Source organism: Lepidochelys kempii, chromosome 13 (genome assembly GCF_965140265.1).
Source record: "Lepidochelys kempii isolate rLepKem1 chromosome 13, rLepKem1.hap2, whole genome shotgun sequence".
Taxonomy (NCBI): Eukaryota; Metazoa; Chordata; order Testudines; family Cheloniidae; genus Lepidochelys; species Lepidochelys kempii.
The window spans coordinates 33,349,960-33,421,835 of NC_133268.1; the positions used below are offsets into that span (position 1 = coordinate 33,349,960).

General features: G+C 46.5%; 2 protein-coding genes across 2 annotated transcripts; both read right to left on the reverse strand.

Moving 5' to 3' along the window:
* Positions 1–11,535: 11,535 nt before the first annotated feature.
* On the reverse strand, positions 11,536–12,483 carry LOC140897017 (olfactory receptor 5AP2-like). The gene has a single exon (XM_073309272.1). It carries the CDS (start codon positions 12,481–12,483, stop codon positions 11,536–11,538), a length of 948 nt encoding a protein of 315 aa, XP_073165373.1.
* A 6,362-nt stretch (positions 12,484–18,845) lies between these two features.
* Positions 18,846–50,391, reverse strand: LOC140897210 (cytosolic phospholipase A2 gamma-like). Its single transcript, XM_073309603.1, has 10 exons — positions 50,255–50,391; positions 48,444–48,642; positions 46,879–46,996; positions 46,077–46,217; positions 33,782–33,904; positions 33,257–33,382; positions 30,496–30,582; positions 24,589–24,746; positions 23,380–23,548; positions 18,846–19,012 (listed from the first exon to the last, which is right to left on the reverse strand). The coding sequence occupies exons 1-10, from the start codon at positions 50,389–50,391 to the stop codon at positions 18,846–18,848; spliced, it is 1,425 nt and encodes a 474-aa protein (XP_073165704.1).
* Positions 50,392–71,876: the final 21,485 nt, after the last annotated feature.

Sequence of the window (71,876 nt, forward strand, 5' to 3'; positions counted from 1 at the left end):
TTATTCAAATCATAGGATTAGAAGGGACTCAAGGATCATCTAGTCTAGCCCCCTGCCAAGATGCAGGACTTGTTGTGTCTAAACCATCCCAGACAGATGGCTCCAGTCGCCTTTTGAAAACCTCCAGTGAAGAAGCTTCCACAACTTCCCTTGGCGTCTGTTCCCTTGTCCAACTGTTCTTACAATTAGGGAGTTTTCCCTAAGATTTAATCTAAATCTGCTGTGCTGTAGTTTGAACCCATCGCCACTTGTCCTGCCCTCTGTGACAAGAGAGAACAACTTCTCTCCATCTTCTCTATGGCAGCCTTTTAAGACAGCTGTTGTGTGTCCCCTGAACCTCCGCTTTTCCAAACTAAACATACCCAGTTCCTTCAGCCTTTGCTCATATGGCTGCAATTTATCCTTCTGATTATCTTTGTCACTGGCCTCTGGATCCTTTCCAGCTTCTCTCCGTCCTTTCTGTACATTAGTGACCAAACCTGGACACAGTGCTCCAGCTGAGGCCTAACCAGCGCTGAGTAGAGCGGTACTATCACCTCCTCTGGCTTGCATGCTATACCTCTGTTTATGCAACCCAAAATTGTATTTGCTTTTTTTGCCCAGGTCCTTCTCAGCAGTGCAGGTGCCAAGCCAGTTTTCCCCAATTCTGTATTTGTGCATTTGGTTTTGATTCCCTAAGTGTAGCACCTTACATTTGTCTTTGTTGAATTTCATTTTGTTCTCTATAGCCCAGTTCCCTCTGAATCATACCTCTCTCCTACAAAGTCCTCTAGCTCTGTGTCATCTTCAGATTTGATCAGGATGCTCTCTATCCATACATGCAGGTCTTTAATAAAGCTGTTGAACAACACCAGACCCAGAACAGATCCCTGAGGAACCCCACCTGAGACCTCCTTCCAATCCAACATCACTCCATTTATAGCTACTCTTTCTTTGCAGTTGTTTAACCAATTATGGATACACTTAATGGTAGTTCTATCGAACCTGCATTTCTCCAGCTTACTTATCAGAATGTCATATGGGACAGTGTCAAAACCTGTGCTGAAGTCCAGGTATACTATGTCCACTGAATTCCCCCGATCCACCAAATCAGTTGCCCTGTCAAAGAAGGAAATCAAGCTGGTTTGGCATGATTTGTTCTAGGTAAATCCAGACTGGCTTCTAGTGATTATCCCTTCTTTCTCCAGGTATTTGCATATTAAATCTTTTATACATTGCTTTAGTAGTTTCCCAGATGTTGAAATCAGCCTGATTGGTCCATAGTTTCCCTGCTTGTCATTTTTCCTATTTTTAAAGATGAGCACTACGTTAGCCCTTCTCCAGTCTTCCGGGGCCTCTCTTGTCATCCGTTAGTTGAAAATATAATTGCCAGTGGTTCTGAGATTTCTTCAGCTAATTCCTTCAGTACCCTCAGGGAATAGCATCCAGCCCTGCTGATTTCAATTCATTCAAATTGGTCAGGAAATCCATGATGTGTTCTTTACTTATGAAGATCTGCTTTCCTTCCCCTTTAATGTCTATGATGATGTCACTAGTTGTCCAGTCACATGTTGTTTTGTGTGGGGAAAAAAACTAGGAAAAACTTTCTAACTCTAAGGGTAGTTACACTCTGGAATAGGCTTCCAAGGGATGTAGTGGAATCCCCATCTGAAGATTTTAGAAACAGCTTGGACAAACACCTGTCAGGGATGGTATAGGTTCACGTGGTCCTGCCTCAGCACAGGAAGCTGGAGGTGCTGACCTCTCAAGGTCCCTTTCAGCCTGACATTTCTGTGATTCTGTGAAAACCTCAGGAGTTGTCCATGTTGTTCCCCTGCCTCTCTAGGTACTATGGTTCTGGGAGCAGTAAAACTGTGAAAGCAGAACCACTGTTTCCCTCTATTTGGCACTTACCCACCCTTTTTCTTTCTAGATGAAATAGAGCACTTCAGAGACAGGTTTACCACCTGTATGTCATCCTACCCAGAGGAGGATGTCAAAGAACTCCTCAAAAGAGCAAAGATGAATGTGTCCAACAACAAGGAGAAGATTTTGAATGAGATCCAGCACATTGTGTCCTCCTCCACCAAGAAGTTTTAAAACTACATCTCTGTTTGGATCATACTCATGAAGGGCGGAAAATCTGTGCCTGACTCTGACTCGCACATTTCCAGCAAGGCTTTTCACTGTGACCATGTAGAACCTAAGTACAGCAGGGAGGAGTTAGTTTTCCTGGATAAGATTCACACAGGGATTTAGGCACCTATCTGCCCCTGTAGGTGTCTGAGTCCCAGATTTACACACCCCTGGAATTCACTAAACTCTTGCTCAGCTGTGGCAGAACCCTGTAGTGCCTAAACTCCCTTGGCATTTAAGTTGTTGCAGTGTCATTTCCCTGGGTGTCTATGTTTCAGACTCGGGGCATGTGTACTGCAGTCGCCATCTTGATGTCCAGGGGCTTAAGCCCCAGAGTGATTCTCGACCCGGGAAACACAGGTGTTCCTCTGACTACCTCACCTATGGGGCCTGAGCCGTGGTGCAAGAAGGAGGAAGATGGCTTCCCTCAGAACTGTTAGCCCAGTTGCCAGTGTACTTACCTGAGGAGACTCCAGGTCAAGTCCCCTCACTGCCTCAGCGGGAGAAGGGATTAGAAGAGACATCTGCTACCTCTGAGGTGAGGGCCCTCATCACTGGGCAGTGGGATAGTGTCATGGTGCAGGGGCGAGGGGGCGGGGATGGCAGCTTCAATCCCCATGTTGAAGCTGTTCCACTGCTGATTAAAGAGAAATTTGGCCAGATAGAGAGAGAGCAAAGTTGATGGCTGCAGCACTCCGCTCTGAGTTCACAGATCCGGGCTCTAGTCCCCAGGCTTACAGCCTGCAGTGGTGGGCCCCACAGGTGAGCTATGCGGATGAACCTCTTTCTTCCCCCAGTTTGTGCATTGCTGTGGGGCTTAGACATCGGTTTGCCTATAGCAGGGCAGCCGTGCGCATGCCCACGGTCGCCTAGGGAACTCTTACTGCCAAAACTTAGGGGTCGACTGCAATAAGGCGTCTACAGTGGTCAGTGAGAGTGGAGTGGGGGGTTGAAAATCCATCCCGTTTTGTTCAAATTTACTGTGAACTCTGAGACCTACCGAGGAGATTTCTAGTGCCTTGTAGGCTTTATCTATTGACTGTTCCGTTGGCAGCACAAAAGAAGGTTGTGCTATGTTATTACAAACCTCCCAGGGCTAGTGATACAGAAATTAACGAGCAAAATAAGAGGACCCCATCACAAATAAGAGGCCAGGGTCTGGGCTCAGCGAGAAAACAAAGGACCAGCTCCCCTCTGCCTGCGAGGCAGAAGGTATTTGAGCAGGGATCGGCCATCTCGCAGGTGGCTGCCAGAACCACTGGGCTGTGACGTATTCAGACATGGAGCATCCTCAGTTGCTCCTACTGACGCTGTTCCACTGGGGCTGAATAACAAAAGGTCAAGGGGGGCGGGATATTGGCGAAGTGCTCTAACCACGAGGCGAGATAGTCATTCTCGTGCCATCTCAGGCCAGATCTACACTCCACATTGGATCATCCATTGGCCTCCACTGGAGTGAGACTGATTTACACCAGATGGGGGATCTGGCCAATTGACTCCAAAGAAGACAATGATTTAATCCAGCTGGGGAGCTGAAGTAGCATTCTAGCCCTCGTGGTTGGAGAGGAAACCTGGAAAGGTGACCCCTGCATGCTCAGGAGCCAGAAGATGAATAACCCTCCACCCAACAGTGTATCTTTTGTTTTGTTTTGTTTATATCTCATCATTTTTAAGCCATTCTCATCCTTTTTTTCAGACCTGTCTCATTAAGTTTCCATACATGGGGTTGAATTTATGGGCTTGCCTTTGGGCCAGTTTCCCCTGCGAACACGGGGTGTGATTGCAGCTGGTGCGGACAGTCCCTAGCGCACTTTACTCTAACTACCAAGTGCTGGAGCATTAAAGCCACGGTAGTGCACGCTTCAGCACAGACTTGCCGTGCAAGGAAGGTCGTAGGGCTCCGGGTGGGCTCCTCCAGCCTAGGCTGAAGCAGACAGTGCTGCAGCGCCATTGGTCCGGTACCTGAGCGAGCTAGATTAAAGCTGACTCAGGTGCGTCTACACATGCTGCAGTCACACCCTGTCATAAATATAAAGGAAAGGGTAAACCCCTTTGAAATCCCTCCTGGCCAGGGGAAAGCTCCTCTCACCTGTAAAGGGTTAAGAAGCTAAAGGTAACCTCGCTGGCACCTGACCAAAATGACCAATGAGGAGACAAGATACTTTCAAAAGCTGGGAGGAGGGAGAGAAACAAAGGGTCTGTGTGTCTGTTGGTATGCTGGTCTTTGTCGGGGATAGACCAGCAATGGAGTCTTAGAACTTTTAGTAAGTAATTTAGCTAGGTATGTGTTAGATTATGATTTCTTTAAATGGCTGAGAAAAGAATTGTGCTGAATAGAATGACTATTTCTGTCTGCGTATCTTTTTTGTAACTTAAGGTTTTGCCTAGAGGGGTTCTCTATGTTTTTGAATCTAATTACCCTGTAAGATATCTACCATCCTGATTTTACAGGGGGGATTTCTTCATTTCTATTTACTTCTATTTTTATTAAAAGTCTTCTTGAAAGAAACTGAATGCTTTTTCATTGTTCTCAGATCCAAGGGTTTGGGTCTGTGGTCACCTATGCAAATTGGTGAGGCTTTTTATCCAACATTTCCCAGGAAAGGGGGGGTGCAAGTGTTGGGAGGATTGTTCATTGTTCTTAAGATCCGAGGGTCTGGGTCTGTAGTCACCTAGGCAAATTGATGAGGCTTTTTACCAAACCTTGTCCAGGAAGTGGGGTGCAAGGTTTTGGGAAGTATTTTGGGGGGAAGGACGCGTCCAAACAGCTCTTCCCCAGTAACCAGTATTAGTTTGGTGGTGGTAGCGGCCAGTCCAAGGACAACGGGTGGAATATTTTGTACCTTGGGGAAGTTTTGACCTAAGCTGGTAAAGATAAGCTTAGGAGGGTTTTCATGCAGGTCCCCACATCTGTACCCTAGAGTTCAGAGTGGGGGAGGAACCTTGACACACCCCATGATTGCAGTGCAGACATACCCTTCACAGCAGTGTTAGTCTGAGGTCACTTGAGTGTCACTTGAGCTGTTGCTTTTGTCTCTTGAAAAAAATACACGTTTTTATTGTAAAAACCCTCAATTGTGGGGTTTGTAATTGTACCCTGGATTTTTTAAACTTTCTTACCAATTTCAGGCAGAGCAGTTTTGTTGGGTTATCTTTTTGTATTCTGGGCAATTTGTTTAGGCAAAATTTAAAAAAAAACAAAGTAACACTATTTTTTTAAAGAACTCCTTTAATCAGTTTGAAAGCTCTAACCGGTCTTTCTACATTTTGATATAGTATTGTAAAGTTCTGCTTTGCATGAGGGTTTTGTCAAACATTGCTTTTCCCCAGGGACTTATTTCTTCACAATTCACATTCCTGTAAACTATTTTTTCTTACTCTGCAAGGCGTTCAGGCAACAACAACAATCACTAAAATTACTTAAATCTTTCTGTAAGTTGTATCACAGAGACGATAGTTATTTAGTGATGGAAATTAAGTAAATAACATTTTTTAAAATATAAACCATGACAATGTACATCAGTAAATAATCTCCATAAACGAAGGCTTGTCTACTTCAGTGGTCCTCGATCATGTGCAAACGACAGAAGGGTTTTATTTAGCATTGCCTGCTGCAGTTGAGGTGCCCCCTTTGGCCATTTCACTCAGCAGCCACAGGCAAGACACTGGGAGCTGTCATCAATTGTCGGCTGCGTTTGTGTGTTCTCTCTGTGTGCCGTACCAGCTCTGCACAGGTCACTATTTCAGCAGACCTCAGTCGAACTGCTCAAGAAGACCACAGACTCGGTATGACACGCTGTACCCCATATTCACCAGAGTGATATGATTATGGTATTATTATGATGCATCTTGTACAAAATATGTCATGTGAGGTGTCAATGGAAGTTGTGGTTTGCTGAATATGATTATCTTATTTGTATGCATGTATCATTTTTGTATATCTAGTTATGAATATTGACTGTGCATCTGTATTTCAAATGTGCTTACTGCTAGGTGACACCCACAAGCTAGTTTACATTCAGTCTAGCCAGCACATTGTGAGTGGACTATTCAAGGTAATGGCCCATTGGCAAAAACAATGGGTCATGGGATAAGCTTATCCTTACCTGAAGGGCTTTCCTGCAGATGCTTCAGCCAGTATATATGTAATGGATGCTATGACTCATCAAAGCATGCACGGGCATGTGACTAGATCATGTGATTCTGGACTCCATCTTGTGCATGTACTTTTCCACAAACTGTGCCAGGAACTTTGCTTGGAACAAAGAAGTTCTCTCCACATGGCAGAAGCTATAAAAGGGGGAAGTGACATCATCACTGGGCCTCACTCCCCCTACAACTCAACACCCAGAAACACCTTGGGAAAAAAAGACTGAACTGGGAATGTGGGCCAGGCTGAAGGGATTTCTAGCCTGTGTGTGGAAGATTGGTGGACTGTTTGTACCATCAGGGTGAGACACTGCTCAATGCAAATCCTGTCTAGTTTATAGAACTTAGATTGCAATTTTGTTTTATTTCTTAGGTGATCTACTTTGATCTGTATGCTATTACTTATAATCTCTCTTTCTGTAGTTAATAAATCTGTTTTATATTTTTTACCTAAAACAGTGTCTTGATTGAAGTGCAAAGGGAAATCTGCTCAGGAACAGGGGCTGGTGCATTGTCCTCTCTACATTGAGGGAGGGGTGGACTGGATAATAAACATACCCTGGTCAGGGTTTTGACAAGGGCAAGACGGTACAAGGGTTCCTAGGGAGGGGGCTGAAGCTTCTCTATTGTTGAGTGACTGGCAACTGCATTCATGTAGCTGCAGCTGGGTATGTCCCTGCCTGTGTAAATGCTTGTGTGAGTGCAGGACCGGGAGAGGTCTGCAACTTGTCACAGTAAGTCAGGGAGTCCCGGCTGGTGAGACAGAAGGCTCAGCTGTACCCCAGTTCCACGTTACACCCCAGGGTAGTATGTCACACTCAGCCAGTGGTGAAGGCACTCAGCCAGGTTTATTGTCAATGAAGCATGGCCCTAGCACCCTATACATGCCACAGGTACATAAGCACGTGTATGTTCGTTACAATGGACTCAGCTCAGTGAGAAGTGTGATTTTCTACTCCCCCCCCTCGGCTGGACCAAGACAACCCTTCTGCGACCCCTTTTGATGCACTCATACAAACAAGTTACATATTGCCCCTCTGATGTGGTGAGTTACCACCCTTTACCTTGTACTTATTGGTTCCATCAAAACATCTCTATCCATCACACTGTCATACTGACCATATCTTTATGTAAGGGGATGGTTGCCCCCTTACTAACATTCAGTGGGGGTGTTTTGGTTGGCTAGCTCCCAGTACTAAAAGGGGAAGGGTCTATGGGAAATCAGGACCCTGAGACTGATAGTCCCCAGGAACAATGGGGAGAGGCCAATGCTCCAGGTCAGCCTCCAGGTCAGCCTCCAGGTCAGGGCGGACAGGGTAATCAGGGAGTCAGGAGGCCAGGGAGGTCCTGTCCTCCCTGTGAGCTGGAATTGCCTGGGTCAGACAGAGTGGGGCTGAGCTAAAGGAAAGCAGGGGTGCAAGCTGAGCTGGGGAGCAGAGCTGGGCCAGATCCAGAGAGAGCAGACCCTGTCCTGGGAGCAGAGATGCAGCCCAAAGCCAGAGGCACAGCCCAGAGAGAGCAGATTTGCCCTGGGAGCAGAGCTTCAGCAACCAGAGCCAGAGATCCCAGAAAATCAGCCCACAAAGCAGGTCAGTGCTGGGAGCAGAGTCACAGAAGCAGCCTGCAGAGCAGACCTGTCCTGGGAGCAGAGCTGCAGCAACCAGAGGCAGAGGGGCTAGAGAAGCAGCCCAGGGAGCTGGAGGCAGAGCAGCAGCAGCAGTGCAGAGACCGAGTGGTGCAGCTGGGGCTGGAGCAGTCCGGAGCTGGGTGCGGTGAGCAGCTGGGGAGAGCGAGGGGGACCCTGGGCAGCGGGGCCAGCACAGGGAGACGCCTCAGCCAAGAGGCTCTGCAGGCCAGGCTTGGATCGTAACCCCGACAGGGCGGGGGCGACACTAGGAAGAAGGGTCCTAACCCTTAGAGCCCAAGAGCGTGTGGCCACCACCAGACCAAGTGTCCAACCCACAGCATCCCTGCAGCACAGCCAGGGCCTGAGAAGAAGGCCTGGGACTTACAAGGAACAGACTGTGAACTGCCCTGACGTTCCAGAGACACTGTTTGTGATGTTCCCTGCCACAGAGCGGGCTGATGTGTTTCCTTTAACCTTTCCCATTTTCCCTTATTCTTTTTTAAAATTAATTGTTGATTAAATAACTTGCATTTGCTTTAAACTGTATGTAATGGTCAGTAGGTCAGAGAAGTGCCCAGTGCAGAGAGAGTACCCCAGAGCGGGGACACCCTATCCCCTGTCCTAGGTGACCACAGCAGGGTTGGGGGTCAAGCCCCCCGGGAATCCTGGGCCCAGCCTTGTTGGGCGTATGAGGACTCTGCCAGACAGGGGAGTGGAAGGGGAGTCCTCAAGGGCAGGGAGGCCACTGGGTAAAGGAAGTGGGAGTGAGGACTCAGATCCTTTTGCTAGCCCACTTCACCGGGATAGTGCAGAAGTCAGGAAAGTTCCCCACAAGAGTGGGACTATTCCCTCACTTACATTTAAGGCTATGTGTCAATGTGTCCCTTTTATCTTTGGAGAGAGTGTTCCTACCATCTTTGGTATTGGGGTGTTCTGGAATGTGTTTGCCTGCGTGTCCTGTACCTAGCACTTCTCAGCAATGTGTCTGGTTTTGCAATACCAGCCCTGTTCTTGCCAAGTTCTGTGAACTTGCAAGCAGGCATGTTTTGTATCAGGGCCTATAGCCTAACTCTTGCTAACTTTGCTTTATATCAGCAGGGCCTGATTACTTTAGTTCAGGCCTTAGTCCTCATACCAGGCCCCTTATACCAGGCCTTATGTCTCAGGTTTTCTCTTTCTACTGCAGGAGCAAATTAAAACAATAGTCCCATATCACATCCACCTTCCCTCAAGGAGGGACTGGCCAGCACCCATCTCTGGTCGGTTCCTGCTCCCAGCCTGTCCTATCTCATAGAGTCAGAGCTGGAGATCAGTCCCCGCTCCCTACCAGACCCCAAATGAGCTGGCCTTTTCCCTGCTAGCCCCTCCCTCCAGTAATGGGGCATAGGAGCATAAGAATGACCATACTGGGTCAGACTGATGGTCCACCTAGCCCAGTATCCTGTCTTCCAACAGAGTCCATTGTCTGGTGCTTCAGAGGGAATGAACAGAACAGGCAATCACTGAGTGATCCATCCCCTGTCATCCAGTCTTCTGGCAGTCAGAGGTCTAGGGACACCTGGAGCTTGGGGTTGCCTCCCTGACCATCCTGGCTAATAGCCATTGATGGACCCCATCCTCTGTTACCCTTCCAAGGGTTTCACTGTACTGGGGTGGTCTCAGGAATTCTCTGAGGACACGACACCTTTGTCCAATAAGTGACTGACACAAGCAGTTCAAACACACAAAGCCTTTTATTAACACAAAAATCCCTATCGCAGTAAGCTAGAAGCACCTCGAACCGTGGTGACGTACAATCAGAGGTGATGCTGAATGGGCAGCTTCCCGCTTCCGATGGCCAGTCATCTGTAGGTCATCAGGGGAGAATGGTTTGTGACCCCGGCTCTTGCTAGAAGTTTTCAATCAGTGTCTTCTCTCTCTCGCTTTGTTTTCCTGGCTCTTGTTTATCTTTATAGTTAAGACTTTGGATATGTGCCAACATTGTGGTTACCACTTGTGGCTGAATTCCATGTCATGACCTCCTGCTTTACTTATTTTTGCTATTTTTCTACAAATTTGTTAATTGTTTTGCCCCAACTGGCTGTCTACGTGACTTGCACACTTACAGTTGTCAAGGTTCCTTCCCCACCCTGAACTCTAGGGTGTGTATAACTTCATGATATGGGGACCTGCATGAAAGACCCCCTAAGTTTATTCTTACCAGCTTAGGTTAAAAGCTTCCTCAAGGTTCAAACTTTGCCTTGTCCTTGAACCCTATGCTGCCACCACCAAGCATGTTAAACAAAGAACAGGGAAAGAGCCCACTTGGAGACGTCTTCCCCCAAAATATCCCCCCAACCCCTACACCCCCTTTCCTGGGGAAGGCTTGATAAAAATCCTCACCAATTTTTACAGGTGAACACAGACCCAAACCCTTGGATCTTAAGAACAATGAAAAAACAATCAGGTTCTTAAAAGAAGAATTTTAATTAAAGAAAAGGTAAAAGAATTACCTCTGTAAAATCAGGATGGTAAATACCTTACAGGGTACTCAGATTCAAAACATAGAGAATCCCTCTAGGCAAAACCTTAAGTTACAAAAAGACACAAAAGCAGGAATATACATTCCATTCAGCACAGCCTATTTTACCAGCCATTAAACAAAAGGAAATCTAACGCATTTCTAGCTAGATTACTTACTAACTTTTTACAGGAGTTCTGAGCTGCTTTCCTGATCTGTTCCCGGCAGAAGCATCACACAGACAGACACAGACCCTTTGTTCCCCCCTCCAGATTTGACAGTATCTTGTCTCCTCATTGGTCATTTTGGTGAGGTGCCAGCGAGGTTATCTTAGCTTCTTAACCCTTTACAGGTGGAAGGGTTTTGCCTCTGGCCAGGAGGAATTTTATAGCATTTTATACAGAAAGTGGTTACCCTTCCCTTTATATTAATGAGAACAGTTAATGGTGGTAAAGGTTTCAAAAAGCAGTAACACTTGTTTTCCATTATCATCCCCCAACTGATCTATTTTTTTTAGTCAAGTTATACTTTTGGCCTTCACAACATCCCTGGCAATGAGGTCCACAGGTAGACTGTGTATTGTGTGAAGAGATGCTTTTGTTTCTTTGTTTTAAACCTCCTGCCTATTAATTTCATCATGTGACCCCTAATTCTTGTGTTATGTGAAGGGGTAAGTAACAATTCCTTTTTCACTTTCTCCACACCAGTCATGCTTTTATAGACCTCTATCATATCTTCTTTTAATCACCTCTGTTCCAAGATGAATGACCCAGTCTTTGTTATCTCTCCTCACATGGAAGCTGTTCCAGGCCCCTAATTGTTTTTGCTGCCCTTCTCTGTACCTTTTCCAATTTTAATATATCTTTTTTGAATTGAACAGAATCGCACACAGTATTCAAGGTGTGGGCATACCATGGATTTAAATAGTCACAATGGAGCGGGACAGAGGTGACTGAGCCCACAGCAGCTCATTATCCTCTTCCTGGACAGTGTGGGTTTGTATCACAGTATCTAAGTGACTTGCATAACCAAGTTCTATTGAGATCTGTGCTAGGTTATTCAAAGTAGCCTAAAGGAATTAAGCACTAATCTGCCAATGGGAGTTGGGTGCCAAACTTCCATAGGCCATTCTGAAAATGACAGACTAAATCATACCTAAGTTCTGCAGCATGACTTTCCTGAAGGCCCCCTTCACCTCTTTGTTCCTCAGACTGTAAATGATGGGGTTGAACATCGGGGTGACGACTGTGTACATGATAGACAAGGCTTTATGGAAGGCTGGGGACTTCTCTGCAGATGGTGACACATACATGATAACGATGGTCCCATAATACAGACTCACCACTAGCAGGTGAGAGGCACAGGTGGAAAAGGCCTTCTGCCTCCCAGCAGAGGAGGCAATTTGCAGGGTGGCCGAGAGGATAAGAATGTAAGACATAACGATGAAGAGGAAAGGGACCAGGGACACCAGGGAGCAGGAGACCAGAATGATCATTTCCGCCAAGGGGCTTTTTTTGCAGGACAATTTGAGTAGCTCCTCCATGTCACAGAAGAAATTATTAATTTCATTAGGACCGCAGAAGCTTAGCTGGGGAACCATCCCCACTGCTAATGCACTGACTGAGAAACCAGTTATCCAGGAGGCAGATACCAACTGAAGGCAGAACCGGAGGTTCATTATAACATTATAGCTGAGTGGGTTGCATACGGCTAGATAACGGTCATAAGCCATGACTGCAAGTAGGAAACACTCAATGCAAGCCAAAGCACTGAAGAAGAACAACTGTGTGATGCAGTCCCCGAAGGACATTGTCCTGTCCTCTGCCAAGAATCCAGACAGCAACCTGGGGGCAATGACTGAGGTGTAGCAGGTGTCCAGGAAAGACAAGTTCCCCAGGAAGAAGTACATGGGGGTGTGAAGCTGCTGATCAGCCACAACTAGCATAACCATGAGAAGGTTCCCAGCCAGGGTCACAATGTAGATCACTAGAAACAGCACAAAAAGCAGAATCTGAACTTCATTCAAGTTCCTGAATCCCAGAAGGATGAACTTGGTGATGGATGTTTGATTTTTCCATTGCATGTGTCCCATGTGTTCTCTGGAAAGGAAAGAAAGAAAGAAAGAAAGAAAGAAAGAAAGAAAGAAAGAAAGAAAGAAAGAAAGAAAGAAAGAAAGAAAGAAAGAAAGAAAGAAAGAAAGATCTTCTCTCCCCAGATCTTCAGATATGTCCTACCATCCCTTTTAACTTTATTCAGTATTTATTTAAGAACAGATTTTCAAAAGGTTGAGGCTTTCTCTACACTGCACTTTCGTCGTTAAAACTTTCGTCGCACAGGGGTGTGGAAAAAATAGCCCCCTGAACGACAAAAGTTTTAACGATGAAAAGCACCGGTGTGGACAGTGCTTTGTCAGTGGGAGCCACTCTCTCGTCAATGACGCTACTGCCCCTCGTGGAGGGTGGGGGGTCAGTTTGTCACCAAGAGAGAGCTCTCCCGGTAACAAAGAGCGGCTACACTGCTTACCTTGCAATGGTGCGACTGCCGCTGCACTACCGTTCCGTTGTAAGGTGTGCGGCATAGACATAGCCTTAGTTAGGCACCTAGTGGGATTTTACAACACCTCAGTACCTAAAATTCATTGATTTCAACAGATATTATGTGACAAGATGCTTTTGAAAGTCCCACTAGGCTCTAAATACCTTCAAACTTCTGGCTCATAACCTGTTTAAGAGCATTAGTAAATCCAGCTAGGAACTTCTCTGCATCGTTAGGCACCTAAATACCTTTGAAAATCTGGCCCTTAGTGTATAATGCTTTTTCACCTGACCTGATGAAATATGACAGTTGTTACAACACTACAATATATCTGCTAAAATGACCACAGAACTTCACAGAAGGGCACTTTTTGTTACCTCTGTAAAAAATAAAATAAAATAAGAGAAGCGTGAGTCAGCCAAGCCCATAGTGACTATCTATAATTTCTTCAGCAACATACATAGCACATATGGGTAATATTCTCACTCCACTCCCATTGTATTGGCATACTGAGGTCTTATTGGACCTGGTCCAAAACATTTTTCCATGGAAATTTTTAAGTTTTTAGCCAAAAAACTTGAAAAGAGAGATTTTGGCCAAAAATTGAATTTGCAGTGCCTTCTGGGATATGTAGTTTACACCTTGTGTCTCCATTACCAAGAAGCTTGGATTCCCCCATCTGGACTACATCTTCCATAACGCAGCAGGAACAAGGACTCCATATTGCACAGCTACCCCTCACTAAGATGGGAGACCATGATGCATTTTGAGGGATGGATGAGGAAGCCCAGCCTGTAGATGAGAATGGGGACACTTGGCACAAACTACAACTCCCAGGAGGCACTGCAACTCCCTTTATTTAGGTAACTTCTCGCAGTCCTTAGACCAGTCCCCAGGTTGTATCCCTGTTTACCAGCAGGCTCAAGCAGGTTCAACTGTTCTTGCAAAATTTCCCATGGGGATCTGTGACCGGGGTGAACATAGTGTCCCAAAACCAGCCTTTTTGAAACCAAGTATCATTTAATCTCAACAGCAGGAATCAAAGCATAACACAACAATAGGGTTTTGTTCCCAAAATAAACAGCCAATATTCAGCTGCCTTACCTGAAGTTGTGGTAGGTTTAACTTATCCGGAGATCCCACTTCTGGCTTTGGGGGGAACAGGCTCTATCCCTGCAGCCTTTGAGTCCAGCATCTTGGATTTCTAATCACTCCCAAAGCTCTTTGTTTCAGTTTCCCACCTGTCGGCCCTCCCATCCGCAGTCAGCCTGGTGGTGGTAAAACTTAAAAGGCACTGACACCAGTACTGTCCTTATAGTACCAGATATTGCTGTCTGCTTTCCAGCCTACCTGCTTTCTGTGCCTGCTGAAATTAACTTCCTAGCAACCCTAAAGCAAGCCACACAATAAACATATAGTATTCATAAGATAGTACAGGCTTCTCCCATGTCCCTCACAGTCAACCAACTGTTGAGGAGCTGGGACTTGGTTGTTGACTTACAACACCTTTTAGCTGGTGTTGCTATCTAATTATATGCCTTTTTCCCATTCAGTAAAGATTACATCATTGCTATTATTTTCTTCCTGACCCTTTTGTGCATTGCTTTGACTCCCTAAGTGAAAGGGCATAACAACTCCCTCAGCTACCATTTTGAAATATCTGTTGCGTAAGCAACATTAACATGTGAATCTCAAGCGAGTTATTAATCTGGTAAAGCTTTAATGATGAAAAGGCTCAAGAGAGATTCCAGTCTTTCTTTTTTTCTTTCCATAAAGAAACAGTCAATGAAAATACAAAAGGGTAAATATGATTTACAAATTGTATATATTTCCAAATTCTGCATGTTACATGGGGTCTCCAATACAGAAGCTTGCTCAAACCTATTTCTAAAGCCCTGCTAGAACTTGGTCAGAGCACAGTCAATCCAAACTGGACCTCAGTCCATGAGTGTCAAGTTGTTTTCAGACCTGACCTGACCCAAGCCCAGTATTTGTTGTCAGACACTGCTGGGTTCAAGTTGCCTTGAATGGCGCACTGAGGTTTGAGGCTGTGGGTGTGCGCCGAGGAGTCTAGGGAGCAGAGGGGCTCGGGCAGTGGATGTGGAGGAGGTGAGGGGGAAGACCCCCCACCTTAGCCTCAGAGACACATGATAGGCTGAAGGAGCAGTGTGGTCAGGGAAGCTGCGCCCCCACCCTGCTCACCCAAAACAGCTGCCTGCCTGGCTCCCTGACGCCTGGGTCTGCAGCTGCTTTTACACAACCAGTAACACCTCTTTCCCTGGAGGAGAAACAGCCCTCTTAACCGTGCCCAAAATGACATGGCTTTGCCCGGCCACCTTTTCGCCACCCAACCCCGCTCCAGACCCCACCTCCAGGCACCTCCTCTCCCCATCATTGAGCAGGACTGGAGGAGGTGCAGGGTCTGGGCTGCCCTGTCTCATGGGTGTGACTGTTCATCTCCGACCCAAACCTGACACTTGTCATTGGGTCCTGTACCCACCGCATCCCGAACCCAGTGTCTGTAGTTGCGTCCCGTTAGGACTGGGTCAGGCACAGGGCTCTACTCCAGTAGAACTATGGGATGACACAATTTTACAACTTTTCAAAGCAGCCAGGTCAGACAATACAAAGGCAGACAATGCTACATAGACATAGCATACCTGGAGGGCAGGGGGACAGTAATAAAAGAGGAGAAGACACACATGAATAGAGAAAGGAGGAAAGGAGTTGACCTGGGACGGGGGAAGGGAAAAAGAGGAGGGGGTAGGTGGAAGGGACGTCTGGCATTCTTTGAGCCATCTCAATGTTTTTAACTAAATATGTCTGGAGGCCCAAATTTCTTCAAATGCATGTCATTGCTTTCTATGGCAATAGGTTCTTTCTGTGGCTATTAACTCAGACAGGTGTAAATATCACGGCTCTATTCTGGGCACTAGCCTACTCTTGCATTCTTGCAAAATCCTCTGTGTGGTGATCACTGCAGCCCACAAGAACCATAGTCTTTGTGGTGGGGTTAAACCCTGCGTAGCAGATGACTAACCTAGGATATAATTATTAACCACAGCTGAGCACTGTTTTCTCTCGTGTCCATCTCTTTCCACAGCTGCGCGAGCGCTGGATACTTGTTTCTTCGTTACAGTTCCAGCAGACTTCTGATCCCCTTGCTGTCATTGAATAGCATGGTGCTCCACGAATAGTGCCATTGGAATGACTTACGGTGTAAAGTACAACTCAGTGTGAGCAAGAGAATCTGAATCTAGCCCTTACTCAGGCAAGTAATTTTTTTCTCTCAAAGAGGCAAGAGGGGCAGGGCTTAGCACACAGCCCTCTCCTTGGCATCTCCCGTGGGCTAGCTTGGTCACCTCCCGGCAAGAGCTGGCTTTTATGGATCCCATTCTTAGGTGTCTGTCCCTCCTCATTCATTGCACAGAGACCTGGGCACCTCACTCAGGCTTTGTGGATCCCAGTGATTTTCTAAGCACCTAAGAGTTAGGAGCGGTGACGCTCAGCGCCTAAGGGGTGGGCTACAGTGAAAACTGACATCGGCAGCGCTACGACTCTCAGGTGTAGCCAGGCCGAGCTAACCCCTGGTGCAGACAGCACTAGGTCGACAGAAGCATTCCTCCAGCGACCTAGCTACTGCCTCTGTGTGTGAGTTGGGGAGGGGATAAATTACCTACAGAACCCCTCCCATCACTGCAGTGCGTGTCCTCACTGAAGCATTACAGCTGTGCCGCCGTAGCATTTTAAGTGCGGACACATCCTGCGCCCCTTTGTGACTTTAGTCCTTTGCGCACTCACTTACTGTGGAACAATCAGTCGGTGGTGGAACAAAGCCGGGCTATTTCTAGCACTGAGGCAGACAAGGTGAAAAATGATGGGACATTATCGTTTATTTATTTAATATTCATCACACAGAAGGCAAGAGTGTTGTAAAATGTTATTGTCACACACAGCAAAAGAAAAATGATTTGGAAATTAACAAGCAATAAAAAATGCACCGTTATAAATAACAGGCCAGATTCTAGCCTCCATGTAAATGGAGAGTAACATCATCAGCTTTAGTAAAGTTACTCCACATTTACCAGGGGTGTTAATGAGACTGTTTCATAGAATCATAGAATCATAGAATATCAGGGTTGGAAGGGACCCCTGAAGGTCATCTAGTCCAACCCCCTGCTCGAAGCAGGACCAATTCCCAGTTAAATCATCCCAGCCAGGGCTTTATCAAGCCTGACCTTAAAAACCTCTAAGGAAGGAGATTCTACCACCTCCCTAGGTGGATGGATCATGGATCACAGGTTGGCACAAAATTTCTTTCTTACTTCCATTCCTTTTCTAAACTAGGAGAACCCACAGAGAAATCTTGCAGACACATTTGTGTGCCAGGCAGCTGTAATATTATCATTCTGCACAATGTAAATTTCTGTGTGACAGTGGTGTAGGGTGACCAGATAGCAAGTGTGAAAAATCGGGACACGTTTTTTGGTGGGGTGGGGGAATAGTTGTGTATATAAGACAAAGCCCCTAATATCGGAATGGTCCCAAGAATATTGGGATGTCTGGTCAACCGAGAGTGGTGCCATGTGAGCACTGACAAACCAACATGTATGTATGTGTCTTATAAATTCTATCTATCTATCTATCCCCATATACCCCATCTATTTATATTAACTTATTATGTATTAATCTGTCCATCACCACAAGCTATTGTATATTCATCTATCTAGTTATGTCAACCCTCTCATCACAAGCTATTGTATGTATTGTAGATAAATCTAGCTAGCTAGCTCGATCATCATTATCTACCGTCTATCTACTTATGTGTCTAATAATCATCACATACTATCTATCTAGGCATCTAGGACCATTTTACCAAATTCATTATTCCATAGCCAGAGCTACATTCACAAAAGGATTTGGCTCCTAGTGGCCATATTACATACCAGAAGCCCAGCATCAGGCCCCACTGGGAGTCACCAAACCCCCACTCAGCTGTCGCTGAATCCTGTAGATGCCTTATCTCAGTCAACACCTATGTTTTGGCAGTAAGAGTTCCCTTGGTGCCTCTGGACATGCACACGGCTGCCCTGCTCTAGGTATACAGATGCCTAAGCCCCACAGCAATGCACGAACTGCGGGAAGACAGGTGTTCCTCCACATAGCTCACCTGTGGGGCCTACCACTGTGGGCTGTAGAGCTGGGGGACTAGATCCTGGGTCTGTGATCTCAGAGGGGAGTGCTGCAGCCATCAGGCTTCTCACCCTTGCTCTCTCTCTCTCTCTCAAAGCCGCCATAACAATTACACTTTCCCACTGCCCAGTGACGAGGGCCCTCTCCTCAGAGATAGCAGATGCCTCTTCAAATCCCTTCTCCCCCTGAGGCAGCCAGGGAACTTGACCTGAGGTCTCCTCCATCCCAAGTGAGTACGCTGACTACTGGGCTAACAGTTCTGAGGGAAGCCATCTTCCTCCTTCTCGCACCATGGCTCAGGCTCCACAGGTAAGGTAGGAAGAGGAACGCCTGTCTTTCCCGAGTAGGGAATCACTCTGGGTCTTAGGGCCCTGGACACTGAGATGGCGGCTGCAGTGCACATGCCCTGAGGCAGAAACATAGACACCCAGGGAAATTTCACTGAAACAACTTTGGTGCTGAGGGAGTTTAGGCACTACAGGGTTCTCTGGCAGCTGAGCAAGAATTTTGTGAACCCCAGGAGTGCCTAAATCTGTGACTCAGGCACCTACAGGGGCAGTTAGGTACCTAAATCGCTTTGTGAATCTAACACTGGGAAACTAACTCCTCCCTGCTGCACTTAGGTTCTAAGTGGTCACAGTAAACAGCCTCTTGGGAAATATGCAAGTCAGAGCCAGGCACAGATTTTCTGTCCTTCATTATCAGAAGCCAAACAGAGATGTGGTTTTAAAACTCCTTGGTGGAGGAGGACACAATCTGCTGGATCTCATTCAAAATCTTCTCCTTGTTGTTGGACACATTCATCTTTGCTCTTTTGAGGAGTTCTTTGACATCATCCTCTGAGTAATGTCTAGTAAAGGTGGTAAACTCGTCTCTGAAGTCCTTTATTTTACCTAGGAAAAAAACAGGTGGGTAAGTATCAAATAGAGGGAAACAGTGGTACTGCTTTTACACTTTTACTGCTCCCAGGAGCATAGAATCCAGGTACCTAAAGAGGAAGGGGAACACCATGGCCAACTTCTGAGGTTTTCTTAGAATCACAGAAATGTGGGGCTGAAAGGGACCTTGAAACATCACTAAGTCCAATTTCCTGTGCTGAGGCAGGACCAAGTGAACCTAGAACATCCGTGACATATGTTTATCCAAGCTGTTCCTAAAATCTTCAGATGAGGATTCCACTACGTCCCATGGAAGTCTATTCCAGAGTGAAACTACCCTGAGAGTTAGGAAGTTTTTCTTAGGTTTTTTCCCCCAACAAAAAATAACATGTGACCAGATGACTAGCAACATAAACAATAAAGGGGAGGGGATGAAGATCTGAATAAGTAAAGAACATTTCACAGATTTTCTGACCAATTTAATTAATTCAAATCAGCAAGGCCTGATGCTATTTACCGACGGTACTGAAGGAATTAGCTGAAGAAATCTTGGAGTCACTGGCAATAATAATTATGAACTCATGGATGACAGGAGAGGTCCTGGAAGACTGGAGAAGAGCTCATCTTTAAAAGGGGGGGAAAGGGGAGCCAGGGAACTTGGGAACCTACTAGAACAATGTTTAAAACATTAAATTTGCAAATACCTGGAGAACAAAGAGGTGATCATTAGCAGCCTGCGTGGATTGGCATAGAACAAATCATGCTAAACCAGCTTGATTTCCTTCTTTGACAGGGTAACTGATTTGGTTGATAGGGTGAATGAAGTGGACATAATATAGCTGGACATCAGCAAGGATTTTGACACAATCCCACATGACATTCTGATAAGTAAGCTGGAGAAATGCAGACTTGGTAGAACTACCATTAAGCAGATATATAATTGGTTAAACAACCTCAAACAAAGAGTAACTATTAATAGAATGATGTCAGATTGGAGGAGGTCTCAGGTGGGGTTCCACAGGGATCTGTGCTGTGTTCAGTCTTGTTTAACATCTTTGTTAATGACCTGGATGTAGGAATAGAGAATATACTTATCAAGTTTGCAGATGACACAAAGTTAGAGTGGTTGCCAACACTTTGGAGGATAGAGCTAAAATTCAAAGGGATCTTGATAACTTGGAGCATTGGGCTATAGACAACAAAATGAAATTCAACAAAGACAAATGTAAATTTCTGCACTGAGGGAAGAAAAACCAAATGCACAAATACAGAATAGGGGGTAACTGGCCTGGCAGCAGCACTGCTGAGAAGGATCTGAGAGTTGTGGTGGATCACAACCTCAATATGAGTCAGCAATGCGATGCTGTTGCAAAGAAAGCAAATGCAATTTTAGGCTGTGTTAACAAAGACATAGTATGGAAGTCACGAGAGGTGATACAGGTGATACAGGGCAACTGTAGTCAGTGCTGGTTAGACCTGAGCTCGAGTACTGTGTCTAATTTTGGTCACTAACGTATGGAAAGGATATACAGAAGCTGGAGAGGCTCCAGAGGTGAGTGACAAAGATGTTCAAAGGGATGAAATGCTAGCCCTATGAGCAAAGGCTGAAGGAACTTGGTATGTTCAGTTTGGAAAAGAGAAGATTAAGTGGGGCATGATAGCTGTCTTCAAATACTTAAAAGACTGCCATAAAAAAGACCGAGAAAGTTTTTCTCTCATGCCATAGAGGGCAGGATAAGAGGCAATGGGTTCAAACTACAGCAGAGCAGATTTAGATTAAATCTCTGGAAAAAAAATCCAAACTGTAAAAATGGTAGGACAATGGAACAAACTGCTTAGGGAGGTCATGGAATCTCCTTTACTGGAGGTTTTCAAAAGGAGGCTGGGTAGCCATCTGTCTGGGATGGTTTAGACAGAACAAATCCTGCATCTTGGCTGAGGGTTAGACTAGATGACCCTTCCGGTCCCTTCTAACCTTATCGTTCTATGAATCTAATAGTGAACCTAAATCTCCCATGCTCCATATTAAGCCTATGACTTTTTGTCCTATTTTCAATGGACATTGAGAATCATTGATCTCATCCGCTTTATAAAGCCCTTAACATACTTAAGAGGGAGGGATAGCTCAGTGATTTGAGCATTAGCCTGTTAAACCCAGGGTTGTGAGTTCAATCATTGAGGGGACCACTTAGCGATCTGGGGCAAAAATTCAGGATTGGTCCTGCTTTGAGCAGGGGGTTGGACTAGATGACCTCCTGAGGTCCCTTCCAATCCTGATATTCTATGAGTCTATAATTGAAGACTGTTACCAGGATTAGGTGAGGATCACAGCTGTTATTTATATTTTCAAAAGTAAGTTTCCAGTCCTTAGGTTTCAGAGTAAAACCTGCAAATGTGACACTGATGCACTTTAAAGGCTTAGAAACCAGCAAACAAATACAAATAACCAAATGCTTATTGTTTTAACAATGTCATGATTTTAAGCCCATCTCATGCTTTTAAGGGAGCTTATCTAGCTAGATAGCTAGATAGCTAGGGTATATGGGGATAGCCTATCTAGCTATCTATATACACTGATGTAATGGACTGTGTAGCTCAGACAGGCCCTGAAAGGGTTAATGTGGGCCAATTATGTTCCCTGGCTACACCTGGAGGGAGAACCAGACTTAGCTGAAGGTGAGTCCCAGCTGGGGAGGGAGCTGGGTGGGCTCCATGAAGGCAGGAGTTTCAGAGAAGGAGGAGGCTGCAAGGAGGACCTCTCTCTGGGTTAGGGAGTGGAGAGACATGGAAGAGAGTTGGCTTCGGGGATGGTCTCCTGAGTATCGAAATCTGGCAAGAAGCAGTGAGAGAAAGCATCCATTGGAACAGAGCAGGCTGCAGTACTAAGCCCTGATAAAAAGGCAGGAACTGGAGAACCAGGGAAAGAGCTCTGGGAATTGCTCAGCAGAGGAACAAAGCAGCAGGGATGGATGAGAGGCCAAGCCTGAGGAGAGTAGTAATTGGCTTGAGTTTATCCTTTTAGCTCGGGATTTGTGTTAGGGGGTTCCAGGGGAGAGCCCTGGCCCTGAAAGAAGGCTGAACCTACAGAGGTTGTGGAGGGAGAAGGCCTGTAAAAGGAGTGGACCTTCACTGTTGTTTATAGGGCCCCTGGACTGGAACCCGGTGGAGTGCGAGGGCCAGGGTTCCCTTACCAGCTACAGGAGAAAGTGGCATGAAGTCCTTAAGAAGGGGACAAGGATGACTGGAAGCCATGGGGCAAGGTTGTACAACATCCCTAGGACCTAGAGTTGGTGCCAGAGACCTGCTATAAGGATACTGGACTTTTATTTGTGGGAAACTGGTACACCAGAATGGGTGGATTTACATTGTGACCTGGCCCGAGGGCTGAGTCCTGGGAAAAGGCGGTCCACCAGAGAACAGCGGAACTCAGGGGCTGGGTTACGGAGAGTCATGGCACCTAATTTTAGACCCCTGGAAAATCACTGGGATTCACAAAGGCTGAGTTAGGTGCCCAGGCTTCCTGTGCAATGAAAGAAGAGAGACAGGCTCCTGGGAAAGTGATCCACAAACACCAGTATGCTAGGCTGGGAACCACCTACGCTAGCCCGTGGGAGATGCCCAGGAGAGGGATGTGTGCTAACCGCTGAGGGAGTTCAGCACCCAAGTCCAGGCTAGAGGGAGGTGCCTGTCTCTGCTTGGGGTTCTCATCTGTGATAACAGACACTCTATAGCCTGGTGGTTACAGCACTGACACGGGCTGTGGGGGGCCCGGCCTCCATTCCCCCTGTTCCGCTGACTCTCCAATTCTTTATCCAAAGTAGAACAGATACAATAGGAGATACTGAGGGAGTCCCACATCAGCATATCCCCTTGCCCAGTGGTTTTGGCCTTTGCCTGAGAGACGGCACATCCCTCTTCAAATCCCTTCTCCTCCCTCAGGCTGAGGGGGAACTTGACCTGCCCCCCCATCCCAGGTGAGTGCCATAACCTCTGGGCTAAAAGTTATGAGGGAGGGCCTCCCTCCCTGCATTTGTCTGAGTGCACGTGTGGGGCCTGATCCTGCAGGCCATGCCTCAGCATGACTGCCACAGCCAAGTGAGGCAGAGAAACACCTCTCTTCATGTATCTGGAAGCCTAGGATGGGGCAGCAGTGGACATGCCCAGAGACGGAAACTCAGGCACCGAGAGAACTTTTCTGCAAATCATAGGCCCTGAGCAAGTGTAGATTCCTATAGAGTCTGGTGGCAGCTGAGCAAGGGTTTTGTGATTCCCAGTGAGGCCTGGTTCTAACATTTAGGTGGCTAAACTGGCAATGAGGCACCTAAGTCTGTTTGCGAATCTAGCCCATAGAGTTTTAGAAGAGTGGTGCACAATTAAGTTACCTGGACAATTTATGGTGTTGAAGAGTGGGAAGTGCATGACAGTGGGAACATCCTTTCCTCTGAAGATGTAGCAATCGGAGGGGTGATCTGGGTCCTTAATCTCTTCTGGATCTATCTTGGGAAATGGGATGTGATTTGTCTTACAATAAATGGCAGTTTTCTTGATGGTCTGGGAAAGAGGGAAAAGTAATTTTAAAAGAAATAAATAAAAAATGACCATCTCATTAATAAAATGTGATGTCACTAATATGGCCAGGCTAGAGAGTTAAAAATATCCCTCACCTACAGTATACAAACATTCCAAGGAGCCTCTAAAGAACTGACTAATCGAGGGCCTCCTTGGAAACCAGACATGATCCTGTTGCCTTATCTGTGTAGCAGGAATCTTTGCATAACAATGCATATACTGTGGCTGAGGTTTTCAAAAGCTCCTAAGGGATGTGGATGCCCAGTTCCCATAAAGATTAATCCCTTAGGTCCCTTAACCTCAGCCCAACGTAATAAACAGAAATCAAAGCCCAGACGTTCAGCTCCAAAAGCACAAGTTTGATTTTGGTTTTGTCTTTTACAAATTCATCTATAGAAAAACTTGTCTTTGATGTTAACAAAGCAGCAAAGTGTTACAGTAGCTGCGGCCACTAGAGGGAGACAATATCACCTGTGGAGCCCTGGTGAGATGGGAGGCTGAGGTTAGCGAGTTTGCAGAGTTCTAACTGACTTACTGGAACTTAGTTCACATTTCTACTGACCCCGCCTCCTCCTGCTAGAGCGCTCTTGGCTCTGTACGTGCTAACAGAAATGAAAAGTGGTCAAACCTAATGACTGTCATTTAGCCTGTCAGATAGGACTGTGATACACACACGGGCACATCTGTGGAGTAAGCAGCTGCCATTTTCACACAGAGTAAAACTGAATTTCAAGTTTTCCTCTTCTTCCATGACATCCACAGGGAAAGAGAGGTCACGACTGGCCACGTGCCCACACCCCAATCCCAAGCGACCTTGCAGGGAATAAGGTAAATATTCCCAGTGGATCCTATACGTCCACACATCTCAAATTGTGATCCCCACAGCACCTTCAGGGAATCCAAATTACTGCTGCTAACAACCGTGTAACCTCACTGGGTCATGGGCCAAGTCCTGGGTATTTCTGCAGTGCTTGATCCCGACGGGGGCGTTGGGAGATATCACAATGAATAACAGAAGTTACCTCGAAAGGATCCCCGGCGCTGAAGTCGAAGGAGAGGATCAGTTGCACTTTCCTCTGTGGGCGCAGAATGAGGGGGTAGGCAGAATTTATGGCAATGCCGGCATCAATCAAGTAGATTAATTTGTCTTCTGTCAAGCCAGTGGATTGGGCATCATGACCTGCGAAAGTGCACCCAAGTATTGTTTTAGGCTGTGATTTTTCCAGCGGGTCACAATGAGTGAGGTGCCCAAATCCCCCTGAATTCCATGTGCATTTTCAAAGGTGCCTCAACTGGCAGATAAACTCTTAGTGGGATTTCCTAAGGCACCTAAAGCAAGTTAAGCACTGTCAGGAGAAGGGAGATGCAGCTAGCCTAATTATGTGCTAGCTTAACCCCCCACAGTCTAACGAGCACAGCCGGGCCCCAGCTGAGCTGCCTGATTAGCCCAAACACCCAACTGGCTGTGGGGAGCTGCAAACTTGCTCTTATGACCAGTGACAGGGCTCTGGCTGCTCAAAGAATTCACCCATGGCTGGGAGAGCTCCTGCCCTGTGCCCAGCCTTGGACCCACCTTGTCTTGCGCCAATAACCGTCTCTGATTCCTGGCCTCTGACTCTGCCTTTGACCCTCGGCAGCGGCCACTGGCCTTTGACTCTGGCACCTACCCTCGGCTCCAATTCCTGGCTACTGATGCCTGCTGTCATCACTCAACATGACTCCTGCTCTAACCAGTAGGCATGACAACCCCCATTCTGGTCACTGACAGGCACCTAACTAGTGGGAGTTTGATGCCTGCCCTGCTTGGGTGCTTCTGCAGTTACCACAAGGGGCCAGACTTGCAAAGGTGGGTTGGTGCCTAAAGATAGAGAGAGAGGCCCAGTGGGTATTCAAAGTGCCCAGGGCCCAGCTTGATAAAGGTATTTAGGCACTTCTGACCTCAGTGCCTAACAGATTTAGGAGCCCAATCTCAATGTTTAGGAGAGAAAATCTCATTGGCAGTCCATAGTCCTAAATCAGTTTGGTGTTGCAATGCTGACCACATCAACGCATAAATACCTTTGACAATCTGGGCCTAGATGTCTCAATCCTATTAACCACAGATGTCTATCGGTATCTTTAGACACTAAAACCTTGCCCTGAGCCTCCTTGAAAAACCTCAGCTCTAATTTTGAGAAATTAGCATCTAAACCAGCTCAGTGACACATGGGCATGATCTATAAACACATATTTGAGGCAGCATTTGGTAAGTCTCCGTTTTACGAGAATCCCGGCTGCGTTATAAAGAAGTCCTGACTCAGGGCAAATTCTGAATCATATTAATACCGAGAACATTTACTGTTTGCTTTGACACTATCTCACACCAGAGTGGGGCAAACACAGCAACAACGCACTGACAATCATCTGTCCAAACAAAAGCCCCACAGTGCCTTCGGGTTTCATGTGGGTTTCCCTTTTATTTACTTTCCATGAACACTCAAAAAGGCAATTGGAGCTGGTCAAAAAAATGAAGAATATCTGCTTCTCCCCCCTCACACCCCAAAAAGCATTGGAATTTCAAAATTGTTTCATTCCACAGGGATGGAAGCTGACTCATTTTCTGTTTTTCATGAACAACAGAGATTTTAAGCCAATAATTTCCCCGAAAAAACTGAGTTTTTTCTGTGAAAAAGTTGATTTTAGAAAATGGCCATTTTCCACTCAGAATGAAAATATCACTTGATAAATGTTGACCAGCTGTAAAGAATACCTCTTGCCTTAATGATGATTGGGGATGCCTTGCAATCTGAGTCTCATAAAACCTTGTAAAATACATTGTCACACCAGCTCTCAAACAGTGGTGAGTGGATAATGCAAAACAAACCAAAACAAATATTCAGAAAAGTTTGTTGGAACAAAAAGCAGAAATTCCATTTTTACTGCTGCTTTTATTCTCTCTTGTGCACAAGAATTTTCATAGGTTTGTGATAATTCTCATAGTCCTCAACATCCTCCCTCTGGGGCCTTGAGAAAGTAATTTCTCATTTTTGCACCTCAGATCTCCATCAGTTACATGCGAATAACAGTTCTCTGCCTTGCAGAAAATTCTCAGCTGTCACCAGGCACTCAGGTAATATGGCAATGTGGAGGCCAATAAACAGGTTACTAGATACAGAATTTGTGATAAATTTCATGACACTGTCTTTAAAGCTTTGTGGGCTATAAGACAGCTGTCCCCTGTCCCCCCCCCCCGCCCCAATCATAGAATCATAGAATATCAGGGTTGGAAGGGACCCCAGAAGGTCATCTAGTCCAACCCCCTGCTCGAAGCAGGACCAATTCCCAGTTAAATCATCCCAGCCAGGGCTTTGTCAAGCCTGACCTTAAAAACCTCTAAGGAAGGAGATTCTACCACCTCCCTAGGTAACGCATTCCAGTGTTTCACCACCCTCTTAGTGAAAAAGTTTTTCCTAATATCCAATCTAAACCTCCCCCACTGCAACTTGAGACCATTACTCCTCGTTCTGTCATCTGCTACCATTGAGAACAGTCTAGAGCCATCCTCTTTGGAACCCCCTTTCAGGTAGTTGAAAGCAGCTATCAAATCCCCCCTCATTCTTCTCTTCTGCAGGCTAAACAATCCCAGCTCCCTCAGCCTCTCCTCATAACTCATGTGTTCCAGTCCCCTAATCATTTTTGTTGCCCTTCGCTGGACTCTCTCCAATTTATCCACATCCTTATTGAAGTGTGGGGCCCAAAACTGGACACAGTACTCCACATGAGGCCTCACCAATGTCGAATAGAGGGGAACGATCACATCCCTCGATCTGCTCGCTATGCCCCTACTTAGACATCCCAAAATGCCATTGGCCTTCTTGGCAACAAGGGCACACTGCTGACTCATATCCAGCTTCTCGTCCACTGTCACCCCTAGGTCCTTTTCTGCAGAACTGCTGCCTAGCCATTCGGTCCCTAGTCTGTAGCTGTGCATTGGGTTCTTCCGTCCTAAGTGCAGGACCCTGCACTTATCCTTATTGAACCTCATCAGATTTCTTTTGGCCCAATCCTCCAATTTGTCTAGGTCCTTCTGTATCCTATCCCTCCCCTCCAGCGTATCTACCACTCCTCCCAGTTTAGTATCATCCGCAAATTTGCTGAGAGTGCAATCCACACCATCCTCCAGATCATTTATGAAGATATTGAACAAAACCGGCCCCAGGACCGACCCTTGGGGCACTCCACTTGATACCGGCTGCCAACTAGCCATTGATCACTACCTGTTGAGCCCGACAATCTAGCCAGCTTTTTACCCACCTTATACTGCATTCATCCAGCCCATACTTCCTTAACTTGCTGACAAGAATACTGTGGGAGACCGTGTCAAAAGCTTTGCTAAAGTCAAGAAACAATACATCCACTGCTTTCCCTTCATCCACAGAACCAGTAATCCCATCATAAAAGGCGATTAGATTAGTCAGGAATGACCTTCCCTTGGTGAATCCATGCTGGCTGTTCCTGATCACTTTCCTCTCATGCAAGTGCTTCAGGATTGATTCTTTGAGGACCTGCTCCATGATTTTTCCAGGGACTGAGGTGAGGCTGACTGGCCTGTAGTTCCCAGGATCCTCCTTCTTCCCTTTTTTAAAGATTGGCACTACATTAGCCTTTTTCCAGTCATCCGGGACTTCCCCGGTTCGCCACGAGTTTTCAAAGATAATGGCCAATGGCTCTGCAATCACAGCCACCAATTCCTTCAGCACTCTCGGATGCAACTCTTCCGGCCCTATGGACTTGTGCATGTCCAGCTTTTCTAAATAGTCCCTAACCACCTCTATCTCCACAGAGGGCTGGCCATCTCTTCCCCATTTTGTGATGCCCAGCGCAGCAGTCTGGGAGCTGACCTTGCTAGTGAAAACAGAGGCAAAAAAAGCATTGAGTACATTAGCTTTTTCCACATCCTCTGTCACTAGGTTGCCTCCCTCATTCAGTAAGGGGCCCACACATTCCTTGGCTTTCTTCTTGTTGCCAACATACCTGAAGAAACCCTTCTTGTTACTCTTGACATCTCTGGCTAGCTGCAGCTCCAGGTGCGATTTGGCCCTCCTGATATCATTCCTACATGCCCGAGCAATATTTTTATACTCTTCCCTGGTCATATGTCCAACCTTCCACTTCTTGTAAGCTTCTTTTTTATGTTTAAGATCCGCTAGGATTTCACCATTAAGCCAAGCTGGTCGCCTGCCATATTTACTATTCTTTCGACTCATTGGGATGGTTTGTCCCTGTAACCTCAACAGGGATTCCTTGAAATACAGCCAGCTCTCCTGGACTCCTTTCCCCTTCAAGTTAGTCCCCCAGGGGATCCTGGCCATCCGTTCCCTGAGGGAGTCGAAGTCTGCTTTCCTGAAGTCCAGGGTCCGTATCCTGCTGCTTACCTTTCTTCCCTGCGTCAGGATCCTGAACTCAACCAACTCATGGTCACTGCCTCCCAGATTCCCATCCACTTTTGCTTCCCCCACTCATTCTACCCGGTTTGTGAGCAGCAGGTCAAGAAAAGCGCCCCCCCTAGTTGGCTCCTCTAGCACTTGCACCAGGAAATTGTCCCCTACGCTTTCCAAAAACTTCCTGGATTGTCTATGTACCGCTGTTTTGCTCTCCCAGCAGATATCAGGAAAATTAAAGTCACCCATGAGAATCAGGGCATGCGATCTAGTAGCTTCCGTGAGCTGCTGGAAGAAAGCCTCATCTACCTCATCCCCCTGGTCCGGTGGTCTATAGCAGACTCCCACCACTACATCACTCTTGTTGCACACACTTCTAAACTTAATCCAGAGACACTCAGGATTTTCTGCAGTTTCGTACCAGAGCTCTGAGCAGTCATACTGCTCCCTTACATACAGTGCTACTCCCCCACCTTTTCTGCCCTGCCTGTCCTTCCTGAACAGTTTATAACCATCCATGACAGTACTCCAGTCATGTGAGTTATCCCACCAAGTCTCTGTTATTCCGATCACGTCATAGTTCCTTGACATCACCAGGACCTCCAGTTCTCCCTGCTTGTTTCCAAGGCTTTGTGCATTTGTATATAAGCACTTGAGATAACCTGTTGATCGCCCCTCATTCCCAGTATGAGGCAGGAGCCCTCCCCTCACAGACATTCCTGCCTGTGCTTCCTCCCGGTATCCCGCTTTCCCACTTACCTCAGGGCTTTGGTCTCCTTCCCCCGGTGAACCTAGTTTAAAGCCCTCCTCACTAGGTTAGCCAGCGTGCTGGCAAAGATGCTCTTCCTTCTCTTCGTAAGATGGAGCCCGTCTCTGCCCAGCACTCCTCCTTCATGGAACACCATCCCATGGTCAAAGAAACCAAAGCCTTCTCTCCGACACCACCTGCGTAGCCATTCGTTGACTTCCACGATTCGACGGTCCCTACCTAGGCCTTTTCCTTCCACGGGGAGGATGGACGAGAACACCACTTGCGCCTCCAACTCCTTTATCCTTTAACCCCTTCCCCACTGCTGCCCCTTCCCCACCCCCACCCTCTGCTGTCCCTAGTGCCCATTATACAGTATAGTCGCCCCTTCAAGCTGGAAATGGGCGACAGGGGATGGATCACTTGATGATTACCTGTTCTGCTCATTACCTCTGAAGCACCTGGCATTGGCCATTTTCAGAAGACAAGATACTGGGCTAGATCTGTCTGACCCAGTGTGGCCATTCTTATGTTCTCACCCCCTGCTGCCCCCTGCGACCCATTACACAGCATAGCTACTTTTTTCCTGTCTCTCACCCTCTGCTGCCTTCTTTTGCCCATTATACAATCTGGCTGCCTTTTTCCCATTGCTTTCTGTTTAAGCTATTCTCTGTCAAAACAGAACCTTGAAAAACAGGGAAATTCATACTGCAGAGGTAGAAACAAAAGTGGAAAGTGCAATTCAAATGGATTTTGCTTACTACTTTTGTACAGAAAGTTGTTGGTGCACCCCCATATCCAGTAGAGGAGACAGGTTATGGTTTTCCTTAACAATTGGCATGAACATCCTATTAGGCAAAAAAAAAAAATCAGAATAAAAATCAAAGCTGAAAATAAGTACAAAGAAATAGCTAGAAGTCTATAGACTGAATTCCTTTTTTCTTCTCGGTTGCTAGTAGGTGTGAGTAGGGGCAGAGACAGGTATTTGTTGATCCACAGGCACTCAGGTAGCATAGTGCCCCTTGCAGAGCAATTGCAATAAACACAGAGGTTATTCTGCTTCGGGGCTACTGGACTCAGCCTGTCTGATTGTCTAGCTCCCATACTGACTGACAGACACTGTGCTGGCTGGATGCAGGGACTCCTACTTGTGCAGCCCCCTCTGACAATGGATGTTTCTTTGCATTTTCACAGGCATAACTGAGGACCAGTTTTGGTGTGACAGGACTTGGAATGGGGATGGGGTTTGAGGAGAGAGTGGTGGGTCAGGAGTGAAAGGGCAGGCCAGAAGACTGCATGAGATCAGGGGGAACCCACAACTCCAGGGTCTTTATACAGAGAAATTTGAAATGTTGGGGTTTGTTCTAAATCAAGAACAAAATGGATTAACTGATGGAAAATATTCTCTTTTAGAAATAACTTTTACTTTGGTTTTACCAGACCTAGAACACCAGACATTGTGCTTCTTACTATGCTTGTAAAATAAATAAATAAATAAATAAATTGTACTGTCAACAATCCTGTTGCTCGTTAATAAAAAATTAGTAACTAAATTTACTTTCTCCAAAGGTAAGTTTAGCCTTTGTTTACTCAACGACATCTAAGGCTGCTAGATACTTAACTGCCACACACCTTCAATATGGTATTACTTCAGGATAAATTCTAAATGGCCTTGTGTTCTCTTAAATTACAGCAAAGTCCCTCAGGGCCAGATTTAAAAAAATATTTAAGCACCTAGTGGGATTTTGAAATCAGTGGAGGTTAGGTGCCTAGATGCTTTCAAAAATCCCATTCCAGGTTTAAATCTTTTAACCATATGGCCTGAAACTTACAAGCACTCTTATTCAGCATCTCTGTATCTTTTGTGGGATTCCTTATTTCTTAACTATTATTAGTCTTGGAAGGATTAGATTTTGATCAGTAAATGTCAATTTCATAGGACACTCACATGGGAAAAATAATTCCCGTCTATATGATCTATGATAACAGAAATTTACCGAGAGGCAAAGCATGAAAAATGCTGCTTGAGAACTCATCTGAGTTTGATTTAACTATATTTACTTTATATATTTTGACATGTGATGTTGACAATTTGTATTTTAATGGTTATAAAGCTTGAACTTTTTGAATGTCAGTGTTAGGAGACACATTCCCATAGACTTTCAATAGGATTTTGGTGGCAAAAGGACCCTAGGGCCTTACATAAGAACATATGAATGGCCAGTGGGAATGAACAGAACAGGTCAATTTATTGACTGATCTATCCCCTGTCGTCCAGTCCCAGCTTCTATTAGTCAGAGCTTTAGGGACACCCAGATCATTGGACTGTATTCCTGACCATCTTGGCTAATAGCCATTGATGGACCTAGCCTCCATGAACTGTTCTAATTCTTTTTTTAACCCGATTACACTTTTGGCCTTTACAACCCTGGCAATGAGTTCCACAGATTGACTGTGCATTGTCTGAAGAAATATTTCCTTGTGTTGGTTTTAAACTTATTGCCAATTAATTTCATTGGTTCATGTGCTATGTGAAATGGTAAATAACACTTCCTTATTCATATTCTCCCACACAATTTATGATTTTAATAAATCTCTGTCATATCTCCCCTCAGTCGTCTCTTTTTCAAGAGAAACAGTCCCTTTCTTTTTAATCTTTCTTCATACAGAAGCTGTTCCATCCCCCTAATTATATCTGTTGCCCTTTTCTGACCCTTTTCCAATTCTAATATACCTTTTCTGAGATGGGGAAACCAGAGCTGCACGCAGTATTGAAGATGTGGGCGTACCATGGATTTATATAGAGGCAATATGATATTTTCTGTCTTATTATCTATCCCTTTCCTAATGATTCCCAACATTCTGTTAGCTTTTTTGACTGCAGCTGCACATTGAGTGGATGTTTTCTGTCAACTATCCATAATGACTCCAAGATCTGTTTCTGGAGTGGTAACAGCTAATTTAGACCAGATCATATAGAGTTGGGATAATGTTTTCCAATGTGCATTACTTTGCATTTATCAACATTGAATTTCATCTGTAATTTTCTTGCCCTGTCACTCGGTTTTATAAGGTCCCTTTGTAACTCTTCCCAGTCTGACTTGGACTTAACTATCTTGAGTAGTTTTGTATCATCTGCAAGTTTTCCTTTCTCCAGATCTTTTATGAATATGTTGAACAGCCCTGGTCCCAGCACAGATCCCTGGGGCACCGCACTATTTACCTCTCTCCATTGTGAAAAGTGACCATTTATTCCTAGTCTTTGATTCCTAATCTTTAACCAGATACTGGTTATCATAACTTTTTGTTTTTCCCTCTTAATGTGAGGGGGGAAATAGAAGAAAGAGATGACACACTTGAAATGATGAATTATGGAGGGAAATAGTTAAATGACAAATTTTCTTCCTTTTAGGGCACATCTGGTTCTTTGCTCCCACATCTGGGGCAATAATTTGGAAAGTCAATGGGCGCGATGGCTTTGAAAAATCCTGTCTAACTGAGAAAAGTTTCTATAAAATTTGCCTCCAAGTTCCTTTTCAAAAATCCAGATGAGTTCAGCGAACACCACCATTCTTTCTTCGCAGCTCTTCAAATCCCTGGTCTCACTCACTTCACAGCACTTCAGGTAGGAATTGTTGCAGTTCTCCTCTGCATAAATAATGGACAAAATGAGGTTAGATTTGGGACAACAATGGAAGGCTCATTAGATATGTTTAGGGTTTCAGGGACGTTCAATGGGGGCTAAGGCAGTTTTGGTGCCCAGGTCCATTGAAAAGCAATAGTATTTGGGGTCCTAATTCCCTCAGGCCCTTTTGAAAACTTCAGCCTGTGTGTATTGGAACAGCCCTGGGGATTTGTGAAAATATTGGGAAATACATGGATGTTGTCATGGAAATGAGCATGCCACAGTTCATTCACAGCAATTCATGAGAGCTGGCATTACCGAAGGCACCAAAGGACGTAGACTTTGGACCCCATTTGAAAATCCAACTCTAAATGATTAGACACAGGGAGAGGCAGTAAATTTAGTCCTGCTGGTCCACTTGCCTTTCAGGAATTCCTTCAGATGCCTGAAGATTCCCTCGCAGTCTTCCCCAGCTGAGGCATAAACATGAAGCTCCTGGAGGAGGAGGGGGACACCCTGACAGTGTTCACTAGTGTAATCAGTACCTGGGGAGGAAAGAGAACATAATGTGCCCAGAAGGCAGCTGTCTATCCTGTGAGGCCCTGGGGGTGAAGAGACAAAAGACTCATGTTCCCAGTGCCCAAAATCTCCTGAGAGCAGGGATGCAACAGCAAGTGTAGGGTCAGATACCTGGCTGCTGAATCTGTCTCTACCTGGTGTCCTAGAATGTCAGGCCCCATGTCAGTAGAAGGAGGAGTGCAATGGTTAGAACTTACCTCCCAGTGGCACCTGGCTTATGGTGTGAGCTACCTGGGGCTGATGAGGGTTTCTCACAATTTTATTTATTTATTTATTTATTTATTTAATGAAAAATGGATGTTCAACCAAATTGGCAACTGGTTTGTGGTTTGAGCTGCTTAGTGCTCACTAAGGTCTGAGGAGGTCATTTGGGCCTTCTGGGATAAATGCACCCACCACTACCAAGCATCATCCTGTCTGGTCCTGGACCTACAGCTCTAAAGAAAAGTTCACCCCCATCTGTCAGGCAGTGGAGGTGGAGAAGTAACTACAGCCACGCTGCCAAACCTGCAGTCACTGGACTCTCCAGAGGTTCAAACAGAAGTGTAGGGGGAAATTCCCCCCATGGTCAAGTGTTAGCTGGTTTGGGGTTTCATGCTGACTAAGCTCTGAGGAGGCAATTTGTGCCGACTGGGATAAGTCCACCTACCAATGACAGGCATAGAAACTGGCAGTCCTTGTAGACCTCCTATAAGAAGCAAACAAACAGCCCATTAGTACTGTAGAAATTCCCATCTCCCTGACTACCACCTCACACACCCTCCAGCCCATCAAAAATTCAGGCATCCTCACCTGTCCACCTGATTAGTTAAGCACCCTGTTTGGCCCCTCCTCTTAGCTCTCCCTTGCATCAAGTTTTAAGGTCAGGCTTGACAAAGCCTTGGCTGGGATGATTTAGTTGGGATTGGTCCTGCTCTGGGCAGGGGGTTGGACTAGATGGCCTCCAGAGGTCTCTTCCAACTCTGTTATTCTATGATTCTAACTTTAAATTTCTCTTCCTCGCCCATAACGCCACTCTGGCCAACTCCTAGAAGAGTTTCAGGATCCCAGTTTCAGAAACCCCATGTGGAGTTGGGTTGCAATAGTGGATGGAGCGCATAAGAAGTCACAACTCAGACTACGCTGCCAATCGTGCAGTTGCTGGATCTCACTAGTGAACGGTTATTCCCCATTCATGTTCCAGTGCTCTCTGCTTTAGGGTATAGCTGCTTGGGGCTGGTGCATGCTAAGGAGACACCCAAAGCCCCCTATGGATCAATGGACACCTCTTCTGGACACTTGGTGCATCTAAGGAAATGTCTTCCATTGGATACAGCAAACGGTTTGCAGGGTAGAAGTTAATAAATTGAACTTTGGGATTAGGGGGGCTGGTTATGAGGGCTGGGAAGGAAACCTGTATGTCATGACTTCACAGTAGACCTGGTTTCAAATTTCCTAACAGCACATTATTCATCAGAAATGGCCATATAGTCAAAATTTAAACTTTCCATGGAAACATTGATTTTCACAAACTGGAACATATCCATTTTGGAACATATTGCTTTTGATGACATTTCTTTTTGGTGAAAAGAGAATTGAAACAAAATGTTTTGATTTAGCCCCCAATATTTATTTTATACAAAATATAAAGTCACATTTTTAAAAAGTCTAAATCACAACAAACCATACCCACTTTATCAAAAGGGAGAGCTTTGATTGACCTGTAAAGATTCTTTTCCAAACATTTTGAAATTGTTTGGTTTCATTCTGATTAGAATTTGAAAAGTCAGAATTTTCTTTCTGCAGAAGATTCAACCAGCTGGACTTCACAGGGACACCTTTTAAATGCTTTCTGCTTGCAAACTTCCCACTGTGGGGAGATCAGAAAAACACTTGGGCTCTTTTCCTGGCTCCCCTCTGATTCCCTGTCTGGCCTTGGGGTAGTCATTTAGGGCCAGATTTTTAGAAGTATCTAGGCACCTAATGATATTTTCAGAAGTACCTAACTGCCTCAAAATCATTGATTTCAAAGGTAGATAATCACCTAGATGCTTTAGAAAATCTCATTTGGTGCCTAAATATCTTTAAAAAACTGGACTCTAGGCTGAGATTTACTACAAATACTAAGGGAGTTAGGTACCCATAGAAGTCAGTAGCATTTGGGCACCTAACTCTCTTGATCTTCTTTGAAAATCTCAGCCAAATGACTTAAGATGAAGACTTTCAAAGGCACCAATGGGAATTGGACACTTGGCCAGGATTTTTAAGGTATTGATTTGCCTAAATTTGAAAATAGGTGCCTAGTGTGATTTAAAATGTTTTTTAACTTGCATTAAAATTCATTCTTGTTGGCAGTATTGTTATATCCAGGATATGAGAGAGACAAGGTGGGTGAGGTAGTATCTGAAGGAGAGTAGGTCTCTTTCATTATAATTCATAACTTCTCAGGCCAGAAGTGTCATTGTGATAGTCTATTCTGACCTCCCGTATAACATAGGCCATAAAAGAACTTCTGGACACATCTGGGATTTGCTCCCCATGTAGCTAGTTATAGATATTTATAATAATATGACAAGATTCAATGGCTGGACATAGAAGCTAGACAAATTCACATTGGAAATAAGGAAAACATTTTTTTTTAACAGTGAGAGTAATTAACCACTGGAAAAACTTAGAAAGGGTCATGGTGGATTTTACATCTCTGGCAATTTTTAAATCAAGAGTGGATGTTTTTTTTTCTAAAAAGAACGGCTCTAGTAATTATTTGGGGGAAGGTCTTTGGTGTTTGTTTTACTGGAGGTTTGATTTAGTTGGGGATTGGTCCTGCTTTGAGGGTTGGACTAGATAACCTCCTGAAGTCCCTTCTAACCCTGATATTCTATGAGGTCGTACTACATGGTCTCAATGGTCCCTTTCTTGCCTTGTAATCTATTACTCTCTTGTGGATAGTTATTTCTGCCCTTTTTGGTTTAGCATATATCTCACTGGGAGTGGTTTAAGCTAATGTGAGAAAGCCATGCTTACACCTGAACAAGAGTGTCCACATGAGGGTTATTCTGGTATACCTATACCTGGATAACTGGTAAAATTCCCCATGTAGCGAAGGTCACATATGAGCTTTCAGGGTGATTTTGTTCTGAGCAAGCGTTTGTCAAACAGAGACTATCAGTGTTAACATTCATTGAGACCCATGAAAATCACATATGTCATTAATGGAAATGGCCTGATTCCCCTCTGGCTCAATCTATGCTTATAGGGCATGCCTGTGTTCTTCTCGGGAGTGAAAAAACACACACACGTGGCTATGCCAACTCCACTCCGCCCCCCAAAAACTCAGTATAGCTATGAAGATGGAAGAGTGCTTCTGTCAATATAGCTAATGTTGTTAGGGGAACTAGTGGTTATATACCACCAGAAAAACTCCTTCTGTCAGTGCAGTCATAGCCTCTCCCAGTGGTACAGATCAGAAATAGCTCTCTTCATGTCAATGGAGTCATGTCAAGATAAACCCAGGGCGAGTTTAAAAAAAAACAAAAAAACACGGCCCATGGTTCCAAGGAATTTAATAACCCACCTGCTTCACCTACTGCACAGCAATGTTCTCTTAGTTTTCGGAATATTTCCTTAAGAAAGTCTCAGCAATGGAAAACAGAACACAAGCATTATGAGTGAGATCTCACAGCTAAGGACACTAACCATATAATCTAGGAAATCACATTTGGGTCACGAAATTTAAAAATTAGTCATTGTTTTCTTTAAGGTTTAGGTGCTCTTCGATCTAGGCATCAGGGACCTGATTTTGATATGATTTGCACTGGTGTAACTCAGAAGGAGAGTGGGTAAGAAAACTGAATTTCTAACCTGTGGAATTTGTTTTCGTCTCAAATTGGTTCAAAAAAGTCAAAACATCAAAATATCTTGGAGAAATGAAATTGTAAAATATTTCAATTTAGAATTGCCAAAATGACCTTACTAAAATGTTTTCTTTCAACAGTGAATCATTATATGGGAAAAGAAAATGGTATAAATATATAATATAAAATATGTGATATTTTTAGCTACTTAGCTAAAAAATAAATAAAAGTTGAAACCAAATGAAAAGATAAAGTTGAATAAAACGATAAAGTCAAAACAAAATACTCCATTTTGGTTTTTGTAGCATTTTGAAAATTTTCCATCAAATATTATATCAGAATTGACACATTCCCACATTTTTTTTGATTGGCGGAAAACTGTTTAGACAAAATGTTTGATGTGGCTCTACTCAGAAGTAACTCCACTGACTTCACTGGCATTATTCCTGATTTATGGTAGTGTAAATGAAGACAATTTCTCACTGTGGGGTTAAACCAGTGTAAAACAAACCTGAAACTACAATCAAGGCTTAGAATTTATCATTATCTAGGTTTTATAATCTAGACATTGTCTGATAACTATTGTTTTCAAATCACCACCACAAATCTTGAGGCCAGTCTTTGAGTGTTTGCTTCCCTTTAAAATCATCAGTAACCAATCATCTAGTTTTGGATTTCCTCGACACCTCCATACAATGAGTCGGATGTCACTTACACTGGTATGAAGTGGAGGTAATTCCACCACTGACTAATCATTTGCTCCTGATTTATGCAGGTGTAAGTGAGGCCAGAATTTGCCCCAAAGGCTAAATCTTTGCAAAATGAGATTGAAGTTTGAAATCAGGATTTAATCTAAACTGAGAGTTTCAAAAATGCCTAAAGGAGTTGAATTTCATAATCTCATGGATTTGTAGAGTTTGAGACCAAGAGGCCACTAAATTTCACATAGATGTCACTGGCGGGGCCCAGTGACCTCAGTTAAACTAAGGCACTGTTCAGGAGACTGAACTGTTGGTGTGTCACAGGTAGAGAACAGGAAAGACTGAAGGGCACCTGAGGCAGAGGTCCTGGCAATGGCAGGGAATGACTAGGTGAGACATGCCCATATAATCTCAGCAAGAGACCTGCACCCCATGTTGCTGAGAAATGTTAAGAAAACCCCATGGTTCCTGCCAATGTAAGCTGGGGGAAAATTCTTTCCTGACCCCAAATCTGGTGATCAGTTGAACCCTGAACATAGAATCATAGAATCATAGGATCATAGAATATAAGGGTTGGAAGGGACCCCAGAAGGTCATCTAGTCCAACCCCCTGCTCAAAGCAGGACCAATTCCCAGTTAAATCATCCCAGCCAGGGCTTTGTCAAGCCTGACCTTAAAAACCTCTAAGGAAGGAGATTCTACCACCTCCCTAGGTAACGCATTCCAGTGTTTCACCACCCTCTTAGTGAAAAAGTTTTTCCTAATATCCAATCTAAACCTCCCCCACTGCAACTTGAGACCATTACTCCTCGTTCTGTCATCTGCTACCATTGAGAACAGTCTAGAGCCATCCTCTTTGGAACCCCCTTTCAGGTAGTTGAAAGCAGCTATCAAATCCCCCCTCATTCTTCTCTTCTGCAGGCTAAACAATCCCAGCTCCCTCAGCCTCTCCTCATAACTCATGTGTTCCAGTCCCCTAATCATTTTTGTTGCCCTTCGCTGGACTCTCTCCAATTTATCCACATCCTTCTTGAAGTGTGGGGCCCAAAACTGGACACAGTACTCCAGATGAGGCCTCACCAATGTCGAATAGAGGGGAACGATCACGTCCCTCGATCTGCTCGCTATGCCCCTACTTATACATCCCAAAATGCCATTGGCCTTCTTGGCAACAAGGGCACACTGCTGACTCATATCCAGCTTCTCGTCCACTGTCACCCCTAGGTCCTTTTCTGCAGAACTGCTGCCTAGCCATTCGGTCCCTAGTCTGTAGCTGTGCATTGGGTTCTTCCGTCCTAAGTGCAGGACCCTGCACTTATCCTTATTGAACCTCATCAGCTTCCTTTTGGCCCAATCTTCCAATTGGTCTAGGTCCTTCTGTATCCTATCCCTCCCCTCCAGCGTATCTACCACTCCTCCCAGTTTAGTATCATCCGCAAATTTGCTGAGAGTGCAATCCACACCATCCTCCAGATCATTTATGAAGATATTGAATAAAACCGGCCCCAGGACCGACCCCTGGGGCACTCCACTTGATACCGGCTGCCAACTAGACATGGAGCCATTGATCACTACCCATTGAGCCCGACAATTTAGCCAGCTTTCTACCCACCTTATGGTGCATTCATCCAGCCCATACTTCCTTAACTTGCTGACAAGAATACTATGGGAGACCGTGTCAAAAGCTTTGCTAAAGTCAAGAAACAATACATCCACTGCTTTCCCTTCATCCACAGAACCAGTAATCTCATCATAAAAGGCGATTAGATTAGTCAGGCATGACCTTCCCTTCGTGAATCCATGCTGGCTGTTCCTGATCACTTTCCTCTCATGCAAGTGCTTCAGGATTGATTCTTTGAGGACCTGCTCCATGATTTTTCCAGGGACTGAGGTGAGGCTGACTGGCCTGTAGTTCCCAGGATCTTCCTTCTTCCCTTTTTTAAAGATTGGCACTACATTAGCCTTTTTCCAGTCATCCGGGACTTCCCCGGTTCGCCACGAGTTTTCAAAGATAATGGCCAGTGGCTCTGCAATCACAGCCGCCAATTCCTTCAGCACTCTCGGATGCAACTCGTCCGGCCCCATGGACTTGTGCACGTCCAGCTTTTCTAAATAGTCCCTAACCGCCTCTATCTCCACAGAGGGCTGGCCATCTCTTCCCCATTTTGTGATGCCCAGCGCAGCAGTCTGGGAGCTGACCTTGTTAGTGAAAACAGAGGCAAAAAAAGCATTGAGTACATTAGCTTTTTCCACATCCTCTGTCACTAGGTTGCCTCCCTCATTCAGTAAGGGGCCCACACATTCCTTGGCTTTCTTCTTGTTGCCAACATACCTGAAGAAACCCTTCTTGTTACTCTTGACATCTCTGGCTAGCTGCAGCTCCAGGTGCGATTTGGCCCTCCTGATAACATTCCTACATGCCCGAGCAATATTTTTATACTCTTCCCTGGTCATATGTCCAACCTTCCACTTCTTGTAAGCTTCTTTTTTATGTTTAAGATCCGCTAGGATTTCACCATTAAGCCAAGTTGGTCGCCTGCCATATTTACTATTCTTTCGACTCATCGGGATGGTTTGTCCCTGTAACCTCAACAGGGATTCCTTGAAATACAGCCAGCTCTCCTGGACTCCTTTCCCCTTCAAGTTAGTCCCCCAGGGGATCCTGGCCATCCGTTCCCTGAGGGAGTCGAAGTCTGCTTTCCTGAAGTCCAGGGTCCGTATCCTGCTGCTTACCTTTCTTCCCTGCGTCAGGATCCTGAACTCAACCAACTCATGGTCACTGCCTCCCAGATTCCCATCCACTTTTGCTTCCCCCACTAATTCTACCCGGTTTGTGAGCAGCAGGTCAAGAAAAGCACCCCCCCTAGTTGGCTCCTCTAGCACTTGCGCCAGGAAATTGTCCCCTACGCTTTCCAAAAACTTCCTGGATTGTCTATGCACCGCTGTATTGCTCTCCCAGCAGATATCAGGAAAATTAAAGTCACCCATGAGAATCAGGGCATGCGATCTAGTAGCTTCCGTGAGCTGCCGGAAGAAAGCCTCATCCACCTCATCCCCCTGGTCCGGTGGTCTATAGCAGACTCCCACCACTACATCACTCTTGTTGCACACACTTCTAAACTTAATCCAGAGACACTCAGGTTTTTCTGCAGTTTCGTACCGGAGCTCTGAGCAGTCATACTGCTCCCTTACATACAGTGCTACTCCCCCACCTTTTCTGCCCTGCCTGTCCTTCCTGAACAGTTTATAACCATCCATGACAGTACTCCAGTCATATGAGTTATCCCACCAAGTCTCTGTTATTCCGATCACGTCATAGTTCCTTGACATCACCAGGACCTCCAGTTCTCCCTGCTTGTTTCCAAGGCTTTGTGCATTTGTATAAAGCCTTGACTCACCAACCAGTCATCTGGAAAGAGGATTCTCAGTACCACATCAGAACACTGGCCTACCCCAGCTGTATCCCATCTCTAGCGGTGGGAAAATAAAATAAAGTAAAATAAAATAAAATAAATAAAAACAGATTACAATTGTACATCAGGGAAGAAATTCCTTCCTGATTGCTGCCAGTGACTGGCTGAAGCTCTGAAGCATGAGATTAGATTATGCCCAACTCTTATTAACATTAATGGAAATTAGCATCCAAATCCCCTCATCAGTTAAGAAAATCTCAGCCCTAGATATAATAATCTGGAAATTATCTGGAATGCTGGAGATTATGAAAGGCACAAAATGAGAGTTTGGTGCTTGGTCTCCCTCATCCTTGAAAATCCAACCCATCCACAAATGGCAGACACCCTCGGGCTACTTTAGGATACTGTTAAAACAGTGACTGTTTGACACATGACAGTGTCACTGTGATAAACAGTAGGGCATTGGAATCATTGCTACAGAATGGTGCCGTAACTCCTCCATTGGGGATCTGTTCCGATTCCACTGACGACTCGACCCTACCTTCAACACACAGAAATGTCAGTACCTATTAAATATTCCTTGTTTGCATCCATGCTTCCAAGGGCACTTCCCCATAAACCTGAAAACAAGAAGGAAAAGACCTTATTTACCACAGTGGAGCTAAGGCAGCATCAAGGACTTTCCCTTTAATATGACGTAAGGAGTTGCCTGGGCAGGAGCCCCATTAGCAGAAAAGTCAAGGGGGCACTGGCAGGCCAATCTCTCATGGGTTATGTGCTTTTGCAACTTGGTTCACACATTGATTCATAACTGAAAAAGTTTATTGTAAGTAGAGGTGGTCAAAAAATATTCCAATGTAATATTCTTTGCATCAGCAAATACCTCTTTTGTCAAAATTTGAACTTTCCATGGAAATTTGTTGATTTTTGACAACATTTCATTTTAAAAATAAATGTGAAATGAATCAGGTTGACCTTATAGGAGCAGAACGTTTCAATTTTTCATTTTGAAATGACCTTTCATTTCCAAATTGATTGGACTGTATAATACAGTGTAAATGAAACTATAACAGACAACATTTGAAGAGTAGAAATAGGAAGGCAACATTTCGATTTTATCAAAATGGAAATCATTTTGTGGGAAAGGTTTAAATTATGTGTTTTATTTTTGATTTGGGATACAAACTAATGTCCAAATTTCCTGCGGAATGGCAATACCAAATTTCAATCAATCCTAATAATGAGTATTGGTATTTGTAATATCATAATGCCTAGGTGACCTAGCCATGAAGAAGGACCCCATTGTGCTAAGTGCTGGACAGACACGAGACAGAAAGACAGTCCCTGCCCAGAGCATTTGATAACTTTTGGAACATTCCTGCCCAGTAGTGAGTTGAGAGCTAGGTGAGGGCAGGGCAGCCTCAGGAGGCAGTGGTTGTCTTCTCAGTGGGTGTGTTAAATTTATTTGTTATGTTTGCAATCCTGCTGGGTTTACTGTTATTCCAGGATCATAGAACTGTAGGGCTGGAAGGAACCTTGAGCTGTCATCTAGTCCATCCTCCCTCACTAAGGCATGACCAAGTAAAGCTAGACCATCCCTGACAGATGTTTGTCCAACTTCTTTAAAACCTTCAGTGCTGAGGGCTCCACAAACTCCCTTGGAAGCCTGTTCCAGAGCTTAACTACCCTTAGAGTTACAATGTTTGTTTGTTTGTTTGTTTTCTAAGGATAATTAATCACTGGATTTGTCTTACATTAGGAGATGCATATTGAAGTAATGTCAAAGCTACCCAGAGCCTAGGATGGGCTGTGTTTGATTGGTATAGTACAAATTTGAATTAATTAATTAATGAAGCTGCAATTTTCGAAGGGAATAAGGGAGTTAGACCCCCAGGATGGGATTTTCAAAAGTACCTAACTGATTTAGGAGCACAAATCACCCATTGACTTCAAATGATCCTTATGATCCTAAAGCACTTACACCCTTTCAGCAAATCACAGCTCCAAAACCCATGGAATTCTCCTGGGAATTGGGTACATAATTACCCTTTGTAAATATCTCCCCCCCTCCGCCCCCCGCCACACACACACATACACTTACCTAACCCTTTTAGACCCTTTGGAAATTGCCAATCCAAATAAATAAATATAAAATATAAAAGGCCAAGACATGCAAATACCGGATATTAACTAATAGGAAGGTGAAAGTTCCTCTCTAGGATTTTCAAAGGACACTGTAGGAGTTAGGTGCCCAAACCCTACTGGAATTCAATGCAAAAATGGACTTCCTAACTTCCCTAGGCGCCTCAGAAAATCACAGCACTAGTGACAGAGCAGTAGCATAGACATAGGAAACCTGACTTCTATTCCTTTACCTCCCATTCCCAACCTTTATGAACTTAGAGAAGCCATTTTCCAATGACTCAGTCTCCTTCTTTGTAAAATGGGTATGTTGATGCTCACCAAACTTTTGAAAACCGTGTTTAGATCGGTGGATAGGATCGCTATCTATACAAAAGCTAACCATGTTTCAGGAGGAGGCAATTGGGTTGAAGAAAGGATGAGATGGAGGCTAAGGGTGAGCAAAGGGGGTTACATGTCAGTGAATGTCATGAGTGAGGTGGAAATCGGGGTGAGGGTACAGAAGGAAGATTGAGTTGTGGGAGGGAAGAAAAGCTGGGTAGATACAAGCAGCTGGGAAGAGAGCTCTGAGACTGGGATGAGACCTACAGGGTTGAGTGACTGGAAACATTCCAAGCTGGTCTATAATATGATGCATTAGAACAACATGGTGGACCTGCAATATCTATCTATCTATCTATCTCCATACACCCCCTCTATCTATCTATCAGCAAGGAATAAATGGGCTCTCCCCTGGCAGCTAGTGATAAGATGGGGGGAAAAGGCTCCAGGACCAGACTGTATTTGCATGAACACACCTAATCTGCAGAGGCATCCTGCCCAAGTGACCAGTTTTGTCTGGCATTGGGTTACAAATCACTTCAGTATTGAATGCAGGGATCATGAAATGTTGTTATCCTTATTATATGAGTAAAGGGCAGCAGAACTGTGCTTACCCTGCCCTTATTGGGGTGGGGGGTCAAGCCCAAATGAACTGAACTGTACTTGCTAAGCAGGGGGTTCTGATGCCAGATCCCAGTGGGGAGAGAGTGGGGGAGGGGAACAAGTGGTTCTGCCGAGAGGATGGGCTCTGTCTAAGAGTCATAAGCACCATTTGACCTGCTCCTATCCCCTGTTTAAATGTAGAGCTAATTAGGCTCAGTTGAGAGCTTATTGTTTTGGCAAGTGACCACTAGAGCTAAATCACGGATAATCAGGCCTAAGTGCTCAGCCTTAGAGTTGATGCGGGACAGTGTTCGGGGGAAGAGATGGCCCAGTCTGCACTAGCAGGGGGCTTCCCCCACTAGCGGCTGAAGTCACTGAGAGCTGGGTGGAACCCCAAGAGACTGACTCGCAGAGGCCACAGTGGGGAGGCAGGGGACAGCAGGAGGCGAGGACACAGGGCCATTGGTGACAGAGCAGACAACAGCGCGGTGCAATGAACTGTGGCATGACGAATGACAGCAGCGACACAGAGTGAACCGCAGCAACTGTGAGCCAGTTGCAGTGATAGCAGCAGGTGAGTCATTGCTCCACATTCCCCACCCCGGACCCTCCCCGGCTGGGATGTGAGTTCACCTGAACAGACCTCTGAACTCTGGGTCTCCATTGACCAAGGACAGCAGCTGTGAGTGGCGTGCAGTGGAAGGAGAGGGCAGTGGTGTGTTAAAGGGACATCTGTTTGATGGACTTTCACATGGCAAGGTGAGAAACGGAGGCCCAGGACACTGCCCAACATACTCTGGAGCGGGAGTTTTGCTCGTGGTCGGATGTGTTCGAATCACAGTGGTGGTGTTTTCCCAAATTAATGCTGGGCTCCTTGCCCCTTTTACTAAAAGTTTTCTCTGCTAGACACAGGCTCAGTGCCGGCGGGAGGGAAAGTTTTGCCTCTTAGAAGCACCCAGCAGTGGTGTGTAATTTGCCCAGATTGCTGGGTGGGGCTGGTTTCTGTGTTATATTGTTAAGAGGGACCCCTGGATATTGAAGCCAGCCCTTGCTGCTGCTGACTCCACCTGGCAGAAGGGTTACATATCTATGGATCAGCTAAGAATAAGGGGCTTCAATGCTTACCTTGCAGGTAGCAGATATTTTTCTCTTCCCTCTTTTCTGTCAGCTTTCCACCTTCGAATTTGCTTCCCAAGTATTTTGTGTCCACAAATGCCTCCAGACCAGGAAAGCCAGCTTCATGGGGGGTGAATTCGAACCAGGTCCCTGTGAAATATAGATAGTTTCTTGTTATCCCTTTCTTGGCTGATGGCAATAATTTCTCAATTCCCATCCTCTCAATTTGTTTGCTCCACCAGTGAATCCCACCTAATTTTTCAGTCTGTTCCTTCCCCCATGGTCATTTTCATGCCATTTTCTATGGTGACCTCCTTCATCTGGTGTTTCCCTCCTAAGCCAGCATCTGCTGTCCTTGGATACCCCAGAATTCCTCTTGTGGTGATCACAACCCCTATCCACCCACCCTCCACCCATGCATCCCTAACTCAAACCCAAAGGTATAAAGAAAAAATGAGTCAAATTTAAAAGTGATACATTTAACTGTAGAGCTAATTAAAAAGGAAAACCATTTCACAACATTTTCTGACGTTTTCCAAGTTATTTTCATTTTCAAAACTGATCCTTTTTACAATTCATTGAGAAATCTATCACAAACTTATATGATAGACATTTGTATTGAAAACGTTTTCAAAGTCACTACTGAAACAATTATGGGATTTTTTCATTTATTGACAAACCTGGGTTTTTTTGAAAAATGAAGAACATCAATAACTATTTTGGTAAAGTCATTGATAAAAAAATTGATTGAAAATGAGAGAGAAAGAGAGAGATTTGACAGGTTTATGCAAAACAATTTTTTTTCTTTTACCTGGACTGTTTTCACGTGCTTTATGAAATTGGTTTGCTTCTATTGCTGCATAGATGGGGTAAGGATTTTTCCCATTTCTGGAGGCATCGTCATGTTCAGATAACTTGGTTTTATCATACTGGAAAGGTAAGAATTGATTAGTGCAGAAAGACACAAGTTTGGTCATGTTCCCAGCAATTCGTCCCTGACTAATTAGTTCAGGCTAGGAATTACAAAGACCCTTTTTGTTGAGACTATCATCATCTTTGTCATTGTTCCCTCATTCTAGTGTGCACTGTATGGACAAACAAAGTATTTACTGTCCATGGTGGAGACTTTCAAATGGGACTAAGGGAATTAGGCCCAGATTTTCAAAAATATTTAGGCACTTAAAGATGCAGATTGGCACATAAAGGACTTTTCAAAAGCACCTAAGCAAGGTAAGAGCCTTAGGATATAGCTATCCTGGAGAAGAAAGGTCAGATTACCAGCTCAAGGAGACGGTAAGAATATCGGTGTAGCTGCAGCAGCAGAAACAGAGGGAGGGGCTAACCCCACTGGGTTCGTACCTAGGGTCTCCATCAGAATTTATGTGGGTGTGTCTCCTCCAGCTGGGAATTACACTTCCAGCTCCAGTGGAGACAGAGCCTGAGATCCATCAAAATGAATAGCAATTAGGGAGGAGTAAAGCCAGGCAAAAAAAAATTTATGAAAAAAATTCATTTTCAGAGCATTGAAATGATTTGTGAATTCACGTCAAATGTAGTGAATTCTTTCATCTGAGAATAAATTGTGAAAAAGTTTAAATTATTTATTTCAGCTACATTGAAGTGAAACATTTCAACTTTTTTGTTTTGAAATGGTATTTCCTCTGAAAATTTAGCTAAATTAAAAAAAAAGTTAAAAAGCAAACCCAAGAACTTCAAAAATGACCTGAAACCTACCAAAAATAGTTTTGGATTGAATAATCTTTTAGAAAAACATCTAATAATTATTTTAAGATGGTCAGCAATGAAGAATCTACTGCAACCCTTGGTAAGTTGTTCCAATAGTTAATTACTTTCACTGTCAAAAATGTACACCTTCTTTCCAGTCTGAATGTCTCTAACTTCAACTTCCAGCCATTGGATCGGGTTAGACCTTTTCTCTAATAGATTGAAGAACCCATTATTAAAAATTAAAGACTGTGATTGAGACTTTGATGCCTTCAATTTTGGGATCAGATGCTCGGTTGAGATTTTCAAAACAACCTAAGGGATTTGGAGGCCACATTCCCACTAGTTTTAATGGAAAAGGGGTATCAAAATCCCTTAAACAGCTTTGAAGGCTTCACTTTAGAAATGTTCAGATACCACAGTGATCTTTGAGAGCTCATGGTAAGATAGGCTGAGATTTATAAAGTTGCCAAAGGGTTTAGATAGCTTTAAAATATTAGCAGGAGTCAATATCCTTCCACTCTTTTGCTCCTGAATCCCAAGTACTGCGGAGACAGAGAGAGAGAGAGAGAGAGAGAGAGAGAGAGGAATATATTAAGTAAATCCAGTGATTTTTCAGTGGAACCACTCTGGATTTACACAGCAACCCACCTGCTTCAATGTTTCACAGACAAAGAAAGAGGCCCAGACATCAGTCAGAGAGAAGAGTTCATCTTCAGCCGCGTGTGTTGCAATAGTAAACTCCTCTTGAATACCAGCTGAAGGTTTGGAAAGTATATCACACAGGCATTTTTCCAAGTCCTGCACTTTCTCTGTCCAGTCCTTCTTTTGGTAGAGGAAAGACATGCACCTTTTCATGAACCAGAAAAGATATGGCTGAGACTGAGGGAATAGGATGGGAAATTCCCCCTCCCCCTTTTAATCTTCATACCTTTTATTTTTCATGCAGGGGATTCTAATCATCCTGACATTGTAACAAATCTGTGACTTAACAAGGACTTCATCCATGACTGTCTGTCACCATGGCCACTGGGAAATTTATGGCAATAACAGGGATAGAACTAAGATCTCCTGCAAAAAGCCAAGGCCCCTGCTGCTCTGAGCTATGGAGAAACTCCATTAGTTGCTTCTCTAGGACCTATGATGCATGCTAACAATTCTGACTCTTCCCAACAGAGGGCAGTGGTGAGCACACTAATCCGGCTATTATAAGTATGACCAGCCCCCAGGGCCCTTCTTGAGCCAATGGGGAAACTACATTGGCAATACAGGGTGTATGACATGGGGAGAAGCAATTAAGATTTCACCCAGTAGAGGGAAATGGTAGCACACACATACACTGCCAATTTCCCTAGGCCACCCACGCTCACCCATCTCATTTTCTGCCCCCCTCACTCACCCCGATGGGGTGACTCTCAGAATGAGGTGCTATGCACAGGCACAGAGACTGATTCTGGGCCTGGGTGATCAGCTAGAAGCGTCCAAAGATTTTCCTTTCCCATCTCTTTCTCCATGGACAACTTCACTCTTCTTCCTTCTTCCCAAGCCCCAATACTGGAGACCCGTTTGACTCTTCCCTCTGTGTATTCACCACCTCTTGGTAAACCCCAATGAACCGCAAACACTTAACAACCCCCACAGATTGCCCTTTTCTCACTGTTCCCACTGCTGGAAGCCTGTCCTCTGTCACCTTGGTTGCTGTAAACATCACTTCTCTTGTCTCCACTGAGCCTCACTTCTCTAGCTCTTGAGTCTGCCCAGAATGTCCCTTCTAACCATATCATCCAGTACCTTGGGTCCCCAGCATCAGATCTCCATGCCTGGCCAGGAGGCAGATGTCCAGTGAGCAGGCACTGGGTTAAGGCTCAAGACACCTATATTCTAGCCCCAGTTCTACCACTGACCTGCTGGGTGACCTTGCATGTGTCACTTCACCTCTGTTTCATTTTGCACCCATTTTCTGTCATGTCTACTGAAAGGTGGGATTTCCAAAAGTGACTTAGGAGCACAAATCTCATTGCAAGTCAAGGGGTGAGTCATTTAGGGTGTCTCTGCACTGCACTCAGAGGTGTGACAGCAGCATGTGTAGACAGACCTGCGCTAGCTTTGATCAAGCTAGCTCGAGTGTCAATTGCAGTGAAGATGCAGCAGCATGGATGTCAACTGCGGGTGAGCTGCATGAGAATGAACTCAGGGTCGAAAACAGGCTGGTACAGCCCATGTTGTAGCACCAGATCTTCACAGCTATTGGTTCCCAAGCTAGCAAGATTAAAGCTAGCTCAGGTATGTCTATGCCTGTTACATCATGCCCCCTGATTGCAGTTTAGGCATACGCCTAGGTGCTTCTGAAAATCTCACTCATAATGCCTTGAAAATGTACAGAGCTAATTAATAATAAAAATGCCCAGTGACCAGTTTTGTGCAGGAAAACTGGTACATTCTCACTTCTGACATGCACCTACCAAGTGGAACCCGATACCCCACACAGGTACATGACAGCATCCAACAGGCCCTGCTTCTTCAGCTCCACCAAGGTTCCCTCAAGGGCTATCATGGCCCGCAGACCTCCGCCCGATCCTAGGACAGCGATATTGGGCATGTTATCCTGGAGGAGGGAAGAGAGGGAATGACAAATGAACTAGGAATGCTCAGTGGTCTCTGCTATGCAGCTCTTGGTACTGGTCCATTCAAGAAATTCACAGAGAAAGCCTCAAGTTCCAAGACTTGTTTGCCTGATGTTAGGAAGCATTCCTTATCAGGTGCCCAATGACCTGTGTCCCATCCTGAGTCAAGAGCAAATGCATCTTATCGTGCATTTTCAGCCATAATCACACAGGGATAGTCCAGTATCCCTTAGGGCTCTTTGAACCTCTGGGCCTTTGTGCTTAAAATCCTATGTACCAACATACAGACGAGGACCAGAATTTTCAAAGGGATGCAGTTAAGGGCCTAGAGGGCATTCCAAAAGCTCCTAAGCAATTTAGGTGCCTAACTCCCTTTGATTTCCATTGGACTTGAAATATGGCTCAAACTTACTAGTGCTCTTTACTGTGTTCCATTTTCATGCCCCTTACTCTTCATGATTCACGGGAGTGAGTTTGTTTGAACAAATGTGTGTAATGTAGAAGGACTAGTCTTTGTGTCCAAAAAATAACGTATGAAATACAGCTGCTTAAGAAATTATTTTTATTCCTAGACAAATTTGCTTTCTTTTTTTGAGGGACCAAATTGTTCATCAAAAATTTAAGGGGTGGAGTCTGTCCAAAACATGAAAACCCACAAAATGATCCCCCCCATCACCTGTCTCCTCCCCAATACATTTTTAGGTTCTCTTTATTTCAAAAACATTTGAATTTTTTTTGTCAAAAATGGACATTTCTGTTTTCACAAAATAGCAATTTTTCATTCAAAATGCGTTGAATGTAAAAAGACAGCCCAGTGTAGTACTAATGCAATAACAAGATTAGTGACAAGTGAGTCACCAATGGAGACTGAACCTTGAGCACCAAAAAACCCAGGTCACTCTCCCTAGTGCTGAAGGAAGAATATTGTGAGGAGGAAGCAGTGGAGGACTCTTAGGCTGACATTTGCAAAGCCCTCAGAGGGGAGATGTGCTCAAATATGTCAGGTCCACAGGAGCTCGAATCCCTCCAAGGACCATCACTTTTCAATGATGAGTAACGATCCTGGGATGTTCCTCACGTTTCTCCACCATGGCATTTAACAGAGTAACCACAGGGGGTGGGAAGCAGTGGTTGGCTTTTACCCTCTGTGTGGTTCAATCATCAGAGGGGGCTGTGATACATGTAGAAGTATGTTATATAGTCACTATTCATTATTGCCATTAGTAATAAGTCAGACAAGTTATCAATAGCTCACCCAAATCTCTGTCCCTCTAAGGCTATCCATGCTCTACAGTGACAGCTCTAATGTCCCCTTCCCATCTGTTCTCTGCTTCAGGCTCAGTCTGGCTTCAAAACCACAGTGTTGTATACACACACACTGCAAAGGGTCTTTAGTAAGCACTGATTGAATTCACATGAGCATGGAGCCATCTAGAGGTTAGCCCCAGAAAGCCCGTTACTGAATTCTAAGCCCGTTACTGCATTACTCCTTTCGCTGAAGGGGTAGGAGCTTCTGCTTTTAGCATTGAAGGCCCCCAAATTTGTGCCCTGCCAAAGGACATAAGGTCTGTATGTCTGTGTCCATGGGTTGCCCCCTGGTGCTTTGGGAATGTTGCGTTGCAAGGGGAACATCTCCATGGAGCTGGATTTTGGAGGTATTTCCTCCCACTGTATGAGGCATCTCAGTCACCATCCACATGGCTAACATGCTAGATTGTTCTCCTTAGCGCTCTGGGGCATGATTGCCACCCCCAGACACACACCTCATCACAGGCAATGCAGAGACTCTCAAGGCACTTCAGGACTTTTGCCTTTCTGTTACTAGTAGCTTCTTTCTCACCATCCGAGAGCTCCTGTCCATCACCCTGCCAAAAATAAAAGGCCAATAAAATATCTCATCTCTTTAAAGGCTGTGAGGGAGTAGATGTGGGGTATGGGTGCAGCTACCACAAGTACCTCAGAGATTCACTCTTTATATTTGTATCATGGCTGTACCTAGAAACCTCAGCCAAGTTTGGGGAGGCAGCTGGGCGAATGACTGATATTTCAGTTCACTGGAAGTTATGAGAAATTGGGTGGGGGGAGAATCAGTTTGGATTGAATCCAAAAATTGCAAAAAAGCTTTGTCAAATTGAAAGAAATCTACTCTGGGTCAAACAAGACAAGTTTCTGCATGAGAAATTGTCAAGGTTCCTCCCCCACTCTGAACTCTAGGGTACAGATGTGGGGACCTGCATGAAAACCTCCTAAGCTTACTTTTACCAGCTTAGGTTAAAACTTCCCCAAGGTTCAAATTAATTTTATCCTTTGTCCTTGGAATATCCACTGCCACCACCAAACTCTAACTGGGTTTACTAGGAAACGTAGTTTGGACACGTCTTTCCCCCCAAAATCCTCCCAACCCTTGCACCCCACTTCCTGGGAAAGGTTTGGTAAAAGTCCTCACCAATTTGCATAGGTGACCACAGACCCAAACCCTTGGATCTGAGAACAATGAAAAAGCATTCAGTTTTCTTACAAGAAGACTTTTAATAGAAATAGAAGTAAATAGAAGTAAAGGAATCACCTCTGTAAAATCAGGATGGTAGATACCTTACAGGGTAATTAGATTCAAAACATAGAGAATCCCTCTAGGCAAAACCTTAAGTTACAAAAAAGATACACAGACAGAAATAGTCATTCTATTCAGCACAGTTCCTTTCTCAGCCATTTAAAGAAATCATAATCTAACACACACCTAGCTAGATTACTTACTAAAAGTTCTAAGACTCCATTCCTTTTCAATCCCCAGCAAAAGCAGTATACCGACAGACACAGACCCTTTGTTTTTCTCCCTCCTCCCAGCTTTTGAAAGTATCTTGTTTCCTCATTGGTCATTTTGGTCAGGTGCCAGCGAGGTTACCTTTAGGTTCTTAACCCTTTACAGGTGAGAGGATTTTTCCTCTGGCCAGGAGGGATTTTAAAGGGGTTTACCCTTCCCTTTATATTTATGACAGAAATAATTTACCTTTCTCAGCTGAGACCTCTCCATAGCTTCTTCCAGATTTTCCTGGAGAGCTCTTGGTGATGTGGAATGCTTCCTTCAGTGACAAATTGACTCTTTGGGGAGTGCCTAGATGGGAGGACCAAGTCAACCTCTGACAGCCGTTTTCTTCTTTCTATGGCTGTTTCAGAGAAAAGGAACAATTGCAAAGGAGCATAAGGGAGTTAGGAGCCCAAATCCTACTGAATCTCAATCTGGAAATGTAAAAGAAAATAAGCTAACATCGAGCTTGGTTAATTTAGAGGTTCCACTTTCCAAACATAAATAAGAAGAGACAAAAGTGGTTGGTGTTGTATCAGGTTCAGATTTAAAACAACCCCCTAGTAGTAACATTTCTCTCCTGCTACAAAAGAAAGTGATGATGGCTCAAGTTCCCAAGCCTAATCTTCTGATAAAGTTAGTTATAACCAAATAAATGGAAATAACTGTTCTTTCCCCTTCAAAGATACTTTCCCCTGTATTTATAATGTTTCATTCAGTAATAAATATGTCTGTTTGCCTGGGTTTGGAATAAAAATCTGGTTATGGAATCTTAATTCATTTTTGTTAATTCACAACATATGCTGGCTGGGATTGACATAGTAATAGGTGTATTTGCAATGTTATATTACTACACACACAGCTCTTATCACAAGGTGCATACCAGGGTGCATAAAAACAATGCCAGGCACAGCACAGTATAACATACACATTACTGTGGCTCACTATTAAAATGTTTTTTAAAGCCTCCCTGAGCTGTATAGCTCCCCGCTGAGCTCTTCTTATAGCCCTGGCTTGTGGCTACTCAAAATCAGCAGACAGCTGTTCCACCTCTACCCTCCACCCCAGTGGAAACTTTTACCCTGTGGGGGGTGGGAAGGGAAATCAGACTTCAGCCCTGACCCCATTGCAGTCACAACTCCAAGTCTATCCAAGTGTAAATGAAAGTGGGATTTTGCCCCCTATGTCCCCTAACCATAACTCTTAGCCATAACACTGAACCCTACTGATTTAAATGGAGTTATTCCAGGCAAATAACAAATACACACACAGACACACAATGGGAAATTAGAACAAGCAATGAATGTCAAGTTACTGACAAATAACCAACACATGAAGAATTTTCTTATCTCTGCCACATTCCGGGCCTGCTGAAAGCCCCACTGTTCAAAGCTACAAAACCCGGAAGAGAAGACAGCCGACAGAAAAAACCACCCAGGGAAGCTACAAATCATCGTGGAGGGGACCGTAAGACTGAGAAGTTTTGAACTGTATTCTCGTGTGGGGGGAGTTTGACTGTGTCTTAACTGTGTTCGTAGGGGCACAGGGGGTGTGGCACGGAGCTGCCCCCCGATCCATCGGTGCCCCCTCCCCCAAAACTACTACAACCATCACGGCCCGCCCGCCGTCCGTCCCTGCTGGCAACTTGCCATCTGCCTCTGGATTTAGCTACTTGCTCTGATTCCGCCTTCCGGACCAGACACAACAGCCGACCAAATGAGACTCTTTGGACAACCGCGCGTGGGTCCACGCTCCCCCCCCGGACTGTTCACCCCACAGTTTGCCCCTATTACCTGACCCCAACTCCTGTTTCCTCCCCCGTCCAGTCCGACCCATTTGGCCCGCCCCCCTGCCTGCAGCCCAGCAGGGAGAAGTGGTTAATCTGCTTCCCCCTCCTCCCTCCTCCTTCTGGTGCCTCCCTGTCTCTCCCTGCTCACAATGGCGGGGAATGAGAGGGGCGAGGCCCCTCTAAGAACCTCAGCTGCCCCTCCCCCAGCTACCCCCCTCCCCAACCCCCAACCCCCCCACCACCACTGCTGCCAAAACACCTGCCACCGCCCCCGCTGGGGCATCGGCAGCAGGAGGCACTGGGGTGACTACTGCCGCTGCTACGCCCACCGCCCCCCCAGATTCTAGGAGAGCCCCCCCCGGTTAGCCGGAAAGGCCAGGGTGCGAAGAAGGGAAAGGGCCCCGCTACAACCACCAGGCCCTCCATGGCAGGGGCTGCCCCCACTGCTGTGGCCTCGTCATCGACCCTGGCGTCCCTCCCCGCTGTTCCCTCCACCAGCTCTGTGAGCGTCCCTCCACCGGCCCCCAGGGCGTGTGCCCGGGCGGTAGCAGCCCACCCCCACCTGCCGCCTCGTCATCTCGCCCACCCACCGCCTCCGCTACCATCAATAGCTGCCGGGGCCCCTTTCCCACCATGACCAGGAAGCACGGCGTCCGTTGCTTCCTGGTGTCCGCCTCGCCCCACGTGGAGACCTACGTGCAGGCATTGACGAGGGTGGTAGGACCCACGACTATTCTGGCGGCCTCCAAAATATACGGGAAGGTCGTCTTTTTCTTAGCATCGGAGGCTGCCGCCCAGGAGGCGGTGGAGAAGGGCCTTGCGGTGGGGGGGGGTGTTTGTCCCCCTGGAACCGCTAGAGGACCTGGGTGTTCGCCTAGTCCTGACCTCTGTCCCTCCTTTTCTACCCAATGCCACCCTGTTACCTGCTCTCTCCACCCTGGGGAAACCCATTTCTGTCATCAGCCCTCTCCCGTTGGGCTGCAGGGACCCCACCCTCTGTCATGTCCTTTCGTTCTGCCGGCAAGTGCAGCTTCTACTGCCGCCGGCGGCGTGGGATGGAGAGGCGCTCGAGGGGTCCTTCCTAGTCCCCTATCAGGGAGCCCGATATCGGGTCTACTATTCCACAGGAAAGGCCCGGTGCTACCTCGGCCGATCATCGGACCATGTCCAAAGAGACTGCCCCTTGGCCCAGTGGGGAGGGGCACCCGAGACCTCCGAGACCCGGCAGGACATCGGCTCCGTCGTTGCCGATGGCCCTGGCCACCCGGCACCTGAAACCTCCTGCTCGATCCACCGCTGATCCCGCCTGGGCCCAAGAGACACCTCCCCTACAACACCCAGACAAGCGAGGGAGCCCCGCCCTTGCTGTTAACAATCCAGCAGAGCCTATGGAAGAGGGTGCAGAAAAGATATTACCGGGCATAGGAGAGGGCCACCCCGAAGGAGAACCCCACCTCATGCTGCCTCACCGTTACCCCCCCAAGCCCCTGAACCATCATCTCTGCCCCCCGACATGACCCCTGCTAACCAGCCCCCAGACAATGCTATGGAGGACTGGACCCTAGTCCAGGGAAAGTGAGGCAAGTGGAAGGCTCGAGCTCCGCTGCACCCATCTGGTGCGGAGGCCCCCCGGAAGACCAGGAAGGGAGGCACTGATACTGAGCCTTCCGCTATGCCCACGAGTGAGATCCATCCGCTGGTGTCGGGAGGGGAAGACACAATAGCACTGGAAGGTAGGATCTCCCCTCCACGGGAGACCCTCCCCTCCGAGACCCCTGAGGAAGCCCCTTCTGCCCGAATATCAGCCGAACCCCTCGACATGACCTTTCAGCTGCTTGCCTCCCGAAGCCCAGAGGCTCGCCTCTGCCCCTGCCCTCACCCCTGTCCCTGCCCAATCCACCTCCTCCTGCAATGCTATTGCCGCCCCTGGGGTTATTTCTTTCCCGTTTTTTGCGGATTCCCCCCAAGGAATAGCCTTTGCATTTTCCTGCCACGACCCATTAGGAGCTGCAATTTTCCCTCCGCCATCCCCTTCTACCCGAAGGCTTGAGATGGATCTAATAACTTTAGCCTGTCAGATGCCCCGTCGGTGGTCCGCACCCTGCCTGCCCGCCTCAGCGGACCATGAGGCTGCACCAAGAGCCGCACCAGGGAATAACCCAGAAATCGCAACCCCAACCCCCCATGAGCTGCGAAAAGCGTTGTGGGAGTTTTTAGAAGACATCCGTGGTTCCCGCAACAGGGTACAGCTGGCTCTCCATCTATGGGGGGACTTTGATCAAATCCTCCAGGCCACAAGGCCCCTTATAAAGGAGGGTAGAGGGAAAGGAAGGCGCGGTGCTGCGGCCTATGGGCGGGCCCGCAGCTTCCATGACAATTTACTCACTTACGGGATGGGTCACGGATTGTTGCGCAACCCGCTGGGGGCCGTGAACACCCCCGCCAAGAAGGAACCCCCACACCCCCAGCCCTCCGCATGACGCCTCTCATTGCCGCAACTTTGAACACCAGGGGCTGTAGGATGGCTCTCTGCAGGTCCCAGGTGCTCTCTTACCTTTGGGAAGGGGGTACTCTGTGGTTTTCCTGCAAGAGACCCATACGGATCCGACCGCCGAGGACAGCTGGTGTCTGGAGTAGAGGGACGGGGTCGACTTTAGCCACTTCACGATTCGACAAGCTGGAGTGGCGACCCTGTTCTCCCCCAACCTACGGCCCGAGGTGCTAGGGGCCACTGAGGCCGTGCCAGGCCACCTGCTGCATCTCCGAGTCCATATGGAGGGGCTCGTGGTCAACCTCGTTAACATCTATGTCCCGACAACGAGCCCGAAGCGGCCGCAATTCTATCAGCGGGTGTCCGACTTCCTCAGTACCCTAGATTCTCACGAGTGCCTAGTCCTGGGAGGGGACTTTAAAATCACCCTCAAAGAACAGGACCGCTCAGGGGCCGAGCTGAGCCCGGCCACTGCGAACATTCTCCGAGAAATAGTCAAACATCACTCTCTAGTGGGCGTCTGGCGTGACCACCACCCAGATGACACTTCCACGTTCACCTTTGTCCGGGTGGAGGCCCATCGGTCACACCACTCTCGGTTGGACCGTATTTATTTATCCCATTTCCATCTTTCACAAGCCCACTCCTCCAACATTTGGCCGGCCTCATTTTCCAACCATCATCTAGCCACCATAACAGCCTACCTCCGTGCAGAAGGGCCGGGGCCGGCCTATTGGCACTTTAACAACAGCCTGTTGGAGGATGAGGGCTTTGTGACGTCCTTCCGGGAGTTTTGGCTGGCCTGGCGAGAGCAGCGGCGTGCCTTTCCCTCGGTGCGGCGATGGTGGGATCTAGGGAAGGTGCGCGCCAGGCTCTTCTGCCGTGACTACACCCGGGGCACAAGCTGATGGAGAAATGCGGCGATCGAGCAGTTGGAACGGGAGGTCTTAGAGATGGAGAGGCGTCTGGCCGCCGATCCCGAGGACCCGTCCCTCTGCGGAGCGTGCTGGGAGAAGCGGAAGGAGCTCCGGGCCCTCGAGGACCATTGGGCCCGAGGTGCCTTTGTTCGATCCCGCATCCGCCTCCTTCGGGAGATGGATCGCGGCTCCCGCTTCTTCTACGCCCTGGAGAAAATGAGGGGGGCCAAGAAACACGTCACCTGCCTTCTAGCAGAAGACGGCACCCCCCTCACGGATCCGGTGGAGATGTGTGGGAGGGCCTGCGACTTCTACACAAGCCTTTTCTCCCCGGATCCGACCGATCCTGGCGCTTGCAGGGTGCTCTGGGAAGAAGTCCCCATGGTCAGCATGGGCGACCAAGACCGACTAGAGCTGTCTCTCACCCTGGCCGAGTTCTCGGAAGCCCTCCATCGCATGCCCACCAATAAATCTCCGGACATGGATGGGCTGGCCGTGGAGTTCTACCGCACATTCTGGGACATCCTTGGCCCAGACCTCGCCACTATCTGGGCCGAGTCTTTGCAGGGCGGGGTCCTCCCTCTTTCGTGCAGGTGAGCGGTGCTCGCCTTGTTGCCGAAGAAGGGGGACCTCCGCGATTTACGAAACTGGCATCTCATCTCGCTCCTTAGCACGGACTACAAAATCGTAGCGAAAGCAATCTCGCTGCGGCTAGGGTCCGTGATGGCGGACGTGATCCACCCAGACCAAACCTGTACTGTCCCGGACCGCAGCATTTTTGACAACTTATTTCTAGTCCGAGACCTTTTGGAACTCGGGCGTAGAGATGGTCTGTCATTCGCCCTCCTGTCTCTTGATCAGGAGAAGGCATTCGATAGAGTGGACCATGGGTACCTCCTGGGCACTCTGCAGGCATTTGGATTCGGACCTCAGTTTGTGAGTTTTCTCCAGGTGCTGTGCGCTTCCGCGTAGTGTCTGGTTAGGCTCAACTGGACCGTGACCGAACCGGTCAGCTTCGGGCGAGGAGTACAGCAAGGGTGCCCCCTCTCGGGCCAGCTGTACGCTCTGGCGATCAAGCCCTTCCTCTGTCTCCTCCAAAGGAGGTTGACAGGGTTGGTACTAAGGGAGCCGGAGCTGCGGCTGGTCCTGTCGGCGTACACCGATGATGTGCTCCTCGTGGTCCAGGACCCAGGAGACTTGGCGCGGGTGGAGGCTTGCCAGGCCATCTATTCATCAGCCTCCTCCGCCCGGGTCAACTGGGTCAAGAGCTCTGGCTTGGCGGTGGGGGACTGGCGGCAGGTGAGCTACCTCCCACCCGCGCTTCAGACCATCCGGTGGAGCACGGGTCCACTGCTCTACCTAGGCGTTTACCTTTCTGCCACGCACCCTTCTCTGCCAGAGAACTGGCAAAATTTAGAAGGCGGGGTGATAGAGCGGCTCCAGAAATGGACGAGGCTACTCCGATGTCTCTCCCTCCGAGGGAGAGCACTGGTGCTTAACCAACTAGTCCTGTCCACGCTCTGGTACCGGCTCAACACCCTGGCCCCGGCCCCGGGTTTCCTGACCAACCTCCGGACATCGATTCTAGAGTTCTTTCGGTCAGGAATGCACTGGGCCCCTGTTGGGGTTCTTCATCTACCCCTGAAGGAAGGAGGGCAGGGCCTGAAGTGTCTGCACACTCAGGTCCGTGTCTTCTGCCTCCAGGCCCTGCAGAGGCTCCTTTATAGTGCAGGTAGTTTGAAGTGGAGCATACTGGCGCATGCCTTGCTGCACCGCTTCCAAGGGCTCTGATACGACCGGCAGCTCTTTTATCTCTGTCCGAGAGGTTTTCCACGAGACCTCTCCGGGCTGCCGGTCTTCTACCAGGACCTTCTCCAGACCTGGAAACTGTTTTCAATGACCAGGTCCGTGGCGGCCACCGTGGGAGCAGATCTCCTCATGGAGCCCCTGCTACACAACCCCCAGCTCCGTGTGCAGGTGGCGGAGTCCCGCTCGGTGCACCAGAGTTTGGTCCTGGCAGAAGTCACGAGAGTCGGAGACCTCCTGGACTACGACTGGGGAGACTGGCTGGATCCCCTGACGCTCGCTCGGCGCATGGGGCTCTCCAGACCTCGCACCCCCCGGCGCATACTTCAGGAGGTGAAGGCCGCCTTGATGCCCACTGCTCAGGATTATCTCAACCGAGCCCTGCACAAGGGCCCGCCGGACCTTTCAATTGGGCCCCTACCCCATAGATCCCAACAAACCCCTCACCCTTTCACTGCGAGCCGTCTGCATGAACTGCAGCCAGTAAGCTTCCAAATTTCGCCACGGAAACATCTATACACACTCACGCTTCACACCCTTCATGCCCACACCCTGGTGTCCCGCCCTGATACAAAGTGTCGGGACCTCCTGCCACCTTTGGAGGGTGAGCAGCCCTGGTGGGCCAGCCTGTATTCCACCTTGTTCCCGAGGCCTGTCGGGGACATTAGTTGGCGGCTCCTTCACGGAGCTGTGAGCACGGGCGTGATTTTGACGTGGTTCACCCCCATCCCAGATACTTGCCCTTTTTGCAATGTGAGGGAAACCCTGGCGCACATATATTTAGAGTGTGCCAGGCTGCAGCCACTTTTCCGGCTCCTCACGAATATTTTATTATGCTTTTGGCTACACTTTTCCCCTCACCTTTTTATCTACACATTCCCCATCCTTGGCCCCACAAAGTCATGGGATCTCCTGGTTAACCTCCTCCTAGCCCTAGCTAAAACAGCCATCTATAAAACCAGAGAGGGGAGGCTGGCCAATGAAGCGTCCTGCGACTGTAGGGCCGTTTTCCGATCCTCAGTACATTCACGTATCCGGGCGGAGTTCCTCTGGGCGGCGTCCACCGACTCCCTTGACACTTTCGAGGAGCAGTGGCCGCTGTCCGGGGTTCTCTGCTCGGTGACCCCGTCCAGTTCCCTCCGTCTGACCCTTTGATTGAGGGGAAGAGCGAGAGACCCCAGCACCAGCCGTTGCCGCTGTGGATACCATCATTACTGTCACTTAGGAGGGGTCCTATCACATGTGGGTGTACTTCCCCCCCACCCCCAAACCGCCCACCCCACAGCCGTGCCCATCTTGTCGGGCACTCTCAGGAGAGGAATAATCGGTGACACTGGGTGTGGCACTAGGTAACTCGAGGGGGTGGAAGACCATGAGTGTCGAGGAAGCCCCCCCGCTCTGGGCCCAGGCTAGCCTGAACACTTCTCCCTCCTGAAGGCTGCTGTGTTATACCTTGTGTTTGCTTTTGTTTTGTTGCATAGTTTTGCTTTATCCTTTTTGGTGATTCTTTGTAAGTGTTACACAAATAAAACTCTTTTCTGCTTCAAAAAAAAATACACTCTCCTGCTGCCCTCTGGCCATGCTGTATCACACTAGGCACAGAGATGTGGGATGGCTAATGCAACATCACTCATGGTGCGTCTACACTGCAGAGTCCACCATGGTTCTGACACTTGTTTATCAACAAACCTGTTACCATGCACAGGGGCATGTTAATGTAGATGGAATATGTGGGCTCAGCCAGTCAGAGGTGCTAACACAATCCTCTCACTGTCCAACAAGCGGGGACTGGGGAGACCCAGATAACAAGAGGCTGAATGTCAGACTTGATGGCTACCAGCAGAGATGGGGGCGGGGGGTGAACCAAGGGCTGGGCTAGCAGGGGTCAGAGGTTCAGAAGGGTCAGGGCAGTGTCAGAGCTGGGGATGGGGAAAGCTCAGGACTGGGCGAGCCAGGAGTGAGTGGCACCGGCAGAGCTGTTTGAAGCCAACACTTTTCCTTTTCCTTTTCCTCCCAGTTCTGAGGAATTCTTGTGACTGGCTTTGTTTACTGACTGTATACCCCTGGCTCCCTGCCCAGTTGGGCTCCATTTCAGCCACAGTCTGCAGGGGAGGAGTAGCTGGAGGAAACATTGACAAATAACCTCTGGAAGCCCCGACAGCAAAGGAGGGAGAGAGGCCAGATGAGCAGGGGAAAAGCCATCCCGCTGAGCTGGTTAATGGCCCGGGAGAGGGCAGGATGAGGTCTAGGGGCTTGGGAGGTGGAAAGGCATAAGGGGCTGAGGCTGATGGAGAACCAGGGGACAGGGCAGGGAGTGAGCCCCAGGGTCTGGGGAGAAGGGAAGAGGGAGACCTCGGGAGCCAGGGTGGGAATTAGAGGGAAGGATGAAGTGCTCCCAGAGGTCTGGAATTAAGGGGATTTATGCTGTGGGACAGCCCCAGGGGTTTCTACTACGCCTCACTTGAAAGTTCACCAGACTCTCCTGACACGACACACACCCCCAAAGCCTCACAGAGCCACTGGTGACAGCTAGACAGGAAAAGTCCTTGAACCAATTCCCCATCCCATGAGCACAATTGCCAATTATCATGCGGTAAATAAGCACCCTGACTTTCACAGTAAGCCAAAAATCAAGCTAACCCCATTTCAAAACAAGGCTAAAACAAGGTAAAACAACCCCAACACTCTGTGTGACTAGATCCCCCCGGCGTGCAGTCTGGGACTGTGGTGGGCCAGCTGTGCACCCCTAACTCTCTCCCCCCTTACTCCTGCTTGCCGGGAGCCAATCAAAAGGAAAAAAAGAAGAAGAAGAAGCAACAGCTACTACAAGCTACAAGCCAAAAAAGCAACAAGCAACAAGGCAAAAACAGGACAACGGCCTCCCATGTCTTATATCAAACACTCCTGGTAATCTACCCCAGAAGATATTAGCCTTTCTCATGGCTGCATCACTTTACTGACTCATTCGCTTTGTGATCCACAATAACCCCAGATCCTTTTCAGCTATGCCACCACCTCACTAGTTATATCCCATTTTGCAGTTGTGCTTTTGATCTTTCCTTCCTAAGGGCATGTCTACACTGGCACCTCACAGTGCTGCAACTGTCTCGCTCAGAGGTGTGAAAAAACACCCCTCTGAGCTCTGCAAGTTTCAGCGCTGTAACATGCCAGTGTAGACAGTGCACCAGCACTGGGCTACGCCCCTCAAGGAGGTGGGTTTTTTAGAGCGTTGGACTCTTGTTTAGAACTCTCTCCCAGCGCTATGCCACGACTACACAAGCCATGTAAAAGCGCTGCTGCGGCAGTTCTTTGAAGTTGCTAATGAAGATGTGAAGCACTTTGCACTTGTCTTTATGGAATTTCACCTTCCTGAATTCAGACCAATTCTCCTATTGATCAAGGTTGTTTTGAATTCTCACCCTGTCCTCCAAAGCACTTCTGTGACATTATCTAATTAAACTATACTCATGAAAATCATTATTGCTACCACTGTTATAGAATTGCAACAAATCTCACACAAAGTATGACACATGGCCAGAAAGGGTTCAGCAGCTTGCAGGCTGATTGGGTCAGAGTCAACCATTAGAGAGAGGTGAGAACAGTAAATGGTAATTAAAGTCCATTCCTTGCTAGATAGGCTAGAACTTTGAAATGCAAGCCTGTCGTGCTAGAGAATTGAAGGTGATACTAATTGTATGTGTTAATATTAGCTTCTTAAATGTTAGCCATGTACACAGACAGTTCCTGTCTGTCGCTATAGCTATTGATTTAGAGATCAAAAGTAATATTTAGATGAATCTTGGGTGAAATACTGTCATTGTCTATATGTCTTTTTAAAGTTTGTGATAAACTGCTTCATAGGCTCCAACGGGTTCTCAACCCCCCTGCCCCCACCCCGACTATGCCCCCGTCCCGCCCCATCCTACCCCTGCCCCGCCCCATTCCAACCCCTTCCCCAAAGTCCCCGCCCCAACTCCGCCCCCTACAGCACATCCCCACAAACATACACTCATCCCTTCTGCATTTGCAGTAACGCATTTTATTGCAGGAAATAGGATGGGAATCCACCACAGCAAGAGGTACCATGGCTCAGCCTGAGACAATCATTTCACCACATCACCCTTAGGAACGCAGAAAGACATTAGGGGCAGCAGAGGGCGGGGGCCGGGGAAGGGGCGGCTATTCTGTATAATGGGCACTAGGGGGCAGCAGAGGGTGGGTCTGGGAAAGGGCGGCTATACTGTGTAATGGCACTGGGGGCAACAGCGTATGAGAGTCGGGGAAGGGGCAGCTATGCTGTATAAACACACTATATGTATGAAGAAATACTTCCTTTTTTTGTTTGAAACCTGCTGCCTATTAATTTCATTTGGTGACCCCTTTGTTCTTGTGTTTGGAGAAGGAGTAAATAACACTTTCTTATTTACTTTCCCCTCACCATTCATGACTGTAGAGACCTCTATCATATTGCCCCATAGTCACCTCTTTTCCAAGCTGAGCAGTCCCAGTTTTATTAATCTCTCCTCAAACAGAAGCTGTTCCATACCCCTAATCATTTTTGTTGCCCTTCTCTTACCTTTTTCAATCACTGTGGGAGAGAGATAGGCATCAACATACTCATTTAACGTGTGGGGAAACTCAGGGTGGGTGGCTTGAACCATGGTCACACAGCCAGGACCCCACCGCAGGAAAGCTGATAACGTTACAATAGCTACATCCAACCCACTAGAGCCCTTCCCAGGGCTGGGAATAGAAGCCAGGAATCCTGACACACACATACACCCCCTCCCGCTTTAACCACTAGACCATAATTTGGAATTAGCAATGACAATTTCCTTTATCTCTTTACGTAGGAATTTATATGCTCCCCCATCCCATGACCATAGTATCTTAGCAGCATCAATACCTTTAATGTATGTGTCTTCATGGAATATCAGGGTTGGAAGGGACCTCAGGAGGTCATCTAGTCCAGCCCCCTGCTCAAAGCAGGACCAATCCCCAACTAAATCATCCCAGCCAGGGCCTTGTCAAGCCTGACCTTCCCAGCACCCCTGTTCACAACTAGCCCTAAAGGACTTACCCCAAGTCCCACAGGTCTCTGGCAGAACTGGAAACTGAACCAGGCTGTCTTAAGTCCCAACCACAGGACCGTCCTACCTCATCAAACTATTCCCTGAGCTCAGTGTGGGGCAGAACACTTGCTCCTATTGCTACCTGTGTGTTGCCTCGTGCTTTCAGTGCAATCTCTGAAAAAAACCACATAGAAATCAGAAATGTCAGGCTAGAAGGGACCTCAGGAATGGCCATCAAATTCACCCCCCTGCACTGAGGCAGGAGTAAGCACCCCTAGATCATCCCTGACAAGTGTTTGTCTAACCTGCTCTTAAAAATCCTCCAGGAGTGGAGAGTCCAAAACCTCTTTGGTAACCTTCTAATAAAGCACCCTATGGTAAAACTACAACAAATCTAAACTCAGTGAGGCTGGCTCTTGAACCTCCCTCACTCCTCGTGCATAGAACTCCCATTAAAGCGAGGACCTGTACATCAGACAGAAAACAGCTCCTCCGCTTGAGATTTCCAAAGGCAGTTAGAGGAGTTAGACAGCCACCTCTCCTTGAGAACCAACCCAAAGGGATACGCCAATCTAACTATTTTTTCCTCCGAGGAAATGTCTCTGAGCTTCCGCTGTTAACAAGGACAAGTGCAGAGTCCTACACTTAGGACGGAAGAATCCCAAGCACCGCTAGAGGCTGGGGATCGACTAGCTAAGTGGCCGTTCTGCAGAAAAGGACCTGGGGATTACAGTGGATGAGAAACTGGATATTAGTCAACAGTGTCCCCTTGTTGCCAAGAAGGCTAACAGCATATTGAGCTGCATTAGAAGGAGCATAGCCAGCAGTTCGAGGGAAGTGATTATTCCCCTCTATTCAGCACTGGTGAGGCCACATCTGGAGTACTGTGTCCAGTTTTGGGGCCCCCACAACAGAAAGGATGTGGACAAATTGGAAAGAGTCCAGTGGAGGGTGACGAAAATTATTAGAGAGCTGGGGCACATGACTTATGAGGAGAGGCCAAGGAAACTGGGCTTATTTAGTCTGCAGAAGAGAAGAGTCGGGGGGATTTGATAGGTGCCTTCAACTACCTGAAGGGGGGTTCCAAAGAGGATGGAGCCAGGCTGTTCTCAGTGTTGGCAGATGACACAACAAGGAGTAATGGTCTCAGGTTGCAGTGGGGGAGGTCTAGGTTGGATATTAGAAAAAAACTATTTCACTAGGAGGATGGTGAAGCACTCTAATGGGTTACCTAAGGAGGTAGTGGAATCTCTGTCTGTAGAGGTTTTTAAGGCCCAGCTTGACAAAGCCCTGGCTGGGATGATTTAGTTGGGGTTGGTCCTGCTTTGAGTAGGGGGTTGGACTAGATGACCTCCTGAGGTCTCTTCCAACCGTAATCTTCTATGATTCTAGGATGAGCCCTCCAGGGCAGGGGAAGAGAGCTGAAACACTCTGGTTCTATCCACAAACAAGTCCTTAGCCAGCCAGGAGAACGGTGCCTTTTTCAGAGTTAGACCCCAGAATCTGAGCTGGCTTGGCTTCTAAACAAACATGATTAGGGAAGAGCTAGCAGTAGAAAGGGATTGCGCTCACCCCATTTAATGTGAAACTTCTTCGGCATGGCATGGGGTGAAAAGCAGGGCAGAATTTTTGGCGCTACCTTTGACTAGCAGGGACAATCCTTTGTGCTGGAATTGGCCTGAGACCAGAAGCTTGCATTTAGCTTCTTTCCTACTTTCAGCCAGGAATCACTCATAGCTGAGATATAGAGTAGGTGCATTTTTATATCAATACAAGGGACACATGATATTTCTTCTTTCCCTTCTGCTACCATTTCATCTTCCGTCTCCTTTTCTTTTTCTTCCTTTGATGATGATGAAGCTCTGGGGTTCAATGCAAATAGGTCACTGGTGAGACTGTTAAAGGGATATTGTGTACATTGGTGGTCTCCACACCTCAAAAAGGGCATTGAAAACTTGGAGATTGTTCAGGAAAGAGCCACCAAAAATATCTGAAGTCTGGAAAACCTGTCTTGCAGTTAGCCACTAAGTAAACTTAACCTGTTCAGCTTATCCTCGAGAAGGGTAAGAGGTGATTTGCTCATGGGTTGCATGCAATGGCAGTTTCTCATAGTAGAGGGCTGTTTAGCAGACAAAGATCCAATGGCTGTAAGTTGAAGCTAGATTCATTCAGGGTAGAAATAAGGCACAAGTTTTAAACAGGGAGGGTAACTAAACATTAGAACAATTCATCTAGGGGTCTGGCAAATTCTCCTTCTCTTGGGGCTTTTAACTCAAGATTTGACATCTTTCTAAAAGATATTTTCTAGCACCTCGCACAGTGGGGCCCTGTTCCGTGACTAGGGTTCCTACAGGCTACGATAAAGAATAATAGCTCAGCCTCGAGTTATTGGGGATGCAACTCTCTGGCCTATGTTTTCAGACTGAGTGGTCCCAGCAGTCCCATCTGGTGTTGAAATCCATGAGAAGTCTTCAAACCAGCCCTGCTGCCCCTTAGAGCATGCTGCAAAGAGGATCTATGTGATAGAAAGTTTGGGGAAGGCTGAGGAGAGGGGGGTCATGATGGGAAATTTTGTGTTTGTGGACTGGGTTCATTTATTTTACCGCAAGGATGTGTCTCTACTGCTGGGCAGTTCTTCTGATATGGATTGAGTTCAGTGTCAGGGCATCTAAGTCCAGATTTTCTAATGTATTTAGGCACCTAGTGAGATTTTCAAAAACATCAAGGTTTCTCAATATCATTGATTTCAATGGGTTTTAGGAACCTAACTAAAAAATTGGGTCTTAGATCTTATTTATGGGTATTTCTCTCCTTTTGCGCCCCCTCTCCCCCCACATTCAAAATTGAAATAAATAAATACACAAACATTAGACCTGCTCGGAAATACTGTTTCATCTGAGCAAAAATGTTTTGTCTGTTAATTGGAATGGAACATTCTGATATGGTCAATACAGAATATTTCAGTTCTCCTTGTCGGAATGACTTTTCATTTCAGGTTTTGTGTCTGATGTGACATGAGATGATATGGTTGAAATCAGACGAAACATTTCAATTTCATCCAAACAAAGCATTTCATCTGACCCAAAATAACAATTTTTTTCAAAATTTTGTTTCATGGAAATTTCAACTTCTTTCTGTTCTGTGGCATTTTGGAATGGAAACATTTGCAAAATGCAGAATGCAGAATTTCCCATGACACTGATTCCTGTACAGTACTCATAAATGTAATTAACACCCCAGATACCATAGAGAATGTCCCAAACACTAAGTTCATTCCACTTTGGCTGTAATGCTAGGGTGGGTGGAAATAGCGGATTTGGAAGTGCACCAGTGACACACGGAGCCAATCAACCTGACACTGCCTTGTGCTTATTAATTTGCTATGAGTAATGAATTGTTAATGAATGGAAAGGAAAGCAGCAGAATACGGACCCTGGAATTCAGAAAAGCAGACTTTGACTCCCTCAGGGAACTGATGGGCAAGATCCCCTGGGAGAATAACATGAGGGGGAAAGGAGTCCAGGAGAGCTGGCTTTATTTTAAAGAATCCTTATTGAGGTTACAGGGACAAACCATCCCAATGTGTAGAAAGAATAGTAAATATGGCAGGCAACCAGGTTGGCTTAACAGTGCAATCCTTGCTGATCTTAAACAGAAAAAAGAAGCTTACAAGAAGTGGAAGATTGGACAAATGACCAGGGAAGAGTATAAAAATATTGCTCGGGCATGCAGGAGTGAAATCAGGAAGGCCAAATCACACCTGGAGTTGCAGCTAGCAAGAGACGTTAAAAGCAACAAGAAGGGTTTCTTCAGATATGTTGGCAAGAAGAAGAAAGCCAAGGAAAGTGTGGGCCCCTTACTGAATGAGGGAGGCAACCTCATGTAAGTGACAGAGGATGTGGAAAAAGCTAATGTACTCAATAATTTTTTTGCCTCTGCCTTCACGAACAAGGTCAGCTCCCAGACTGCACTGGGCAGCACAGTATGGGGAGGAGGTGACCAGCCCTCTGTGGAGAAAGAAGTGGTTCGGGACTATTTAGAAAAGCTGGACGTGCACAAGTCCATGGGGCCAGATGCGTTGCATCCGAGAATGCTAAAGGAGTTGGCGGATGTGATTGCGGAGCCATTGTCCATTATCTTTGAAAACTCATGGCGATCGGGGGAAGTCCCGGACGACTAGAAAAAGGCTAATGTAGTACCCATCTTTAAAAAAGGGAAGAAGGAGGATCCTGGGAACTACAGGCCAGTCAGCCTCACCTCAGTCCCTGGAAAAATCGTGGAGCAGGTCCTCAAGGAATCAATTCTGAAACACTTAGAGGAGAGGAAAATGATCAGGAACAGTCAGCATGGATTCACCAAGGGCAAGTCATGCCTGACTAATCTAATTGCCTTCTATGATGAGATAACTGGTTCTGTGGATGAAGGGAAAGCAGTGGACATGTTGTTCCTTGACTTTAGCAAAGCTTTTGACACTGTCTCCCACAGTATTCTTGTCAGCAAGTTAAAGAAGTATAGGCTGGATGAATGCACTATAAGGTGGGTAGAAAGTTGGCTAGATTGTCGGGCTCAATGGGTAGTGATCAATGGATCCATGTCTAGTTGGCAGCCAGTATCAAGTGGAGTGCCCCAAGGGTCGGTCCTGGGGCTGGTTTTGTTCAATATCTTCATAAATGATCTGGAGGATGGTGTGGATTGCACTCTCAGCAAGTTTGCAGATAACACTAAACTGGGAGGAGTGGTAGATACGCTGGAGGGAAGGGATAGGATACAGAGAGACCTAGACAAATTGGAGGATTGGGCCAAAAGAAATCTGATGAGGTTCAACAAGGACAAGTGCAGAGTCCTGCACCTAGGACAGAAGAATCCAATGCACCGCTACAGACTAGGGACCAAATGGCTCGGCAGCAGTTCTGCAGAAAAGGACGTAGGCGTTACAGTGGACGAGAAGCTGGATATGAGTCAACAGTGTGCCCTTGTTGCCAAGAAGGCCAATGGCATTTTGGGATGTATAAGTAGGGGCATTGCCAGCAGATCAAGGGACGTGATCGTTCCCCTCTATTTGACATTGGTGAGGCCTCATCTGGAGTACTGTGTCCAGTTTTGGGCCCCATACTACAAGAAGGATGTGGAAAAATTGGAGAGAGTCCAGCGGAGGGCAACAAAAATTATTAGGGCACTGGAACACATGAGTTATGAGGAGAGGCTGAGGGAACTGGGATTGTTTAGTCTACAGAAGAGAAGAATGAGGGGGGATTTGATAGCTGTTTTCAACTACCTGAAAGGGGGTTCCAAAGAGGATGGATCTAGACTATTCTCAGTGGTAGCGGATGACAGGACAAGGAGTAATGGTCTCAAGTTGCAGTGGGGGAGGTTTAGGTTGGATATTAGGAAAACCTTTTTCACTAGGAGGGTGGTGAAACACTGGAATGCGTTACCTAGGGAGGTGGTGGAATCTCCTTCCTTAGAAGTTTTTAAGGTCAGGCTTGACAAAGCCCTGGCTGGGATGATTTAATTGGGTATTGGTCCTGCTTTGAGCAGGGGGTTGGACTAGGTGACCTCCTGAGGTCCCTTCCAACCCTGATATTCTATGATTCTATGATTCTATGAATTCTTACTTTGGTGTACAGTGGCCATACTTTGGGGGATGGGCTTTTTGTAATATCATTTGGGTCTCCTCCAAGACAAAGGTAGCTGTCTAAATGCCTCTGAAAAATACTAGGTATTACACAGAACACCTTTGTAACAAATGTCAAGATTCATCAGCATGATCAACAAACCCTTTGTCTCCCAAGTTAGCCAGAAAGCAGAAGGGAATCTCTGTAAGAAAGCCAGAGTGGCTGCCTGGGGCGGTGTGCTGTTGGGTAGCAGGAGGGATATGCACCAAGGTATGGCACAAAGAATCCTGCTGTCAAGCATACTCAGGGAGGGGAAACTTTATGGGCCTTAACGAGGACAGGCAAAGAGCTGCCCGGGTAGACAAAGATGGCCAAGCACTGCACCTGCCCGAAGGAATGATGCGGATTCACACTTCCCAGAAAATTGTGCGTTTGGGATGTTAGATGGTGACAGATCTCTGCTGATGGGAACAATGCATAAACAGAATGAAAGCAAGAAAGCTCTTCAGTGTACTGCATCTTCTCTGTCCTTTGTGTTCCTCTCTGTTGGCCATTTCCTTATTCTCAATTAAAATTACAGCAGTCTGAAGAACTAAATGTTGCTAAAGATTTTCTCCATCTGTTCTGTTTGCTGCTTCGCTAAACTGTGGCTAGTAGCTGGAGAATCTTCATCTTGATCTTTGAACACTTGCTCATTTCCATCCAAACTGGGAGCAAATGGCCAGCCACTAGAAGGTACAACAATTTCCCCAGCATTTAGTCCTGCTGAGTTCATTCCAAAGTCACAGAACAAGGGCAGAGAAGATGCAGTTCTTCTGGGTCCATGTGCTGGTTCATCTGGTCCCACGGCTTAAGGGATTGTAAAGCTTTTCATCCTTTAAACTGATTGTTGCTGGATGAAATCTATCCCCAATGACCAGCAAGTGAAAATTATTAGCATCAGTTGTGTGGTTGTTAGCAGGTGTAA

What these genes read in the sequence shown, in the direction of transcription:
- LOC140897017 (XM_073309272.1), bottom strand. Translation starts at nt 12,483, where the DNA reads ATGGGACACATGCAATGGAAAAATCAAACATCCATCACCAAGTTCATC.
- LOC140897210 (XM_073309603.1), bottom strand. Translation starts at nt 50,391, where the DNA reads ATGCCCAATATCGCTGTCCTAGGATCGGGCGGAGGTCTGCGGGCCATG. An exon ending in TCTGTGAAACATTGAAGCAG is followed by an intron (nt 46,997 to 48,443) that starts GTGGGTTGCTGT and finishes TTACCTTTCCAG; the next exon opens with TATGATAAAACCAAGTTATC. An exon ending in AGCACGTGAAAACAGTCCAG is followed by an intron (nt 46,218 to 46,878) that starts GTAAAAGAAAAA and finishes TATATTTCACAG; the next exon opens with GGACCTGGTTCGAATTCACC.